Source organism: Nansenia antarctica, assembly GCF_963989245.1.
Source record: "Nansenia antarctica genome assembly, chromosome: 2".
NCBI classification, from domain to species: domain Eukaryota; kingdom Metazoa; phylum Chordata; class Actinopteri; order Argentiniformes; family Microstomatidae; genus Nansenia; species Nansenia antarctica.
The window spans coordinates 58,463,148-58,535,236 of NC_137675.1; the positions used below are offsets into that span (position 1 = coordinate 58,463,148).

General features: G+C 43.0%; 1 protein-coding gene across 1 annotated transcript; it reads right to left on the bottom strand.

The window, feature by feature from the left end:
- Nucleotides 1–19,232: 19,232 nt before the first annotated feature.
- Nucleotides 19,233–53,071, bottom strand: LOC308150324 (uncharacterized protein; the record flags this gene model as incomplete). Its single annotated transcript, XM_080523169.1, has 7 exons — nucleotides 19,233–19,258; nucleotides 39,076–39,874; nucleotides 40,207–41,319; nucleotides 41,898–41,951; nucleotides 42,333–42,453; nucleotides 48,120–48,340; nucleotides 53,012–53,071. 7 exons carry the CDS (start codon nucleotides 53,069–53,071, stop codon nucleotides 19,233–19,235), a joined length of 2,394 nt encoding a protein of 797 aa, XP_080379295.1.
- Between the last annotated feature and the right edge of the window lie 19,018 nt (nucleotides 53,072–72,089).

Consider the following 72,089-nt stretch of genomic DNA (forward strand, 5'->3'; position numbering starts at 1 on the left):
CGCCCACCACATCTGTCTTCTCAGGTGGGGGTTTGGCCGGCCGGCTACCCAGGCAGACCTTCTCAAGGTGATTTTGGCGGCTACATTTCCGGCATGTCTTGCCATAGTCGGGGCACTCGTCACGTCTGGTGCGCCATATGGGCGTTTTTCCGTGGCCCATCTCGCCGCAGTAAACGCATGCTCCGTCAGGCTTGGCCTTCGGTGTCTCCCACCTGGCGGCCCCTTTGGTGCGAAGGTCCTGCTGTTTCCCTCGCCTATATGAACTACTGATCATGTCTGTGCTCTGAGGGTCGAGTAGGCGCGATGCTGAGCGTTTCCCGGACTCCTTGGCTTCGATATACTCTATCATGTCCTTTAATGGCATGTCCTGGTTCTTTTCGCCAAGCAGGTCGAGCTGTATTTCTTGGTCCGCGATGCCGCGGGCGATCACGTCACGTAATATTTCCTCTGTGAAGTTATTGATTTGATCACACCCCGCCTTAGTGCAGTTCATCTCATATTTGCAAGTGCCTGCCTGCCCCTTCAAGCGGGCGTGGAATGATCGGATGGGCTCCTCATGTCCCTGTCGCATGTTAGATAGGGCCACCCGAGCCACCATGGTGTTTTCCGCACGGACGGCGAGCGCCTTCATGGCCGCGAGGACCTCTCTCTCATCGCTGTCTACCAGGCTTCTGCCTGCAGCGCGAGTGAGGTCTTTCCTCAGATCCTCCTCGCAGCACTCTAGGAGCTGTGTGACGATGTCGGGTCCGATCAGCTTAGTGCCCCTCTTGTATTCACCCCAGCGGGTTACGAAGTATGACCAAGTCTCTGCCGTCCCGGCCAGTGCTATAGAGGGGCGCCTGAGTTTCTCCATTTTACTGTTGCTCGGCGCTCTGGGGACTGCAGTGTGTGTTGTTGCATGTATGTTCAGCATGGCCACTACCACTGCTGCCTCTTCATGTCTGGCTACATAGTCACAGCCCTCGATCGGGCAATCCACTATTACAGGTGCCATTAGTACAGCTACTCCCCCAAAAAAATATTCTGTTAATTACCAGTTATATTCTTTGACGACATGTCCGTATTCAGATTCCCGGGTGGCGTTATTTGCCGATGTCCGTGTGAGTCGTTCGCGGATACATGCGTCTTCTTTGTTGGTTTGTCTGCTTGACTGCATCACGTTGTTTGATTATAAATAAGAACGATATTCCATTTGTTCATTCGCTTCTTTAATGAAATAACTCTGCAAAATGACAATAATCAAACAAGTCCTGAGCAGGGCGAATGCAGGTGTACACATTATAACAGTAGTCTATCCACTTCCGTTTCCGGTGCGTGCACCTAAATATATGACCGTAGTGCAATATTCCCTAATTATTACAATTTACAATACAAATACAACAATTGGGGGTCCCTCAAAAATGTGTACTGTATAACATGATAGCCATCTATGAGCAATGCACTGTATATAAGATGATGACCAAGGGTCTTTCTGCTGCTGACCATGAGTCCTGTTGATGGAGTCCAATTTTCTTTTAGAGTCTGTAGGCTACTGTATTTGTTTATTAACATTCATAAATATGATATATTGTCTGAATTTTTGTCTTCTTTTATCAAATGTAAATTATTTTAATTTCTTGTGCTGGTTTATTATGAACAACATGTAAAATTGCAGGAAACTAGTACAAATAATTGGGTGGGAGAGAGGGGCCGCCGCTGCCAAAACGTATACAGTTTTGGGTCGCTCCACTGCTAAAAAATCTCACTCCAAACTTTTGGTGAAACTTGAAAGCCCTGATGTATATGGGCAAACTTTAATTTGGTTGTAAACTGTTGAACTATCTCACGTCTTAACGGAGTTAACACGTGATTCCTTCCCGCAGTCCGGTAACTGTTATTCCTGGTCATGGACGATTCTGTCTTTCTGACTTTCTCAGCCTGCTCGCTGCCACACCCAGAGATTGAAATAGTTAACTACACAGTCATCAGAAACGACAGAAACAGGTATGGGGGTGGTGTCTGCATGTACATTCACAACGATATTATCTTTAACACCCGTGATGACCTGAATCGTGACAAATTAGAATCTGTTTGGGTTGAAATTATCTTTAACAAAGCAAAACCGGTGCTGGTTGGTACTATCTACAGACCTCCCGATCAGAATGATTTCTATGATATTCTTGAGGGGTGCTTGGATGACGTTGACTGTGTGGAAAAGATTCTTATTGGAGATTTGAACACGGACATGCTCAGAAATGAAGCATCCGTTTTCAAATCCTTCACTAGGTTTTCTGAATTACACGGTCTCCGTCAACAAATTACCAAACCCACTAGGGTGTGTATTTCTACTCAAACCACCATAGATCTCATTCTAACATCGGATGAGTCCAAAATCTCCAAGAGTGGGGTTATTGTATGTGGGCTAAGTGATCATTACATGATCTTTTGCACTCGTAAAAAACATAAACCCAAGGCTGGCGGTCATAAAACTGTAACCACTAGATCCCTTAAATCCTATTCTAGTGAGGCCTTAAACCATAAACTGGAGAATCAAGACTGGTTAGATGAACTAAAATGCACACAGGTTGAAGAGGCATGGCTAGGTTTCAAAACCAAATTCCTAAATATTATTGACAGTATAGCCCCCATGAGAACCACCAGGGTTAAAACCCGATCGGAACCATGGATGAATTCGGACATTCTAAATGCTATGAAAGTCAGAGACCTAAAATGCTCTGAAGTTCAAAAATGCAAATCAAAATTAGTGAAACACTTAAACGAAGATCACAAAACCCACTTTGAGAAAATTAAAAAACAATGCAACAAACTATGCAATCAGGTAATTACCATGACCAAATCTGCTAAGAAAGAATACCTCGATAACAAAATCGAAGAAAACTTAAACAAACCACGTGACCTTTGGAAGCTACTTAATAGCCAACTAGGTTGCAGTCAAAAACTCAAAACCAGGTCTACAAACATCAGCATAAAATCTGGTGATTCTCTCCTTACAGACAAGCTGGATGTGGCTAAGTGCTTAAACACTTTCTTTACAACCATAGCCACTAAATTAGTTAACAATCTACCACCCCACTCAGGGCGTTATGGTGTAGAGCACATCCGTGCGTTCTACAATAAACTGGGTGTACGCAATGATGATTTTAAACTCTCCATGGTGTCAAACGATGAGGTGTTTAAAAAGCTAGGCGCTCTACACTCAGAAAAGGCCACGGGCCATGACAATATTCCAGCCAGATTTCTAAAAGACTCAGCTGCCTCCATTACCCCAATCATCACCCACATAATAAACCTCTCCATCAAACAGGGACACGTCCCCCTTGACTTTAAAATAGCAAGGGTAACCCCACTGTATAAAAAAGGAAGCAAATTAGACCCAGGCAACTACCGACCTGTTTCTATTCTTAATTCCATCTCGAAACTTATGGAAAAAATAGTTTATGAACAGGTCGATAGGTACCTTACCGAAAAAAATCTGATGTATGAATTTCAATCAGGATTCAGAACATCCCATTCCACTGACACATGCCTTCTCTATTTGAACGACCACATCAACCATGAGGTGGACTCGGGCAAGTACTGCGGCATGGTCATGCTGGACCTCCAGAAGGCCTTCGACACAGTAGATCACCACATATTGTTAGATAAACTGAAAGCAATTGGGTTCGATAGAACATCGGTGAGCTGGATGCAATCCTACTTAGAGGGGAGGGAAGAGGTGGTTAGTGTGAACGGAACACTGTCCCCCCCCCCTCCCAGTGACCTGCGGCGTTCCACAAGGAAGCATATTGGGACCTTTACTGTTCCTAATATATGTGAATGACATGTCATCAGCATGTAATTGCAATTTGTTCCTGTTCGCGGATGACTCGGCTCTGCTGGTCTCTGACAGGGACATATTGCAGGTGGAAAAAGCGCTAAGCACTGAACTGAGTAGAATCTGCATCTGGCTAGCTGACAATAAACTATCAATACACCTAGGTAAAACTGAAACCATCCTATACGGATCCCCATCTAAACTCAGAAAGGCTGAAAATTTTAAAATAAAAGTGGGTAACATTAATATCACAAGAAAAGAGGATATTACATACCTGGGCTCCATCTTAGAGGCAAATCTTTCCGGAGATAAAATGGCAGCAAAAGTAATCAAAAAAGTGAACCATAAAACTAGATTCTTGTACAGGATATCCTCACTTGTCAGTAAAAACACACTGAGGACCCTATCAGGAGCTCTCATTCAATGTCACTTCGACTATGCCGTAACATCATGGTACTATAGAACCACAAAGGCCCATAAAACAAGCCCAAAATAAACTGGTTAGGCTTCTGCTAGGCCTCAACCCTAGGACACATCTAACCGCTGCTCATTTTTTGCGCCTTGATTGGCTACGAGTAGTTGACAGAGTGCAGCAGCTTGCACTGGGCCTAGTCTTCAAGATACGCTACACCACAAAGACACCCAAGTACCTGTCAACATACTTCCAAAAAGTGAACAACGTCCACACTTACAACACCAGAGGAAGCTCCACGAACCACGTTCAACCGCGTTGCACCACAAACAAGGGATTAAACTCGTTTGCAAACTATGCAGTAAAGATGTGGAACGCCCTTCCTATAATCTTAAAGGAGTGCAAAACACTGCCCACCTTCAAAACCACTCTCAAAAAACATTTACAGGAGGCTGCAATCCGTAACTGGACCCTCTAAAACAAAAATCAGATTAAAAGACCCGAACTACCCACTGTACATACTTTGTGTTTTGTCCCCCGCCCCCACCTGTGGTGTATGTCCCCACCTGTCCTACCCGCTGTACATACCTTATGTTTTGTTGTATTGTTCTTCCCATGATGGATGTACGTTTATCTTGTAGATAGTAATAGTTATTTGTCTGTATTATCATGTAGATAGTACTAGTTCTTTTCTTATGTCTGTCTTACATGTAACGATGAATTGAAAATCAAGGACCCCAATTGAAATAAGCCAGTGGCTTTTAGTTTGACCTTGTATGTAATATGTACTTTCATGTACCTACTTCTGCAAACATTCTAATAAAGTTTTCAATCAATCAATCAAACTTTGGTGACAGCAGTGGCGTACCGCAAAATCCCGAGGCCCCCCCGCAAGGTGGCGGCGGGGGCCCTTTCGCAACGGAGGTTAAAAAAAATGTGTGTTTTTTAGAGTCCGATGCATTATTGACGTTGCGAAATTTCGCAATGTGCACTCTACATTCTAAATGCTTGACTTAGCAAAAGGTACAAACAAGTGAGAGCAATAGATAACTAAAACTAAATGGTAGACCACATCAGTAGAATGTATTATAAGTAGAAAAGTACAAGCTTTATTTCTTTTAACAAAGTGTGGTGTGCACAGCAGTGCGATATCTGATACAATCTGTAGACTCTCCGCTAAGGGTTGCCAGATGGGATTGAGAATTTCCAACCTAACCAATCTAAAAACAGCTAAATCCACCAAAAACCAGCCAATCTGGCAACCCTGTCTCCGCTGCATCAGAGTCTACTTGTTGCGCATAATAGGCCAGGGTTTGTCACATCCTTTGTTGGGCATCTCGTTTCTTAAGTCCTGGTATATTGTGGCATTTCTTTACTGTTTGCCATCTGGTCTAGGAATACCCAGGGAGACGCAGACAGCAGAAGTAGAATAGAATAGTAAAATAGAAAAAGAAACCGCTATAACCAGCTGAATGATGCCCTTCTGCCTGAGTTTGAGTATGATGCTAGACCGTTAGTTAACCCTAACCCTACTACAGCATAGACCGTTAGTTAACCCTAACCCTACTACAGCATAGACCGTTAGTTAACCCTAACCCTACAGCATAGACCGTTAGTTAACCCGTCCCTTACCCTACAGCATAGACCGTTAGTTAACCCTAACCCTACTAGAGCATAGACCGTTAGTTAACCCTAACCCTACTACAGCATAGACCGTTAGTTAACCCTACTACAGCATAGACCGTTAGTTAACCCTAACCCTACTACAGCATAGACCGTTAGTTAACCCTAACCCTACTACAGCATAGACCGTTAGTTAACCCTAACCCTACAGCATAGACCGTTAGTTAACCCTAACCCTACTACAGCATAGACCGTTAGTTAACCCTAACCCTACAGCATAGACCGTTAGTTAACCCTAACCCTACAGCATAGACCGTTAGTTAACCTTAACCCTACTCGTAGACCGTTAGTTAACCCTAACCCTACTACAGCATAGACCGTTAGTTAACCCTAACCCTACTACAGCATAGACCGTTAGTTAACCCTAACCCTGCAGCATAGACCGTTAGTTAACCCTAACCCTACAGCATAGACCGTTAGATAACCCTAACCCTACTACAGCATAGACCGTTAGTTAACCCTAACCCTACTACAGCATAGACCGTTAGTTAACCCTAACCCTACTACAGCATAGACCGTTAGTTAACCCTACTCATAGACCGTTAGTTAACCCTAACCCTACTCATAGACCGTTAGTTAACCCTAACCCTACTAGAGCATAGACCGTTAGTTAACCCTAACCCTACTACAGCATAGACCGTTAGTTAACCCTAACCCTACTACAGCATAGACCGTTAGTTAACCCTAACCCTACAGCATAGACCGTTAGTTAACCCTAACCCTACTACAGCATAGACCGTTAGTTAACCCTAACCCTACTCATAGACCGTTAGTTAACCCTAACCCTACAGCATAGACCGTTAGTTAACCCTTACCCTACTACAGCATAGACCGTTAGTTAACCCTACAACAGCATAGACCGTTAGTTAACCCTAACACTACTACAGCATAGACCGTTAGTTAACCCTAACCCTACTCATAGACCGTTAGTTAACCCTAACCCTACTCATAGACCGTTAGTTAACCCTAACACTACTACAGCATAGACCGTTAGTTAACCCTAACACTACTACAGTATAGACCGTTAGTTAACCCTAACCCTACAGCATAGACCGTTAGTTAACCCTAACCCTTCTACAGCATAGACCGTTAGTTAACCCTAACCCTACTACAGCATAGACCGTTAGTTAACCCTAACCCTACTACAGCATAGACCGTTAGTTAACCCTAACCCTACTCATAGACCGTTAGTTAACCCTAACCCTACTACAGTATAGACCGTTAGTTAACCCTAACCCTACAGCATAGACCGTTAGTTAACCCTAACCCTTCTACAGCATAGACCGTTAGTTAACCCTAACCCTACTACAGCATAGACCGTTAGTTAACCCTAACCCTACTACAGCATAGACCGTTAGTTAACCCTAACCCTACTCATAGACCGTTAGTTAACCCTAACCCTACTACAGCATAGACCGTTAGTTAACCCTAACCCTACTACAGCATAGACCGTTAGTTAACCCTAACCCTACAGCATAGACCGTTAGTTAACCCTAACCCTACTAGAGCATAGACCGTTAGTTAACCCTAACCCTACTACAGCATAGACCGTTAGTTAAACCTAACCCTACAGCATAGACCGTTAGTTAACCCTAACCCTACAGCATAGACCGTTAGTTAACCCTAACCCTACTACAGCATAGACCGTTAGTTAACCCTAACCCTACTACAGCATAGACCGTTAGTTAACCCTAACCCTACAGCATAGACCGTTAGTTAACCCTAACCCTACTACAGCATAGACCGTTAGTTAACCCTAACCCTACTACAGCATAGACCGTTAGTTAACCCTACTCATAGACCGTTAGTTAACCCTAACCCTACTCATAGACCGTTAGTTAACCCTAACCCTACTAGAGCATAGACCGTTAGTTAACCCTAACCCTACTACAGCATAGACCGTTAGTTAACCCTAACCCTACTACAGCATAGACCGTTAGTTAACCCTAACCCTACAGCATAGACCGTTAGTTAACCCTAACCCTACTACAGCATAGACCGTTAGTTAACCCTAACCCTACTCATAGACCGTTAGTTAACCCTAACCCTACAGCATAGACCGTTAGTTAACCCTAACCCTACTACAGCATAGACTGTTAGTTAACCCTACAACAGCATAGACCGTTAGTTAACCCTAACACTACTACAGCATAGACCGTTAGTTAACCCTAACCCTACTCATAGACCGTTAGTTAACCCTAACCCTACTCATAGACCGTTAGTTAACCCTAACACTACTACAGCATAGACCGTTAGTTAACCCTAACCCTACTCATAGACCGTTAGTTAACCCTAACACTACTACAGTATAGACCGTTAGTTAACCCTAACCCTACAGCATAGACCGTTAGTTAACCCTAACCCTACAGCATAGACCGTTAGTTAACCCTAACCCTTCTACAGCATAGACCGTTAGTTAACCCTAACCCTACTACAGCATAGACCGTTAGTTTACCCTAACCCTACTACAGCATAGACCGTTAGTTAACCCTTACCCTACTCATAGACCGTTAGTTAACCCTAACCCTACTACAGCATAGACCGTTAGTTAACCCTAACCCTACTACAGCATAGACCGTTAGTTAACCCTAACCCTACAGCATAGACCGTTAGTTAACCCTAACCCTACTAGAGCATAGACCGTTAGTTAACCCTAACCCTACCACAGCATAGACCGTTAGTTAACCCTAACCCTACTACAGCATAGACCGTTAGTTAACCCTAACCCTACCACAGCATAGACCGTTAGTTAACCCTAACCCTACTACAGCATAGACCGTTAGTTAAACCTAACCCTACCACAGCATAGACCGTTAGTTAACCCTAACCCTACAGCATAGACCGTTAGTTAACCCTAACCCTGAAGCATAGACCGTTAGTTAACCCTAACCCTACAGCATAGACCGTTAGTTAACCCTAACCCTACAGCATAGACCGTTAGTTAACCCTAACCCTACAGCATAGACCGTTAGTTAACCCTTACCCTACTACAGCATAGACCGTTAGTTAACCCTAACCCTACTACAGCATAGACCGTTAGTTAACCCTAACCCTACTCATAGACAGTTAGTTAACCCTAACCCTACTACAGCATAGACCGTTAGTTATTCCTAACCCTACTACAGCATAGACCGTTAGTTAACCCTAACCCTACTCATAGACCGTTAGTTAACCCTAACCCTACTACAGCATAGACCGTTAGTTAACTCTAACCCTTCTACAGCATAGACCGTTAGTTAACCCTACAACAGCATAGACCGTTAGTTAACCCTAACACTACTACAGCATAGACCGTTAGTTAACCCTAACCCTACTCATAGACCGTTAGTTAACCCTAACCCTACTCATAGACCGTTAGTTAGAACCAACCACAGGCCTAGGAAACAGATACAGCTGAAACTGAATGACAACTTAACACAAGATCCAGCCCAAATAGCTGTAGCTTTTAACACATATTTCATTGACTCTGTAAAAGAGATCGCACAGAATTTTCCTCAAATAACCAACAATAATGTTGAACTTGATGAAACCAAGCCCTCTTTTAGCATTCAGCCCATCTCGGCACACAAAACCCAAGTCATAATTTCATCTCTCAAACTCTCAACAGCGAAGGATATCTATGGAATGGACACGACAATGCTGAAATCTCTGAAAGAACACCTAGTCCACCCCATTACACAAATTATCAACCAATCAATACTTGAGGAAACAGTCCCTAGTACCTGGAAAACAGCTATTGTTTCTCCCATCTTCAAGTCAGGTGACCCCCAGGATGTTGGTAACTATAGGCCAATCAGTATTTTACCCATTATCTCCAAGGTCACTGAGAAGTGGGTTACAGAGCAGCTCGTTCACTTTTTAAGCAATAGCCCATTTCCCCTTCATCCAATGCAGTTTGGCTTTAGGACCCTACACTCTACAGAAACGGCCAACTGCTACTTCCTAGAAAAGGTCAAAGGTATGGTTGATAGAGGAGGTGTTGTAGGTGCTGTGTTTTTAGATCTCCGCAAAGCCTTCGACACAGTCAATCACCAGGTCCTTATCACCAAGCTGTCTGCCTTTAACTTCTTGCCATCAGCCCTTAAATGGTTGGACTCATATCTCAGTGACAGAAATCAGCTAGTCCAGATAAACAATCAGCGCTCACCTACCATCATGTCTTGCACCGGGGTACCACAAGGCTCCATACTTGGCCCACTCTTGTTTAGCCTATATATCAACGACCTACCATCTGTCTGCCCAGAAGTGCATGTACAAATGTATGCTGATGACACTGTTTTGTATGTGCATGACAAGAACAAACACCTGGCAGCTGCCAAACTTAGCTCTGCTATGGAAAAGGTCACCAAATGGCTCAACAGCTCTTGCCTCCAGCTCAATGTTAATAAAACTGTAGGAATGTTCTTCTCCAAACAACACAATATGACCACGGCAAACATAACCATTTCAGGGCAAAACATTAGTATAGTTCCGTCGTTCAAATATTTAGGGATCATCATTGATTCAAACCTGACTTTCAAAGAGCACATCAAGAAAGTGTCTGGTAGGGTGAAGTTTGGCCTGGCAAACTTCAGGTACATCAGAAGCTCACTGACCATGAGTGCTGCCAGACTATACATGGACGCATCAATTATGTCGCACCTCACATATTGTTTGACAAGCTGGGGCCATGCATACAGCACTTCCCTAAAGCCATTAGCCACCCTATACAAGCGGACCCTTAAGGTCATGGACCAGAAGCCAAACAGCACACACTACTGTACCATCCTAGACAAATGTAAATACCTTAGCTGGGAAGACACCATCAAATACAAAAACATCTGTCTCATCCATAAAATTCTGCATAACAAAGCTCCTCCCCCGCTTAACTCTTTCATAAACCAGCGTGACCACAGCTTACGGCCCACCAGAAGCACCTCTCGTGGCGACCTTATAGTTCCATTCAGGAAAAGCACCTTCAGTAAGCAATCCTTCTCAGTGATAGCAATAGAAAACTGGAACTCACTACCCAACCAACTCAAAGACATACATACTTACTCCACCTTCACAACACACATGAAAGCCTGGCTGACACAGAACTATACTTGTCCTCATTAATCCCTCTCTGTGCTGCCTCCCCATAATGCCTTTTTTGTTTTGTTTAATGTTTAACTGTTTAACTGTTTGTAAGTGCTTAATGTTGTGTGGCCTGTAATTGTCCTGTGGCTTCTATGTGCTTGAAATGTCGCTGCCCCCATAAGTGTGTATGTGGTGTTTGTTGTAGCCCCTTCAATCACCTCAGCTTGCTTACGTGTGTTTTTTGTCAAGTGTGATGTTGGGGTACCTTGTCTCAGCCACGTGTTCTTAGAATTTTTAAATGTTTTATTTTAACTAATGACGTTACTTTTCAGGATGCCATGTTGCAACTGGCCGGGGACTTCAGCTGAAAATTAGCCGACTAGGCTAACGCTGCCTTTTTTACTATATTTTATATGGTTCATGTATTAGGATTGTCCTCGATATAATAAACTAATAAACTAAACTAAACTAAACTAAACCCTACTACAGCATAGACCGTTAGTTAACCCTAACCCTACTACAGCATAGACCGTTAGTTAACCCTAACCCTACCACAGCATAGACCGCTAGTTAACCCTAACCCTACTACAGCATAGACTGTTAGTTAACCCTAACCCTACCACAGCATAGACCGTTAGTTAACCCTAACCCTACAGCATAGACCGTTAGTTAACCCTAACCCTACAGCATAGACCGTTAGTTAACCCTAACCCTACAGCATAGACCGTTAGTTAACCCTAACCCTACAGCATAGACCGTTAGTTAACCCTAACCCTACAGCATAGACCGTTAGTTAACCCTAACCCTACTACAGCATAGACCGTTAGTTAACCCTAACCCTACTACAGCATAGACCGTTAGTTAACCCTAACCCTACTCATAGACAGTTAGTTAACCCTAACCCTACTACAGCATAGACCGTTAGTTAACCCTAACCCTACAGCATAGACCGTTCCCGCTCACTTGGCTTAATTCAGCCGCTATAATTGAGCCACTATCTCAGGGCGTAAATACAAAGCTCATTCTCAAGTATATTTGGTATTTATAGACTTTAGTACGTAAGCAATTCTATTGTGCCTGTCTGTGTGCGGCTCTTTACTCCATTCATTAAAAGTGTGTGGCTCGCTCGCTGTGACTCAATAGCCGTCGTTTTGGTTTAGCAATTCATGGCACTCGCCATACCTGCATAAAAACAAAATCCCCTGAAAATTGTATCTGAAACACGTGTTGTCATGTTGGTGATTTTATCCACAACGGTAACTCAACATCCTCCCGGCTCCATCTCACCCCCCCAGCCAGGCGCTGTAGTGGAGCGCAGGGTTGCCAGACGGGATTGACAATTTCAAGCCCAACCAGTCTAAAAGCTGCCGAATCCACCCATCCAGAGTGACCAAAAGTAGCCCAATCTGGCAACACTGGAGCGGGACATCGGTTCCTCAATAAACAAGCCATGAGTAACGTTAATGTTAAAACCTTGTCCACGATTCTCATTCAGGTGGGTTAAACAAACTGTATAAACGCCATAATACTGTTGGTTCAAATGTAATATATTAATGAACAAGTTCATGTCATGTCAGTACAAATATGTTCTAATTACATTTTATTTTAGTGAAAAACCCGACCTAACGTCACCCGCGATTGTGAAGCTAACTGTAACAAGCTAGTTAGCGAATGTTAAAGGGTACAACAACAGCTAGTTTAATGTCAACCATGTCTCTATTCTCAATCATTTCTGTAATAATTGTACCAAATTGGGGCCAGTAACACTAACTTGTGTGTGTGTGTGAGTAAGTTATGTGTGTGTGCAAGCATGTCTTTGATATTGTCAATCGTCTCACTTGTAATAGGTGACCTGTAACACAAATATGCCAGTGAGAAAAAGGAAAATGGACATAACAAGGAGCTTTTTTGGTCAAAGGGCAGCAGAGACAAGTACAGGACACAGGTGAGGTCTTAAAATACTAGTGTTTTAACAGTGCAGTTGATTTAGAGTTGAGAATAGCTAAATCTGTAATGTTTTGTTTCTAAGGAGATTGAACCAGGTCCACCTGCTAGGAAAGATGTAGATTACTACCTACATACTGTAGCTTACTACCTACATACTGTAGCTGTCTCCTTTATTCATTACCTTAATGTAATATAAGTCAATTGTATAGAAACAACTCACCAAATTAGACTATTGCACAACTGATTTGAAACCCCCCCTCAACCCCCCTATTCTGTACCTTGCCATGCCTTGGCTTTTGCTGAAATGACACCACTGGTCTCATAGCCTATTGTGAGTGAGAGCTTTTGTGAGCCTGCATGTATGATGTGGCTCTTTCTGGTACCCCAACAATTATTTGGGGCTCTTAGTCTCCAACTGGTTGGCCACCCCTGGGGCCTCATTTATAAAAAGGTACTTGAACGTCATCTTTGACTTTCACGTGAGCACATTTTTCTAAACGGACGTAAGCATAATTGTGACACAGCCCAATGAAAAGGGCTACCTGTAGGCGAAATCATTTTTCTGTTTTTTACATGTGCTTAAACTACAGATTGTAAGCTTTCAAATGATGCATCATACATTGAAATCGGAAACAAATTGAAGACGACATGAGTATTTGAAAGTTGCTACACCGGAAATCACTAAGCACAGAAAATCCGCATCAAAGATAATGAATCCCCATCAAACAACAAGAAACGAAGTCATTGTGTTATAGATTACACTTATTTAATGAACGTAAAACTGTTCGGAAAAATAACGAGTGGGTACTTCACATCTTCGAGTTGAATGTTAGCAAAAAAAACGAAAATTAAAAAAAAAAAAAAAAAAACTTTAAAGACGAATTTGACGTCTTTCTCATTTCCGAGAGGTGTCCAGAAACACCAGGAGCAGTCACAATTTATAAAACGAGCTGCGCTTGTTTTACATTGCATATGTGCTTCCTTCTATAAATACCAAATATACTTTAAATGGAACGCAGGTGTTACGACCCCCTAGATGGTCTAGGAATTAGGGGGGGTAAAATGTGAGAGAAAATTATTATATGTAAAAGACATTTTTCTACATTTAAGATTCAAACTTTGGATATCTAGGGCAAAGCTATAGAAGCTGATTTCCTGTTTGTAACCACACAATGAAACCAGTTTCTCTACTTGAAGCTTGACATTGGCTAGACAACAGACACATTTAAATGATTACAAAGACCTGATTGCTCTCTTTTCTCCCGGAATGGACTAAGCCATCTAGAACAGTTTTGGACTTTTGTGTTTCCCCAGACCCAATACTCTAAGACCAGACTAAACCAGTTTGTGGCTAATGTGTTCCTTTTTCACCTTTGTGTCCCTAGGAGAAAGTGGGGGCCGATTCCCCCTTAACCTTCATCCCCCATCATCTTCATCCATGTACAAACTCACACCCCTTGCTCATGATTGGTCTAAACCTCACTAAGAGGGCAGACTCCTTACCTAGGGGTACCTGAATACATAAATACTGAGACGTAATAAATGAGCTGGACTTTTTACGAGGAACTTTGAATCGTTCAGATGCGTCTGACGAACCTGTAAACTTCCTCCTTCTGCAGAAGAATATTAAATATCTTTTCTTATACATCTTGAAACGAAACAGGCTGCCATTATTGAATAATTTGCTCTTACAGGTAACAATTAATTAAAACCGGGGGGACAAGAATGAGAGGAGAAACGGCAATGTAAAATAAACAAGATTTATTTTAGAATAAACAAAAAACTGGTTTCCGTGAAACTCCTGAACTCAAAACTACTCTATCAAAACAAAGAGCGAATGAATATATAATATTAACGGTAATAAAGAATAAATGAAGAAACTTAATAGGCCTAGTGATCAAACTACAAATAACACTAAACACTGAACCTAAGACTAATGAACACAAACTACAAAACTAAGGTATACAAAATTACAGCTGCATTTAACAATAACCAAAACAAGAACAACTCTCAAGCACACCTGTGCTCAATCAGGCCGTCGCCATGGCCGCAGGCAGGAGGAAGGACATTCACCTGGGCGAAACAACACAAGAAACAACACACACACTACAGCTGCAACCACTACAGCCGTAACAGCAGGTGAATAGCGGCTCAAAGAAAAGCGGCTGAATTAAGCCAAGTGCTAAAATATAGGGTAGGCGTTCGTCTGGAAGCGGGAGAGGGCAGAGAAGGGTGATTTAACGTTTGATTACTAACCAGGCAAATGCTTGTACTCAAGTTGTAAAAGAAAATAATTTCTTAACTCATTTTCTCGGCTGATAACAACATCGTTAATTTTATTACGAGCCACATTCACTTCGCATGAATTACAGTATAGGCAGTGCGACTCACATGCCTGTAATAACTCTGCATAACCAGTAGGTAATACACGACGTAGAGCTACGATCGTTTCCAGAGCAGTGGTATGGTTACTCTCCTGTGTGTGTTCTCTGATGAATCTTCAGGCTTCCTCCTCTACTAAAACTCTTCCCACACTGGGAGCAGTGGTAGGGTTTCTCTCCTGTGTGTGTTCTCTGATGAATCTTAAGATGTCCTGCTTGATTGAAACTCTTATCACATTGGGAGCAGTGGTATGGTTTCTCTCCTGTGTGTGTTCTCTGATGCATCTTCAGGCTTCCTCCTTCACTAAAACACTTCCCACATTGGGAGCAGTGGTATGGTTTCTCTCCTGTGTGTATTCTCTGATGCTTCTTTAGGGATTCTGCTCTATTGAACCTCTTCTCACATTGGGAGCAGTGGTATGGTTTCTCTCCTGTGTGTATTATCTGATGCTTCTTCAGGGCTCCTGCTTCACTAAACCTCTTCTCACACTGGGAGCAGTGGTATGGTTTCTCTCCTGTGTGTGTTCTCTGATGAGTCTTCAGGTATCCTGCTGTATTGAACCTCTTCCCACATTGGGAGCAGTGGTATGGTTTCTCTCCTGTGTGTATTCTCTGATGAATCTTTAGATGTCCTGCTTGATTGAACCTCTTCCCACACTGGGAGCAGTGGTATGGTTTCTCTCCGGTGTGTATTCTCTGATGCTTCTTCAGGCTTCCTCCGTCACTAAAACTCTTCCCACACTGGGAGCAGTGGTATGGTTTCTCTCCTGTGTGTGTTCTCTGGTGCGTCTTCAGGTGTCCTGCTGTACTGAAACTCTTATCACATTGGGAGCAGTGGTATGGTTTCTCTCCGGTGTGTATTCTCTGATGAATCTTCAGGCTTCCTCCGTCACTAAAACTCTTCCCACACTGGGAGCAGTGGTATGGTTTATCTCCGGTGTGTATTCTCTGATGCTTCTTCAGGGCTCCTGCTTCACTAAAACTCTTCCCACACAGTGGGCAGCGGTAGGTCTTCTCTCCGGTGTAAGTCTGTGGGTGTGTTTTAAGGTGATTCTTCCGCCTCGAGCTCCTGTGTTGTTGATGGTTTCTTGGTGTGGTGGAGCTGGGCTCGCTGTCTGAACCTGGGTTGGAGCTCTGCTGGTCTGTAAGAATAGGAACATATACAGGGTTACATAGGCATGTTTATTTGTATAGCACATTTGATACAACAAGGGCAATTCAAAGTGCTTTACATACAGCATTAGGATATTAAGAAAGAAAAAAAAATATAGAAATTAAATATCAACATTTAACAAGATAATAGGCAATGAATACAAATATATGAATTTAAGTGTTCTCTATCTAAGTATGTCTCTCAGAGAGATAAACCTCTGCACCTCCTACAAGCATCGTACCACCATACAGGATTACGGTCAGATTATCACGGGGAGTGGCTGCACGGATGATGCAGAAGAGTTTGATTATCATTATTTAAAAATAATAATAATAAATTATTATTTGAAAATATCATAAATACACTTTATACACATGATATACTGTATCATGAATAAAATTGTATTTGTTCCATGTTGTTCCATGAAAATCCGTTGAGAATTACAGACATAATCAAATGTAGGCTACTGCAAGTACTTTGCTGCGATAGCTATAGCGAGACCTACTGTACAGTTTATAATTCATAACTGTCTGTACATAGACATATAATATCCTATCACTACTGCGGTATGTAACTGGGGTAAAACCTGTTATAGAAATAGCTTTATACAAGGTAGATTTAGAACATGTCAGGATACTGGGTGGTAGAACGCACTTATCTCGGAAAAGTCATGAAAGGAGGGTCCTGAAATTTGATCGACTTCAAAGGTCGAATTTATTTTTACTCACTAGGTCAAATGACCCCACCCATGGCTGTTCTAGTGTTAACGACCCCACCCATGGCTGTTCTAGTGTTAACGACCCCACCCATGGCTGTTCTAGTGTTAATGACCCCACTCATGGCCGTTCTAGTGTTAATGACCCCACCCATGGCTGTTCTAGTGTTAACGACCCCACCCATGGCTGTTCTAGTGTTAACGACCCCCACCCATGGCTGTTCTAGTGTAAATGACCCCACCCATGGCTGTTCTAGTGTTAATGACCCCCCCATGGCTGTTCTAGTGTTAATGACCCCCCCATGGCTGTTCTAGTGTTAATGACCCCCCCATGGCTGTTCTAGTGTTAATGACCCAACCCATGGCTGTTCTAGTGTTAATGACCCCACCCGTGGCTGTTCTAGTGTTAATGACCACACCCATGGCTGTTCTAGTGTTAATGACCCCATCCGTGACTTCTAGATTAAATGACCCCACCCGTGGCTGTTCTAGTGTTAATGACCCCACCCATGGCTGTTTGGGTGTTAATAATCTCGTTCAAAGCTCTGAATAATTGTGTGACAGTAGAGGGCAGTAGAGAGCAGTAGAGGAGAGGAGAGAGCAGCAGAGGGCAGTAGAGTGCAGTAGAGGGCAGTAGAGAGCAGTAGAGGAGAGGAGAGAGCAGTAGAGGACAGTAGAGGGCAGTAGAGAGCAGTAGAGGAGAGGAGAGAGCAGTAGAGAGCAGTAGAGGACAGTAGAGGGCAGTAGAGGGCAGTAGAGGGCAGTAGAGGGCAGTAGAGGGCAGTAGAGGGCAGTAGAGGGAGAGATCAGTAGAGGACAGCAGGGGGCAGTAGAGGGCAGTAGAGGGCAGTAGAGGGCAGTAGAGGGCAGTAGAGAGCAGTAGAGTGCAGTAGAGGGCAGTAGAGGGCAGTAGAGGGAGAGAGCAGTAGAGGACAGCAGGGGGCAGTAGAGGGCAGTAGAGGGCAGTAGAGGGCAGTAGAGAGCAGTAGAGGAGAGGAGAGAGCAGTAGAGAGCAGTAGAGGACAGCAGGGGGCAGTAGAGGGCAGTAGAGGGCAGTAGAGGGCAGTAGAGAGCAGTAGAGGAGAGGAGAGAGCAGTAGAGAGCAGTAGAGGACAGTAGAGGACAGTAGAGGGCAGTAGAGAGCAGTAGAGAGCAGTAGAGGGCAGTAGAGGGCAGTAGAGAGCAGTAGAGGGCAGTAGAGAGCAGTAGAGTGCAGTAGAGTGCAGTATAGGACAGTAGAGGGCAGTAGAGGGCAGTAGAGGGCAGTAGAGGGCAGTAGAGGGAGAGAGCAGTAGAGGACAGCAGGGGGCAGTAGAGAGCAGTAGAGGGCAGTAGAGTTTAGTAGAGAGCAGTAGAGAACAGCAGTGGGCAGTAGAGAGCAGTAGGGGACAGTAGAGAGCAGTAGGGGGCAGTAGAGGGCAGTAGGGGGCAGTAGAGAGCAGTAGAGAGAAGTAGGGGGCAGTAGAGTGCAGTAGAGGGCAGTAGAGTGCAGTAGAAAACAGCAGGGGGCAGTAGGGGGCAGTAGAGTGCAGTAGAGTGCAGTTGCTATTCCTAAAATGGATTTTCTATCATATTTCTCTCGACTGTTTTTATTATGTTTTATTCCCCAATTGTGTAAACTGATTCACTTACTTTAGACAAGTGTATTAAGTCACTTTGGATAAAAGGCTGTCCTGTAGTCCAGGACTGGGTTAGATTGGGGATAACGGTGTTTACATGTGGCAGTCCTGTAGTCCAGGACTGGGTTAGATTGGGGAACTAGCCCTGATATATCAACCCCACACAGCGGGAGAGAGCAGGGCTGTCAGACGATGCAGGTACTGACTGACTTACACTGCACTGGCAGCATTGGTTTTACAACAGTGCAATGACACTCACCAATAACAAAGACTTACCATCCATCTCACTGTCTTTCATCTCCACTCTTCCTCTGTCCTCTTGATTCACCATCACTCCCTCCTCCCTCCTTTGGTCTCCTCCATCCTCTTCTTTTACCATCACACCATTCTCCTCTACATCCTCTTCCTCCAGCTTCACTGCCACCATCTCTGGACCCCACTGTGGGCTTTTCAGGGCTGGAGAACCACGGCCAGACCTGGGGGACACATAGGGCTTTCACACCAGCAAAGAACCGTGCCGGTTCGCGTTCGCAAACCAAGTCTGGAACCGGCCGGCGCGTTCAGACCGAAGCTCAATTGGTTCGGAACCTGAAAAGTTGGTTCGCAGCGGGCACCAAAAAATAGTGGTTCTCAAGCGCGAACCAAAACGTAGAACAGTCACGTCGTCAGTGGGTGTGTCATATTCTAGGCTGCAGAGACCAGCAAGGAGGAAGTAGACAAAATCAAATCTAATCCATATCTAATCATTAGTGATCAAAAACAATATCAAAAGTGGCATTATTCTCTTTATCTTCCTCACATGCTCAGCAAACACACACACACACGCACACGCGCGCGGACATGCACGAACGCGAATTTCGTAAGCCATTTCTATTCCAGTAACGGAGCAGCTGATTAGTAAAAGAACGCATATAGAAAGTGTCTTTTGTTTTGTTTCACAGAAAATAGTGTTTATTTCAGATACTGTAGTGGAAGATATTATCCTCTTTTCCAGTGAAGTAGCCGCCATCTAGTTGTGAAATGTTTGTTTATCCCGCCCCTTCATCACCCAGCGTTGATGACGCGGATGGTTCAGGTTACACTGGTATGAACACGGGCTCCTTCGCCAGACAGCACCAAGGTTCGGAGGTTTCCGAACGCGAACGCGAACCGGCACGGTTCTTTGCCGGTGTGAAAGCCCTATCAGTGCATTCTGGTTCATACATGGTTACCAGGGTTACATGAGCTGAAGAGGACCTGCGGCTGGAAACACTGGAGGCAGAAACAACGCAGGTCGATTAGACATGACAGACAAACAGTTCACTGAACTCCCATCTAGATTGACAGGACACGTCCTGCAAATGCAATAATAATATTACTGATTGCATTTGCTGTAATTTAAGGGTCTGGAAAGTAAACATTAAATGGTTCCAAATGTATTTTGTGTCCAGGAAAAATGTTAACACATAATAAACTATGAAAATAATCTTCTAGTTAGGCTCTACTTCCTGGTCAGACAGTTCTGAGGCTGTGTGGGCGTGGCCTTTGCACGCTTGACTGGCAGCTCCCTTCCAAGCCAGCTTGCTGCCTTATCATACATGACATTCATCTGTTAGACGTGCTTATAGTTCTGCCCTTTAACTACCAACTGTTTAATTACCAACTGTTTAATTACCAACTGTTTAATTACCAATTACCCTTTCATGTTATAGGGTTAGCAGCATGTGTTAGTGTTAGCAGCATGTGTTAGGGGTTAGCAGCATGTGTTAGGGGTTAGCAGCATGTGTTAGGGGTTAGCAGCACATGTTAGCGTTAGCAGCATGTGTGACTTACTGATCAGTTGTAGCACAACGGCGTTGGTCTGGTCTTCTAATTCGCTGCTGTATTTTCACAATATCCGCCGTGTTTAGTTTCTTCCCACACTGGACGTAGCACTGGCGCATGTCCTCATGACCATAACTATGTTTCCTTTGCTCAGAGGTTTGCCCTGCCGCTGTCCTTCTCTGCTGCTCCTGTAATCCAATCACTGAGCTGCTCTTGTGACCACCTGACTCAGGATGTGATTGGTCAGCTCTAGCGCGGCCTGTGGTTGAACTTTGCTGAGAGGAATTCCTACCATAGCACTCTTCGATCTTGACCTCCTGACCTCCAGTCTTGACCTCTGAACTGCCGTTACTGTCACTATCCATGTCATTACTGTCACTATCCATGTCATTCGCTGCTTCAGAGAGGTGACACCCTGACGTATCTCTTATGAGCATCTCATCTTTGGCCTTTTGGTTTTTGATAAAGTCCCGTAGAAACCTGTCCCACGGTGTGTCGTACTCTTCTTTAATGTTGGGAGAGTGATGGTTCCTGTGGGTGGGAGGTAGTGGTGGTGGCTGGAGCCTAATAAGATTGTCCTTCCGGTGGTTCTGTCCTTCTGTCTCTGCATCAGGGGACCCAAGGTTACATAGGCAAGTTTATTTGTATAGCACATTTGATACAACAAGGGCAATTCAAAGTGCTTTACATACAGCATTAGCATATTAAGAAAGAAAAAAATATATAGAAATTAAATATCAACATTTAACAAGATAATAGGCAATGAATACAAATATATGAATTGAAGTGTTCTCTATCTAAGTATGTCTCTCAGAGAGATAAACCTCTGCACCTCCTACAAGCATCGTACCACCATACAGGATTACGGTCAGATTATCACAGGGAGTGGCTGCACGGATGATGCAGAAGAGGTTGATTATCATTATAAAAAAAATAAAAAATAAATGCTAATATTTGAAAATATCATAAATACACTTTATACACATTATATACTGTATCATAAATAAAATTGTATTTGTTCCATGTTCCATAAAAATCCGTTGAGAATTACAGACATAATCAAATGTAGGCTACTGCAAGTACTTTGCTGCGATAGCTATAGCGAGACCTACTGTACAGTTTATCATTCATAACTGTCTGTACATAGACATATAATATCCTATCACTACTGCGTATGTAACTGGGGTAAAACCTGTTATAGAAATAGCTTTATACAAGGTAGATTTAGAACATGTCAGGATACTGGGTGGTAGAACACACTTATCTCGGAAAAGTCATGAAAGGAGGGTCCTGAAATTTGATCGACTTCAAAGGTAGAATTTATTTTTACTCACTAGGTCAAAAGACCCCACCCATGGCTGTTCTAGTGTTAATGACCCCACCCATGGCCGTTCTAGTGTTAATGACCCCACCCATGGCCGCTCTAGTGTTAATGACCCCACCCATGGCTGTTCTAGTGTTAACGACCCCACCCATGGCTGTTCTAGTGTTAACGACCCCACCCATGGCTGTTCTAGTGTTAACGACCCCCACCCATGGCTGTTCTAGTGTAAATGACCCCACCCATGGCTGTTCTAGTGTTAATGACCCCACCCATGGCTGTTCTAGTGTTAATGACCCCCCCCCCATGGCTGTTCTAGTGTTAATGACCCAACCCATGGCTGTTCTAGTGTTAATGACCCCACCCGTGGCTGTTCTAGTGTTAATGACCACACCCATGGCTGTTCTAGTGTTAATGACCCCATCCGTGACTTCTAGTGTAAATGACCCCACCCGTGGCTGTTCTAGTGTTAGACCCCACCCATGGCTGTTCGGGTGTTAATAATCTCGTTCAAAGCTCTGAATAATTGTGTGACAGTAGAGGGCAGTAGAGAGCAGTAGAGAGCAGTAGAGGAGAGGAGAGAGCAGTAGAGGGCAGTAGAGAGCAGTAGGGGGCAGTAGAGAGCAGTAGAGAGCAGTAGAGGGCAGTAGAGGACAGCAGAGGGCAGTAGAGAGCAGTAGAGGGCAGTAGAGGGCAGTAGAGGGCAGTAGAAAGCAGTAGAGGAGAGGAGAGAGCAGTAGAGAGCAGTAGAGGACAGTAGAGGGCAGTAGAGAGCAGTAGAGGGCAGTAGAGGGCAGTAGAGGGCAGTAGAGAGCAGTGGAGGGCAGTAGAGTGCAGTATAGGACAGTAGAGGGCAGTAGAGGGCAGTAGAGAGCAGTAGAGAGCAGTAGAGTTTAGTAGAGAACAGCAGTGGTCAGTAGAGAGCAGTAGGGGACAGTAGAGAGCAGTAGAGAGCAGTAGGGGGCAGTAGAGAGCAGAAGAGGGCAGTAGGGGGCAGTAGAGAGAAGTAGAGGTCAGTAGAGGGCAGTAGAGGGCAGTAGAGGGCAGTAGAGAACAGCAGGGGGCAGTAGAGAGCAGTAGAGTGCAGTTGCTATTCCTAAAATGGATTATATGGAAATCATATTTCTCTCTTGACTGTTTTTATTATGTTTTATTCCCCAATTTTGTAAACTGGTTCACTTACTTTAGACAAATGTAGTAAGTCACTTTGGATAAAAGTGTTTACATGTGGCTGTCCTGTAGTCCAGGACTGGGTTAGATTGGGGATAAAGGTGTTTACATGTGGCTGTCCTGTAGTCCAGGACTGGGTTAGATTGGGGAACTAGCCCTGATATATCAACCCCACACAGCGGGAGAGAGCAGGACTGTCAGACGATGCAGGTACTTACTGACTGACTTACACTGCACTGGCAGCATTGGTTTTACAACAGTGCAATGACACTCACCAATAACAAAGACTTACCATCCATCTCACTGTCTTTCATCTCCACTCTTCCTCTGTCCTCTTGATTCACCATCACTCCCTCCTCCCTCCTTTGGTCTCCTCCATCCTCTTCTTTCACCATCACACCATTCTCCTCTACATCCTCTTCCTCCAGCTTCACTGCCACCATCTCTGGACCCCACTGTGGGCTTTTCAGGGCTGGAGAACCACAGCCAGACCTGGGGGACTCGGTGCATTCTGGTTCATACATGGTTACCATGGTTACATGAGCTGAAGAGGACCTGCGGCTGGAAACAATGGAGGCAGAAACAACGCAGGTCGATTAGACATGACAGACAAACAGTTCACTGAACTCCCATCTAGACTGACAGGACACGTCCTGCAAATGCAATAATAATATTACTGATTGCATTTGCTGTAATTTAAGGGTCTGGAAAGTAAACATTAAATGGTTCCAAATGTATTTTGTGTCCAGGAAAAATGTTAACACATAATAAACTATGAAAATAATCTTCTAGTTAGGCTCTACTTCCTGGTCAGACAGTTCTGAGGCTGTGTGGGTGTGGCCTTTGCACGCTTGACTGGCAGCTCCCTTCCAAGCCAGCTTGCTGCCTTATCATACATGACATTCATCTGTTAGACGTGCTTATAGTTCTGCCCTTTAACTACCAACTGTTTAATTACCAACTGTTTAATTACCAACTGCCCTTTAACTACCTACTGTTTAATTACCAATTGCCCTTTCATGTTTTAGGGTTAGCAGCATGTGTTAGTGTTAGCAGCATGTGTTAGGGGTTAGCAGCATGTGTTAGTGTTAGCAGCATGTGTTAGCGTTAGCAGCATGTGTGAGCGTTAGCAGCATGTGTGAGCGTTAGCAGCATGTGTTAGGGGTTAGCAGCATGTGTGACTTACTGATCAGTTGTAGCACAACGGCGTTGGTCTGGTCTTCTAATTCGCTGCTGTATTGTCACAATATCCGCCGTGTTTAGTTTCTTCCCACACTGGACGTAGCACTGGCGCATGTCCTCATGACCACAACTATGTTTCCTTTGCTCAGAGGTTTGCCCTGCCGCTGTCCTTCTCTGCTGCTCCTGTAATCCAATCACTGAGCTGCTCTTGTGACCACCTGACTCAGGATGTGATTGGTCAGCTCTAGCGCGGCCTGTGGTTGAACTTTGCTGAGAGGAATTCCTACCATAGCACTCTTCGATCTTGACCTCCTGACCTCCAGTCTTGACCTCTGAACTGCCGTTACTGTCACTATCCATGTCATTACTGTCACTATCCATGTCATTCGCTGCTTCAGAGAGAAGACACCCTGACCTTTCTCTTATGAGCATCTCATCTTTGGCCTTTTGGTTTTTGATAAAGTCCCGTAGAAACCTGTCAAACGGTGTGTCGTACTCTTCTTTAATGTTGGGAGAGTGATGGTTCCTGTGGGTGGGAGGTGGTGGTGGTGGTGGTGGCTGGAGCCTAATAAGATTGTCCTTCCGGTGGTTCTGTCCTTCTGTCTCTGCATCAGGGGACCCAAGGTTACATAGGCAAGTTTAATTGTATAGCACATTTGATACAACAAGGGCAATTCAAAGTGCTTTACATACAGCATTAGCATATTAAGAAAGAAAAAAATATATAGAAATTAAATATCAACATTTAACAAGATAATAGGCAATGAATACAAATATATGAATTGAAGTGTTCTCTATCTAAGTATGTCTCTCAGAGAGATAAACCTCTGCACCTCCTACAAGCATCGTACCACCATACAGGATTACGGTCAGATTATCACAGGGAGTGGCTGCACGGATGATGCAGAAGAGGTTGATTATCATTATAAAAAAAATAAAAAATAAATGCTAATATTTGAAAATATCATAAATACACTTTATACACATTATATACTGTATCATAAATAAAATTGTATTTGTTCCATGTTCCATAAAAATCCGTTGAGAATTACAGACATAATCAAATGTAGGCTACTGCAAGTACTTTGCTGCGATAGCTATAGCGAGACCTACTGTACAGTTTATCATTCATAACTGTCTGTACATAGACATATAATATCCTATCACTACTGCGTATGTAACTGGGGTAAAACCTGTTATAGAAATAGCTTTATACAAGGTAGATTTAGAACATGTCAGGATACTGGGTGGTAGAACACACTTATCTCGGAAAAGTCATGAAAGGAGGGTCCTGAAATTTGATCGACTTCAAAGGTAGAATTTATTTTTACTCACTAGGTCAAATGACCCCACCCATGGCTGTTCTAGTGTTAATGACCCCACCCATGGCCGTTCTAGTGTTAATGACCCCACCCATGGCCGCTCTAGTGTTAATGACCCCACCCATGGCTGTTCTAGTGTTAACGACCCCACCCATGGCTGTTCTAGTGTTAACGACCCCCACCCATGGCTGTTCTAGTGTAAATGACCCCACCCATGGCTGTTCTAGTGTTAATGACCCCACCCATGGCTGTTCTAGTGTTAATGACCCCCCCCCCCATGGCTGTTCTAGTGTTAATGACCCAACCCATGGCTGTTCTAGTGTTAATGACCCCACCCGTGGCTGTTCTAGTGTTAATGACCACACCCATGGCTGTTCTAGTGCTAATGACCCCATCCGTGACTTCTAGTGTAAATGACCCCACCCGTTGCTGTTCTAGTGTTAGACCCCACCCATGGCTGTTCGGGTGTTAATAATCTCGTTCAAAGCTCTGAATAATTGTGTGACAGTAGAGGGCAGTAGAGAGCAGTAGAGAGCAGTAGAGGAGAGGAGAGAGCAGTAGAGGGCAGTAGAGAGCAGTAGGGGGCAGTAGGGGGCAGTAGAGGACAGCAGAGGGCAGTAGAGAGCAGTAGAGGGCAGTAGAGGGCAGTAGAGGGCAGTAGAGAGCAGTAGAGGAGAGGAGAGAGCAGTAGAGAGCAGTAGAGGACAGTAGAGGGCAGTAGAGGGCAGTAGAGAGCAGTAGAGGGCAGTAGAGAGCAGTGGAGGGCAGTAGAGTGCAGTATAGGACAGTAGAGGGCAGTAGAGAGCAGTAGAGGACAGCAGGGGGCAGTAGAGGGCAGTAGAGAGCAGTAGAGGGCAGTAGAGAGCAGTAGAGTTTAGTAGAGAACAGCAGTGGTCAGTAGAGAGCAGTAGGGGACAGTAGAGAGCAGTAGGGGGCAGTAGAGAGCAGTAGAGGGCAGTAGGGGGCAGTAGGGGGCAGTAGAGAGAAGTAGAGGGCAGTAGAGGGCAGTAGAGAACAGCAGGGGGCAGTAGAGAGCAGTAGAGTGCAGTTGCTATTCCTAAAATGGATTATATGGAAATCATATTTCTCTCTTGACTGTTTTTATTATGTTTTATTCCCCAATTTTGTAAACTGGTTCACTTACTTTAGACAAATGTAGTAAGTCACTTTGGATAAAAGTGTTTACATGTGGCTGTCCTGTAGTCCAGGACTGGGTTAGATTGGGGATAAAGGTGTTTACATGTGGCTGTCCTGTAGTCCAGGACTGGGTTAGATTGGGGAACTAGCCCTGATATATCAACCCCACACAGCGGGAGAGAGCAGGGCCCTATTCCATGAAGCTCGATAAAGGTCTAAGCCTCGATAAAGTTTTAAGCCTCGAAAATGTTAGCTTGCGTTCGGTGCCATCAATGTGGCTCAAATAATTCGCTGCTTGGTTGAGCTCCTTCTGAGTCAGATATAATTAGCCTGGTCCCGACCAGGCTAAAACACAGGCTATAGTCATCCGTGCGTCAAAAAAGGCTCACAGGCGGAAACTAAACCCTGAACGAAAGTTCCTCATGTGTCTTTTAGGAAATATTAGTTCCCACTTCACATGAGATAGATAGATTAGATAGTTTGACTGTGTGATAGATAGATAATTTGATATTTTGAAAGTGTGATCGATCGATAGATAGTTTGATTGTGTGATAGATAACTTGATATTTTGAAAGTGTGATCGATCGATAGATAGTTTGATTGTGTGATAGATAACTTGATATTTTGAAAGTGTGATAGATAGATAAAGAAAAGAGTGTAAAAAAAAAAAGAAGTAATTGTCTCAACTTGCATTGCCGTCATGACAGCGGTCTAGCTAGTGTAGTGGTTAAGGCTGTGGACTCGAGTTCCAAAGGTTGAGAGTTCGAGACTTGACTAAATCATTCATTTTTTTTTTTTTTACATTTAACCGAAGATTTCATGCAAAGGTTTCAAACACCATTGTAATCGTGTCAGTTCTTGTAAATTAGCCTGCACCATAATTTTATAGCCTACAATACTTTTTTAGATGAGATTTTAGATTAGATTCAGACAACGAAATGCAGTAAAAAGTGCGCCTGAAGAGGGATTCGAACCACTGATATAAAATGTCGAATAAATCCTATGGCAGCAGTCAATACCACTACGCCATTGTGGCGATATGATGGTTTGTAGCCTGCTGCGGATATCACCACAGTAGCAATATTCATTTATTAAAATAAGAACATATAACAATAACTGGGGCTAGTATGACCTACGCATTTAATCGGTCAGCAATTTCTTGCCAAACCATTTCCCTCGCCTTGTTAATTGCGGCAGTATTGCACTATTTTACATCTTATTTTTCCGTCTTCATAAAAATCAATAATTCGGAATGCTGCGCAAATGTAGTACCCCTGCAGAGTGGAGTATCTTCATTTCGACAGATCGACACTTCAGGGCTTTTTATGTCTGCGTGCACGCGCCCATATCGAAGATTTGTAAGCCTGTCTTCTGTGAACACTGATGACACAAGGCTGATCCTCATTCGAGGAATCACCTGAGGCTTGAATACCAATCTCGAGGTCCCTGAGCGCCGCATTTAATTATAGCGCCGCTATATTAAGCCACCGTTAGTGAAACGGACCCCAGGACTGTCAGACGATGCAGGTACTGACTGACTTACACTGCACTGGCAGCATTGGTTTTACAACAGTGCAATGACACTCACCAATAACAAAGACTTACCATCCATCTCACTGCCTTTCATCTCCACTCTTCCTCTGTCCTCTTGATTCACCATCACTCCCTCCTCCCTCCTTTGGTCTCCTCCATCCTCTTCTTTCACCATCACACCATTCTCCTCTACATCCTCTTCCTCCAGCTTCACTGACACCATCTCTGGACCCCACTGTGGGCTTTTCAGGGCTGGAGAACCACAGCCAGACCTGGGGGACTCGGTGCATTCTGGTTCATACATGGTTACCATGGTTACATGAGCTGAAAAGGACCTGCGGCTGGAAACACTGGAGGCAGAAACAACGCAGGTCGATTAGACATGACAGACAAACAGTTCACTGAACTCCCATCTAGACTGACAGGACACGTCCTGCAAATGCAATAATAATATTACTGATTGCATTTGCTGTAATTTAAGGGTCTGGAAAGTAAACATTAAATGGTTCCAAATGTATTTTGTGTCCAGGAAAAATGTTAACACATAATAAACTATGAAAATAATCTTCTAGTTAGGCTCTACTTCCTGGTCAGACAGTTCTGAGGCTGTGTGGGCGTGGCCTTTGCACGCTTGACTGGCAGCTCCCTTCCAAGCCAGCTTGCTGCCTTATCATACATGACATTCATCTGTTAGACGTGCTTATAGTTCTGCCCTTTAACTACCAACTGTTTAATTACCAACTGTTTAATTACCAACTGCCCTTTAACTACCTACTGTTTAATTACCTACTGTTTAATTACCAATTGCCCTTTCCTGTTTTAGGGTTAGCAGCATGTGTTAGTGTTAGCAGCATGTGTTAGGGGTTAGCAGCATGTGTTAGCGTTAGCAGCATGTGTTAGCGTTAGCAGCATGTGTTAGGGGTTAGCAGCATGTGTGACTTACTGATCAGTTGTAGCACAACGGCGTTGGTCTGATATTCTAATTCGCTGCTGTATTGTCACAATATCCGCCGTGTTTAGTTTCTTCCCACACTGGACGTAGCACTGGCGCATGTCCTCATGACCACAACTATGTTTCCTTTGCTCAGAGGTTTGCCCTGCCTCTGTCCTTCTCTGCTGCTCCTGTAATCCAATCACTGAGCTGCTCTTGTGACCACCTGACTCAGGATGTGATTGGTCAGCTCTAGCGCGGCCTGTGGTTGAACTTTGCTGAGAGGAATTCCTACCATAGCACTCTTCGATCTTGACCTCCTGACCTCCAGTCTTGACCTCTGAACTGCCGTTACTGTCACTATCCATGTCATTACTGTCACTATCCATGTCATTCGCTGCTTCAGAGAGGGGACACCCTGACCTATCTCTTATGAGCATCTCATCTTTGGCCTTTTGGTTTTTGATAAAGTCCCGTAGAAACCTGTCAAACGGTGTGTCGTACTCTTCTTTAATGTTGGGAGAGTGATGGTTCCTGTGGGTGGGAGGTGGTGGTGGTGGTGGTGGCTGGAGCCTAATAAGATTGTCCTTCCGGTGGTTCTGTCCTTCTGTCTCTGCATCAGGGGACCCAAGGTGTGTCCTCTGGCTCTCTGACACTGAGTAAGCAGAAGCCTCCATCTCTCTGCCCAGATGGACAGTTCACAGTGCCGGGAATCCTACCAACACAGATGATCAAAATATTAAAACAGAGTGACGAAATGTAATCAAAACATTGAACATTTCTTTTTCCAGGATTGGAAAACAGTAGCCAAGCTACAGTTAGGTCCATTTGGACTCTTTGACAGAACTGTTGTTATTTTAGTTGTTTACCAAAACATATTCAAGTTATAGTCATAGAATGAATATGGCCTTAAAGTGCAGACTGTCAAACACCCTCTTTAATTTGAGGGTATCCAGATCCAAGTTGGAGGAAAGGTTTAGATGTTACAGCTCTTTAATACGTGGCACCCTTCTTTTCAAGGGACCAAAAGCAACTGGCCCAATGACGTGACGTCCAAACCCCTTTATGAAGTGAAAATAAGGAAAATGTTTATAAAAAAAACATTTATTTAATCTATTAATCTCTGTTTATTAAATGATATGAAAGTGTTCTGAGGGTGTAGCATAGCCTAGTGTTACTGACATGCTGGACATACCCTCACTGCCTTACAAAGGTCAAGAGCTATTAGACTCTTTACTCACAACATGTCATACCGGATAACTGGCATGGGGAAATGTTAGAAATGAAATAAAACCTAAAACCTCTAACCCTAACCCATATATTTAAATATAACAAACAATATGACGTCATAATAATATGATTGTTATGCTTTGAAGCATTCTGTCCTAAACTGGCAGTCAGCCAATGTCATCCGGGATAACAAGCAGTCTGGAGCAATTTGATGACATGTTATCAGACAGGACGTTACACAATGATGACATGTTATCAGACAGGACGTTACACAATGATGACATGTCATCAGACAGGACGTTACACAATGATGACATGTCATCAGACAGGACGTTACACAATGATGACATGTTCGCCTGACAAACCAGGTTCACTTTATTTCCTTTATGGTGTTGTTACCTTGTTAACTTGTTTGGAACAGATCACGAGTAGAACCTCTGAGTTCTCAGACTATTTATTAAACCAAGGAACAGTTACAAGAGCAGCTGCTGCTGGTGGTGAGGGGCTGGCTGAGGTGAAGAGAGCCTCACCCCCTGGCTCCACTCCCCTATTTGTAAACAATGATGTGTAAATACAGTTTCAAATAATATCCCATCACCTTTACTGTAGAAAAGCCCAAGGTGCGAAAACTAGGATGATCCACATGATGTCATTAGGTTATAAGTCACATGATGTCATTTCAGGTTATCGGTCACTAGGGGTGTAACGGATCACCCTCCACGGCTCGGAACGCATGTGTACCGCGGATCAATAGCAAAACCGTTTTTTTTTTTTTTTTTTTTCCTAACACCAGGGGAGCCACCCCTCCTAAATTTCGTTGTTTGGTACCTGTACTGTAGCAATGACAATAAAGACCATTCATTCATTCAAATGTAACCGGTAGAAAAACAATCATGTGCGCTTTATTCTCACTCTCTGCATGTGTACTGAGTTGACAACAACATTCATTCACTCATCTCTGTCCCAATTATATCACGTCATATCACCCGCTAAGCAGCCTGGGTGATTGTGTAAACACACAAAAAAAGTACTCTGTTACTTTGCAGCAGTGATGTTATATATATGTTGTTATATATATATGTTGTTATATATAGATGTTATATATATATATATATATGTGATATATATATATCAGTTTTGACATCTTGAATGTTGTTTTTTTGTTTCACACATTAAAAGTGGTGTTTTTACAGAATTCAAGGAAAATGTTGTTTTTATTAAAAAATATATATGTTTTGTGTTGATCCGAAAAATGATCCGATCCGTGACTCAAAATCCGTGACACGATCCGATCCGTGAGTTAGGTGACCCGTTACACCCCTATCGGTCACATGATGTCACTTCAGGTTATAGGTCAGGGGGTAGGGTTCAGAACACAAGCCATTTTGAGATGACCACATGGCTTTAACAAAGGGTCTTAAACCCTACCCTCCCCCCCATAGTCAGGAGGGTCATAAACCCTACCCTCCCCTCCCCTAGCCCCCATAGTCAGGAGTGTCGTAAACCCTACCCTACCATCCCCTAGCCGCCAGTCAGGAGGGTCGTAAACCCTACCCTACCCTCCCCTAGCCCCCATAGTCAGGAGGGTCCTTATAGCAAAAGGCAAACTATACAGTTTATACGGTTTATGTGTGCCAAAATCTACTACAATGGCGCTACGTGTGGACACGGGATTTCTAGACGTTATTTGCGTTGATGGCCTTCCATAGTGGAGAAGCGCCATCAGTACCTCCGTGTGCTCGTCCAGACCAGGCGACACGGACATAAACTGATAACAAGTTCCGCCAACATATATTATATATATATATATATATATATATATATATATATATATATATATATATATATATATATATATATATATAACATTGTATAGTGACAGAATAGCCTATCTCTGCAGACAGAAGTGGTCAGTAGTAACATGATATCGTGAGCTTAGAATTATAAAGTTCTATCTCCGTTTAGGGCAGTTCAGAGATATTGAGCGTCAAAGTTTTTACATTCCATTATGTTTTGTGAGATGGAACCTTTGTATTTTATGAATTGAATTACTAACTAAAAAATGTCAACATTTAAAGAATAACACCACACAGGCATTAATAAACACCTAATGGATCAGATTATGTAAAAAAAAAAAACTTACTGCTGTAATGTTTGCCCTCTGTCACAGTTGTCAACTTAATAATCACTCGTAAGGTCTTCAGCTTCAGCACGGTGTGTGTTTACTGACTCCGCCATCTTAGATCGACTTCTCGTTCCCTGGTATCGCGGCAATAGACCACGTCGTCGTCGTCTTCTTCTTCTTCTTTTTGTTTTAACGGCAGCGTGCGTCCTTGATGCTGCATTACTGCCCTCTGCTGGAGGCAGTTACCGCCTACAATGTCCGTTCTGTCATGTGTCCCACCATTAATATATCCATCCTTTTAAAAAACTTTTTTAAACTTTTTTTCTTAGAATGATAATAATATATCAGATTATACTATAGAATGATCATAGAATGATCAAAATGATTTTTTTAAATAATAAAGTGAAAAAAAAATGGGAAAAGAATATAGCATATCCTTAGAATGATAATATATCATATTATACTATAGAATGATCATAGGGTTGATCACAAGGTTGATGATCACAGGGTTTTCCAACCCTGTACCAGTGGTAAATGAGTCCACAACCCCCTTCCTCTCATGGTAAATTGCTTCCATGTTCTAAGAATGTTGCATTCATCCTAAATATTCAATTTGATGTCATAATGCACTCAAGCAGACATTATACATTGCAGTTAAGGGAAGTTCTAGATTGCACAGCAAAATTCTAGAATGATTTGCAGAAATATTTTACTCCTGAAAATTAGTGTCTACCTTTAGTCTACCTGACGCCAGAGGTCAAATCTGAAGTGGTTCCACGTCTAAAAATGAAGTTTACAGTCTATAGAAACACTGTAGAAAGTTTCATGCTTTAGTCATAAAATGCACAATTGTTATGCCTATCAGCCTCACTATGCAACTTACAGAGAAGCCACCCTTCCCTGCCCTCTCCCGCTCACTTGGCTTAATTCAGACGCTATAATTGAGCCACTATCTCAGGGCGTAAATACAAAGCTCATTCTCAAGTATATTTGGTATTTATAGACTTTAGTACGTACACAATTTTATTTTGCCTGTCTGTGTGCGGCTCTTTAATCCATTCATTAAAAGTGTGTGGCTCGCTCGCTGTGTCTCAATAGGCGTCGTTTTGGTTTAGCAATTCATGGCACTCGCCATACCTGCATAAAAAAAAATCCCCTGAAAATTGTATCTGAAACACGTGTTGTCATGTTGGTGATTTTATCCACAACGGTAACTCAATATCCTCCCGGCTCCATCTCACCATCCCAGCCTGGCGCTGTAGTGGAGCGCAGGGTTGCCAGACGGGATTGACAATTTCAGTCTAAAAGCTGCCGAATCCACCCGTCCAGAGTGACCAAAAGTAGCCCAATCTGGCAACACTGGAGCGGGACATCGGTTCCTCAATAAACAAGCCATGAGTAACGTTAATGTTAAAACCTTGTCCACGATTCTCATTCATTCAGGTCGGTTAAACAAACTGTATAAACGCCATAATACTGTTGGTTCAAATGTAATATATTAATGAACAAGTTCATGTCATGTTGTGTCAGTACAAACATGTTCTAATTACATTTTATTTTAGTGAAAAACCCAACCCGACGTCACCCGCGATTATGAAGCTAACTGTAACAAGCTAGTTTAATGTCAACCATGTCTCTATTCTCAATCATTTCTGTAATAATTGTACCAAATTGGGGCCAGTAACACTAACTTGTGTGTGAGTAAGTTATATGTGTGTGTGCAAGCATGTTTTTGATATTGTCAATCGTCTCACTTGTAATAGGTGAGCTGTAACACAAATATGCCAGTGAGAAAAAGGAAAATGGACATAACAAGGAGCTTTTTTGGTCAAAGGGCAGCAGAGACAATTACAGGGACACAGGTGAGGTCTCACAATACTAGTGTTTTAACAGTGCAGTTGATTTAGAGTTGAGAATAGCTAAATCTGTAATGTTTTGTTTCTAAGGAGATTGAACCAGGTCCACCTGCTAGGAAAGATGTAGATTACTACCTACATACTGTAGCTGTCGCCTGTGAGTGGACGCTGCAGTGCAGCCTTGACAATAGATCGGAACCCAATCTTTTCTATTCTATTTTTTCCCATACATTATATATCATTGTTTGACTTTACATGTTCATATTTATAATAAAAAATGACATTGTTTCTCCACAGTTACTGACCAGCCTGGGTTGTTGTTGTTTCTGTAGTAGAGTAATGTGCATACGTGTATGTGCGTGTGTCCGTCCATATTTGTGTTTTTCCGTGTGTGTCTGTTGGGGGTTTTCTTCTTTTGGTTCTACACTCCAAAAGTTTGGATTTGAAATCAAACAATTACTATGAGACACCCAGCGTAGCCTATAGCCTATAAATTATATTAATTGATAAATTATATTATGTAGGCTATATGAATAACTGAAAGAATGTAGTCCAGAAGAACAGGAAGTCTGTAGGCTATGTCTGCTGTAATCCAAGTCACCGGGAGGCTGAGGTTGGCGGATCGAATGAGCTGAGGGGCTCTGGGCTGTAGCGGCCCATGTCGAACGGGTGTCCACACTAAGTTCGGTATCGATATGGTGCTCCTGGGGGAGCCCGGGACTACCAGGTCGTCTAAGGAGGGGTGCACCGGCCCAGGTCGGAAACGAAGCAGGTCAAAGCCCCCGTGCCGTCCAGTAGTGGGATAGCGCCTGTGAGTGGACGCTGCAGTGCAGCCTTGACAATAGATCGGAACCCAGTCTTTTCTATTCTCAATGTTTTTCCCATACATTATATATCATGTATGTTTGATTTTACATGTTCATATTTATAATAAAAAATGACATTGTTTCTCCACAGTTACTGACCCGTCTGTGTTTGTGTTGTTTCTGTAGAGTAAATGTGTGTGCGTGTATGTGCGTGTGTCCGTCCATATTTGTCTGTTGGGGGGGTTCTTCTTTAGGTTATACACTCCAAAAGAGTTTGGATTTGAAATCAAACAATTACTATGAGACACCCAGCGTAGCCTATAGCCTATAAATTATATTAATTGATAAATTACATTATGTAGGCTATATGAATAACTGAAAGAAGAACAGGAAGTCTGTAGGCTATGTCTGCTGTAAACAATAGTCCTGAGGTGAGGTAGGCTAGTAGTATCTCTGTACGGGGGGGGCACTAGTGGGTGGTTCTGCCCCTGCGGAGGACAGCTGATCGGACCGGCCTGTTCTTGGGCGAGTAGCTGGTCGTGGAGGGTGACGCGGTGGCCGCCGGGCGGGAGGGGGTGGAGGAGGTGACGTTGAAGGGACAAAAAGCTAGAATAACTTTCAAGCTGTGAATCTCCCGTTCTACCACATCCCAAAGGTGTTCTATTGGATTCAGATCCGGTGACTGGGAAGGCCACTGAAGAACACTGAACTCATTGTCATGTTCATGAAACCAGTTTGAGATTACTTTTGCTTTGTGACATGGTACATTATTATGCTGTAAGTAACCATTAGAAGATGGGTAGGCCTACATTGTGGCCATGAAGGGATGCACATGACCAGCAACAATACTCAAATAGGCTGTGGCATTCAACTTCAAGCGATGATTGATTGAAGCCGCACACCATTACACCACCTGAAAGAATGAGAAGGTGTTCAGGTGTTCCTAATAAAATGTTTGGTGAGTGTATGTATAGTACAGAACAGATTTGATTGCATTTATTATTCAGAGAGTTTATTCCACTTATCAGATGCAGCCAGACTAGTCAGACCTTGAGGTCCCATGTCTCTGAGCTGGTTGAAACTGCCTTTAGTTACTGTGCTTCTAGGGCATGGAATGACTTGCAGTGTAAAATGAGACTTAATGACTTTCCCTGGGCCATTTCAGAAACATGTTTACCGAATTCTTGATGGAGGGTTGTTGTTGTTAGAAAACTGTATGTAAATGTATTGTCAATGGAATGTAATAGTGACGTGTTTATTTATTTTTCTGTAACCAAGGCACACTTGAAAATGAGACCTTGTGGTCGAAAGGTGCTTTCCCCTACTTCTACTTGGAGCAAACTGTTGACATTCAGCAAATCAAGTTAGCATTGTTAGTTCAAAGCTAGAAGGCGAAAGTGGTTAGTTGACAGTTGTGTGGATATCCTGATAAGTTTTAGGTTTCAGACAGAAGATAAATAGACATAAAGCTGATAAACTCATTAATCAGGAATGTGATGTAACTATGACCTGGGGTGGTCCAATGGTCTAGCACCGTGGTCTACAGTAAACACATGCCCATGTCGGCATGGGTTTCAATCCGGCCATGTCCTCTCTCCCTTCTTCTCCTTACTTTCCTGTCTGTCTTCACTGTATCTGTCCAATAAAATGAAAAATATGAGTGGGACTGCACCACTCAGAAAAAATAACTTTAAAAAAATGTGATGTACTTGCTTAACACCTAAACACAGTGGCAACAGACTGAAGAGAAGAAACCTAACTGATAGGGCAATATGAGAGACTGTAAGGCAAACAAACACAGATCAGCTTCCAGTTGCATAGTCATTGATAACTGTGTCAGCAGTAGCCCCTTGTGATCCACTCAAGTCTCTTAAGGATACATTCAAATTCAATTCTTGGGGCAATTCGCATTCCTGACCTATTTGTACCACCTCAGAAGACTACGGTACGTAGTAGGTCATTCAGTCATTTCCCATGCTTAACTGAACTGTCCCTCCGTAACACAGGTTAGTTACCTGTATGCTTCTTGATTCTCAAAGAGAAAATGTATGCTTAAAAGTAGTAACTACAGTAGGTATATAATCAGAATGGAAAAATAAATCATGCACTGACAGTTATTTGGAGATTCTTAAAGGCTGTCATGAGACAAATCAACTAAGTCAACATTGTGGTTTAGACATTTAAACACAAAAGAGTAGACAGACAGTAGGCAATCTTGCCATGTGGTCCATTATCCGACAAGGCAGTCTAGAACATTCTCTCCACTTTTTTATACCAAAATTAATTAAATCGATTGATTGATTGATTGAAAACTTTATTAGAAGATTTGCAGAAGTAGGTACATGAAAGTACATATTACATACAAGGTCAACTAACAGGATAAAAACCCAAGAAAGCCACTGGCTTATTTCAATTGGGGTCCTTGATTCTCAATTCATCGTTACATGTAAGACAGACAAAAAAACTAGTACTATCTACAAGATAATACAGACAAATAACTATTACTATCTACAAGATAAACACACATCCATCATGGGAAGAACAATACAACAAAACATAAGGTATGTACAGCGGGTAGGACAGGTGGGGACATACACCACAGGTGGGGGCGGGGGACAAAACACAAAGTATGTACAGTGGGTAGTTCGGGTCTTTTAATCTGATTTTTGATTTAGAGGGTCCAGTTACGGATTGCCGCCTCCTGTAAATGTTTTTTGAGAGTGGTTTTGAAGGTGGGCAGTGTTTTGCACTCCTTTAAGATTATAGGAAGGGCGTTCCACATTTTTACTGCATAGTTTGCAAACGAGTTTAACCCCTTGTTTGTGGTGCAACGCGGTTGAACGTGGTTTGTGGAGCTTCCTCTGGTGTTGTATGTGTGGACGTTGTTCACTTTTTGGAAGTATGTTGACAGGTACTTGGGTGTCTTTGTGGTGTAGCGTATCTTGAAGACCAGGCCCAGTGCAAGCTGCTGCACTCTGTCAACTACTCGTAGCCAATCAAGGCTCAAAAAATGAGCAGCGGTTAGATGTGTCCTAGGGTTGAGGCCTAGCAGAAGCCTAACCAGTTTATTTTGGGCTGTCTGGAGTCTTGTTTTATGGGCCTTTGTGGTTCTATAGTACCATGATGTTACGGCATAGTCGAAGTGACATTGAATGAGAGCTCCTGATAGGGTCCTCAGTGTGTTTTTACTGACAAGTGAGGATATCCTGTACAAGAATCTAGTTCTATGGTTAACTTTTTTGATTACTTTTGCTGCCATTTTATCTCCGGAAAGATTTGCCTCTAAGATGGAGCCCAGGTATGTAATATCCTCTTTTCTTGTGATATTAATGTTACCCACTTTTATTTTAAAATTTTCAGCCTTTCTGAGTTTAGATGGGGATCCGTATAGGATGGTTTCAGTTTTACCTAGGTGTATTGATAGTTTATTGTCAGCTAGCCAGATGCAGATTCTACTCAGTTCAGTGCTTAGCGCTTTTTCCACCTGCAATATGTCCCTGTCAGAGACCAGCAGAGCCGAGTCATCCGCGAACAGGAACAAATCAAGACATGTAACAACATGCAAATAATACCTCAGATGTATGAGTAAATAGTTGTTGTTTTTAAAGTAAATAGTTGTTGTTTTTAAAGTAAAACATCAGTAAACATCAGTTACTTTAAAAACAACAACTATTTACTCATACATCTGAGGTATTATTTGCATGTTGTTACATGTCTTGATTTGCAACATCACCAAGTCCTCAAAGTTCTTTAATCCATTGTTCACATTCTGGAGGACAGAGAGTGGGATACATAGCTAGACACAGACACCGTTTTCATTTCAGCACATCCCGTTTTGCTGAGCCATTCGACTTCCTCCCCTCCTTCCCCTCCCTACCCTTGAGGGACTCCCTGTACAGCAGCAGTCTCTCCGTGGTGTGCGGGGGCAGCCGGCTCCTCTTGGCCCTGACGATGCAAGAGGCCATGGGGTAGAGGCGGTCGAAGCCCCCTGAGGTGGCAGGGACAGCCAGCAGCTTCCTGGCTGCATTCTGGAGTTGGGGGAACCTCGAGGCAGCTCTCCAATAGGCCTGGGATGGCCAGTCTCCATCCGGCGGGGGCTCGGAGAGGTATTGGTTTAGCTCGGAGAGCTTCATGGTTTTGGCTGCCGGTTGGAGGAAGCTGAAGATGGATTTGCGTTTGATGTTGGAGCTGTTGTTGCTGTTGGTGCTAGAGGCCTCAGAGTCCCTCTGGCATTCCTCCTCCTCGCTCTCCTCCTCCTGCTTCACAGTGACCTTCACCACCTCCTCCTCCTCTACCACCGGAGAAGTAGCAGGAGAAGGAGAAGACCCCTGATCGCTCACCACTGACTCCACCAGCACCAAAGCCTGGAACTTGGAAGGTGCGGTCAGGGTGGCACTCTCCTCCTCCTGCTTGGCTTCATTGAAGGGCTGCAGCTTGATGCGAGGGTCCAGGACGGTGGCCAGGATTAGGTCTCTCTGGAGGATGAGAGTCTGGAAGTGGGTGTGAAGCCCTGAGCGGAGAGCCTTACAGAAGTGGCTGTAAGTGGTGGCGCGCGTCTCCAGGGTCTTGTCGAGGCCGATCAGGGAGGGGATGATGAGGGAGAAGGTGGAGGCGTCACTCTGGAGCACCTGGATGGCCTCCTCAAATGGCTCCAACAGCCCGATGATGTCCACCACCTATTCAGTTCAAGGTTTAGTTTAGTTTGTTCAGTTGGACATAAAGAGAAGGCCAAATGCTGTACATAAACAAACAAGAGGGCCGCTGCTCTGCCACTACGTAAACATTTCAGAGAAAAACGGATAAAATAAATCCTAAAAATGTAGTAATGACTAACTATCTTTGATCGCCAATGACATCGTTGTTAGAAGCGAAAACTAAAGTGAAAGGGTTAGTTAGGGTATCACGTGTTTGATATAATTTGTTATTCCATTCCATGCATGGAGAAGAGCCTCACCACAAATAACAAAAAGACAAACATTAAACTATAACAGCAAACATTAAACCATACCTGTTCCCGCTTGGCCCTGACCATGGGCGGGGAGCTGGAAGAGTCTTTGGCCTCGATGCGGGCCTGGGCCAGGAGGGTCATAACGGACCCCCACGTGGCCTCCAGGACCATCCGCCGTATGCACACAAAGGTGGAGTTCCAGCGGCAGCTCTGTGGGGAGGAGGAGGGGGCAAGGGAGAGGCCGCACTCCTTCAGCAGCACCTCGTTCCAGTAGGCGCTGCGACGGAAGAACGCAATGACATTGGTGACCTGGGAGAGGAGGTTATCGACCACGCGTGAGTTCTTCAGTGCCTCTTTGATGACCAGCTGTAGTGTGTTGGCGATACAGCTGAACCGTGACCCTAACGTGACCTCTGAGAAGTCTTCGGCACTGGGGGGAACCTGGTCGTCCAGAAACGCCAGCATCTCCTCCTCGTCGGGGTCACCCCTCTGCGACGAGCACATGATCTTGTAGTCGCAGAAGAGGTCATAGGTTGAGATGGTGTGCTTGGCCTCGCTGGTGATGACGTAACCCACGTTGTAAGGGAAGAGCCCGTAGCTTAGCAACACAGCCTCCAGCTCCCTCGCCACACCGGCGTGCATGTTCTTCTGACCCACGTGACGGAATGCCACGGTTGGCCGGTGGATCTGCCAGTCGTCATCAAGGAAGTGCAGCTGCACGGCCACAATGGGCTCAGCGTATTGGCTGGCCCAGACATCGAGGGTGACGTGTACCATGGCATTGCCCCCGGAGACGGTGGACAGACAGTTCTTCAGCCGGCCAATCAGTTTCGGTTTAACAGCCTTCTCCACCTCGTCGTAGAGACGCAGCCCCACCGTCCGCTGGGAGAGCCGCTGGTACTGGGGAGCGATGGACGCCATGAAAGTCCTGAACCCGGAACCTTCCACGAAGCTGAGGGGGAGCATGTCCTCTGCTATCATCCTCAGCACGTCTCCAGTGATGTTCTTCAGCTTGGACACAGCGGGGCCACTGGAACCGGAGCTGGGGGTAGAGGAGGGGCTGTGGGAGTCTCTCCTGCCAGGGACAGAGGAGTAGACCACAGACTTCAGCTTGGCCTGGCGATGGTCCTTCCTCTGCTTCATCTTCAGCTTGGGGGTCACATTCTGTCTCATCTATAGGGAACACAGATGGGGCAAGACGTTTTATAAAAGGCAACTTACATCACACAGCCTATTATGTAATAAACACAATCATAATCTATGTATGACTATATGATAAAATTAGGGCTGTCAATGTTAACGCCTTAACACTCGCGAGGAGGCGGAGTTGGAGAGGAGAGAGTGATAGAGGTTTAGGTCATCAGAGAGGCCAGTTTTTCTCCCTTTCCTCTCAACTGCCCTGAGCTCTATTCTACAAGCATGTAGCGTTTGAGAGGAGGGAGGATGCAGCATCCTCCACCCTCCTGTCCGCTCTCACCTCATCCTTCGACGCCCTCTGTCCACTAACCTTGAAGCGAGCACGATCCTCTCCTCGTGCTCCCTGGCTCTCTGAAACGCTACATGTTTGTAGAATAGAGCTCAGGGCAACTGAGTTTGTAAGTAGAGTATTGTAAGTAAATACTAGTATTTTAGAATATTAAAAATGTTAATCGATTGACAGCACTAGATCAAATATATTTCATATATGATAAAAATTGTGAAATATAAAACATTTTATTTTCCCACAAGGAAAAAGGCCATCGCATTCTTACCACCTCTGGAGGTTCCGGCTCAGAGTCTAAAACAACATCACAGCAGAAGTCCACCTGGAGGAGAAGATAGAAGGTTGGTTACTACAAAACGACTACAATCAAATCATTTAATCTTGAAACAATTAACAAGATGCATTCATTGAAAAAACTGGTTGTTTTGCGTGTGTAGCGTTACCTACATCCTGGTCTAAAATAGGCTCCAACTACACAACACAACAATATAGATCTGTCTCTAAAGAAATATTGAATTCAATAAAGAACTCTTCTGGTATGAATATGGCATAGGTCTGACATCACATTTTTCCAGACCATGTCAATTGTTTGTGTTCTCCATACATTTCCAGGTCTGGAAATGGTCATTATTTCATTCCACTTTCCAGACCTGCATAGGAACTATGCAGTTGGTATACATGAAGACGACAGAAGATGGCTGACCTCTCCCTGCTCCAGTGTAGATTCAGAAGGTATAGTGACGCCCCCCTCCATTACATAACATCCCATCTCTGCTTTGCGTCTGATAGTGGAGTTCCAGTGGTTTTTCACTGCATTGTCCGTCCTGTCAGAGGGGTAGAGAAACAGAGCTGTGATCTAATATGCTGTGTGTCATACCTACCCAACTATAATCAGATGGAAGCAACACTATTCTATTCATCTGTTGACCAGTAACACAGAGATATCATTGTGTCTATGTCCGTCCATTCTGAATCATAAGATCCTGCTAAGATTGACATATCACAATAAACCTTACAATAGCAATGAATGCAATGACAGTAACATACTCTGACCATCAATTCTCAACAATTTCTAACAGACACTAAGCAACCCAATCAGACATACAGTATATCTCAAAAGTGAGTACACACTTTAGATTTTTGCAAATATTCTGTTATATCCTTTCAGGGGATAACATTATCCTACTGAAACTTTGATATAACTTAAAGTACTCAGTGTGCTGCTTGAATAACAGTATACAGTGTTTCCCCTAGGTTTGCTGCCTTGGGGGGGTGGCATGGACCGTGGCATGGACCCCCAGGGGGTAAGACCCTGCGACATACCAGCGTCATGTCCAGGGAGTGTACTAACTTGTACATTAAGCCGCCTCACGCTATGGAAACAGGAGATAGGCTCCTGCCCTATGGGCCATTAGGCTCGAGAACCATCGGTTCTCAAGGCTACTTACTTATGTGGTCTTGACTACCTGTCCACTTTCTCACCTGGTTCTTGCGCTCTCTCTCTCTGGTGCACCATCCTGCTCGTTCTCCTTCTCTCCCTCTCTATCCTCCTCTCTCCCTCTTTTGCTGTCAACCAAAAGGCAAACATAACAACCGAGTATGTATAATCTAATAAGAGGTATAAATTGATCCATATCAATTTATAACATAATTATAATTGAATATTGGATTGCTGTGGGCAATGCAGTCAGATAATGTCATTTTGACTTTACTCTCTCACCTGAAAAAAATGTGTATGTCCAACTATAAAAAACAGACATTTCCAATGCTTCAATCCACTGACCATGTACTGTAAATATGCCATTATGGTATTACCATAAAGCCCAATTCTAGCAGAATAAGAAAGATGGTATATCTACTTTAAGTAAAATAATAAAGTGCATCCAGTTAGCTCTTTAGCTGGCATGTGTGCAGCAGACTAGCTCATATAATCACCTCTGAGCTAGCTAGTTAGCTTGCTAGTTCTTTGACACCAGGGCTGCCAAGTTTCACCAAAAGTTTGGAGTGAGATTTTGTGACCCAAAACCTCTCCCACCCAATTATTTGTGCTAGTTATCTGCAATTTGACATACTTAACCACAACATTCACACCTCCCACCCTAACCTAACCATGTCACCGTTGGTGATGAGGGTGTTGGCCACTTCTCTTAAAAATACATACATCGCGTGTATGTGAGTCGAAGAAATTGCAGCTCACAGACAAGTTTATTTCATGCAAAAAACCTTGTGATATTAATAAACAACTTGCGGTTTGAAAGTACCAGTAGGCTACCAGATACGATGTTGTATGCACATACTGGCTACGTTCTTACATGCAGATTCTTCCATCAGCGCCTCCCGCTTCGATTGCAGACTCAAGTTAACGCACGTGCAGAAAGATGCGCGTTTCCAGTCAGATGGATTTTTTTTTTTTTACCCCAAATATATATATATTTTAACCCAAATCAACATAACAGGGGGTAATTTCCGCATGACATTTTCTCTTATCTTTTTGACTCCAAGACCCAAGATAATGAATGTGATATGATGTTCAAAATTGGTGAAGTGTCCCTTTAACCAAACCCTTCACCCTAACCTCAGTAGGGTTGGGTACCGTTTGGGTTTTATCCGGTACCGGTACCTAACCGATACTTAATTCGGTACTTTAGATTTTTTTAAATGACATATATATATATATATATATATATATATATATATATATATATATATATATATATATATATATAATAATAACACGGTCGACAACATTAAACAGCTTTTCACTTTTTTATTGCTGAGGCACAATATATATTAGTTAAATATACACTCAAATTAAAATAAATGAAAATAAAACTCCTGAGCCTTGGGGACTCCATTAAGCTGGGGGTGCCTATCGTTGGTACTGATGTCGAATACGAGTACACACTTGTTCGGCAGCCCCTCAAGGACATCAGAATATTCTTAGAAAAGGGATCTAGTGAAGAGGCCTGCATAGCCCCCAGAACCAAGAAGACCGAGAGGAAATATAACTCTGATGAACTGGAGCCCTCCACCTCGTCAAAATCCAAACTCTGTTGCCGCTCAGCTACTACTACTCCCCTCCCCCTCTCTGGTCCATGATGACGATTGATTTTTCAGACACAGTAGTAGGATAAGGATATATCTACATGATATATACATGATCTGACACAGTACCCGAATATCAGGAGATCCCCGATCATGTTGTCCACCTCGCAGAGAGAGACGCAGCCACACATCCGCACTACGTCATCAACAGACGCGTCGAATCCTGGAGTGCACTGTCCAATCAAAGGCTTGCGTTCGTAAACTCGCTCTGAGAGCGTCGCAGCGCACACTGGGCCCGACGTCATAAGGGGTCATTTGATTGGACAGAAGGCATTCCACGAGTGGTGATCAGAATTCCAGAACGAGTTTACGGAATGCACCCATAAGTCGAGCGTCGCGTTATGCCAACCCGTTAGCGGAAGTTGCTATTAGCAACCTTCTCGTTATCCTTCCGTACTCGCTGCTTTCACTGAGTGGAAATTTAACAGGCGATGTGACGTCACGAGTCACCAGTTGACACCGGAGCGAGATAGAAAAGTACCGAAATGAGGTACCGAAATCTCCTTTGCGATTCGGTACGGGTACATACCGAATGTAAAGTAACCGGTACCTACCGGTACCGATTTTCGGTACCCAACCCTAAACCTCAGGAGGGGAAGTCCCAGAGAGGCAGGGGGCTTTTTTGTGAGGCCCACTGCCAAGGTGTGAGCGTGTGTGTGTGATAAACAGCCAAGGCAGGATACGTACAGGCGAGGCCAACTGACGGTAGAACTAGCATACTTTAAAAAAAATATATATATATTTGTTTTCCAGATTTTATCCCCTTTTTTCACCCAATTTGGTAGCCAATTGAACCCAACCTAGCATCCAATTATCCCCTGCCTATTGCGTAGGATCCGCCGCACGACCCCGTGGCCGGCAGTCCCAGAGGAGGGCGCCAGGCAGACTAGCTGACTGGCTCCTCGAGCCCAGTACCGTTACTCCAGCACCAGACGGGGGCGGTGTTGCGCGACGGATCCTTGTCCGGAACTACTCCTATACCGCCCAATATGTTGCTCCCCGTGTGTGCCCCAGCCATATCCGGATCTGGCGAGCTGGGATACGATCCCAGTCCCCGGTGGGCAACTTGCACTAGTGGCCAGTGCTTAGACCGCTACACCACCGCGGGGCACAGAACTAGCATACTTAACCACAACATTCACACCTCCCGCCCTAACCTAAGTATAACGACGATGTCACCGTTGGTGATGAGGGTGTTGGCCACTTCTCTTAAAAATACATACATCGCGTGTATGTGAGTCGAAGGAATTGCCGCTCACAGAGAAGTTTATTTCATGCAAAAAACCTTGTGATATTAATAAACAACTTGCGGTTTGAAAGTACCAGTAGGCTACCAGATACGATGTTGTATGCACATTTTTTATTTGATTTGATTAATTGACCCAAAAAAAATACAATACATCGACCAAGCAATGATCCTACTTGTGATTGTCAGGGTTAGGGCGATAAAGTCTGTGACAAGTCTGTGACTTGTTTCCGTCGCTGTCCCTGGTGTTAGAGACTTGCTACGTTCTTACATGCAGCTCGCGTAAACACAGGTTCTTCCATCAGCGCTCGCCTCCCGCTTCGACTGCAGACTCAAGTTAACGCGCGTGCAGAAAGATGCCATGAAACTCTTGTCCGGTAGCTTTCTTTCAAGGAATTTCAAAAATAAAAGTCCCGTAATACAATTGTCTATGCGAGACTACTGGCGGACTAACGTTACCAACGAGCCCATGACATGGGCTTGCCACTCGCCAGATTCGGGTTCGGTGCATTTAAAAAAAGCTGATATTTTAGCCTGCTTGTCAGATGTTTGGTGTTTACGTCCGTAATAATTCCTCTTTCTTGGGGGCGGGGGGTTCCGTTGGCCAAGGCAATGGTAGGGGAAACACTGGTATAGATTTATTGTCCTTTGAAAATTACTCAGTACACAGCTGTTAATGTCTAAACAGCTGGCAACAAAAGTGAGTACACCCCCATAGTGAAAATGTCCTAATTGTGCCCAATGATGTTGTTTTCCCGCCCTGGTGTCATGTGACTCGTTAGTGTTACAAGGATTCAGGTGTAAATGATAAGCAGGGCTGTTAAATTTGGTGTTTTGGGCACAATTCTCTCTGAATGCTGGACAACATGGCACCTCATGGCAAGGAACTCTCTGTGCGGCTGAAAAAAAGGATTATTGCACTTCACAAAGATGGCCTTGGCTATAAGAAGATTGCCAACACCCTGAAAATGAGTTGCAGCACAGTGGCTAAGATCATACAGCGGTTTTCCAGGACAGGTTCCACTCGGAACAGGCCTCGCCAGGGTCGACCAAAGAAGTTGAGTCCACGTGCTCAGCGTCATATCCAGAGGTTGGTTTCCAAAAATAGACGTGCGAGTGCTTCCAGCATTGCTGCAGAGGTTGCAGAAGTGGGATGTCAGCCTGTCAGTGCCCAGACCATACGCCACACACTGCATCAAATCGGTTTGTATGGCCGTCGCCCCAGACAGAAGCCTCTTCTGAAACCGATGCATAAGAAAGCCCGCAAACAGTTTGCTGAAGACAATGAATCCAAGAACATGAGTTACTGGAAACATGACCACAGTCAAGCATGGTGGTGGCAGCATCATGGTCTGGGGCTGCATGAGTGCTGCCGGCACTGGGGAGCTGCATTTCATTGAGGGACACATGAATTCCAATATATACTGTGACATCCTGCAGCAGAGCATGATCCCCTCTCTTCGGAAACTGGGCCGTTTTTTAGGGCAGTTTTCCAACATGATACTGACCCTAAACACACCTCCAAGATGACAACGGCCTTGCTGAAGAAGCTGAAGGTTAAGGTGATGGACTGGCCAAGTATGTCTCCAGACCTAAACCCAATTGAGCACATGTGGGGCATCCTCAAGAGGAAGGTGGAGGAGTGCAAGGTGTCCAACATCCGTGGGCTCCGTGATGTCGTCATGGAGGAGTGGAAGAAGATTCCAGAAGCAACCTGTGCAGCTCTGGTGAATTCCATGGCCAGGAGGGTTAAAGCAGTGCTAGATAACAATGGTGGTCACACAAAATATTGACACTTTGGGCACAATTTAGACATGTTCACTATGGGGTGTACTCACTTTTGTTGCCAGCTGTTTAGACATTAACAGCTGTGTACTGAGTAATTTTCAATGGACAATAAATCTATGCTGTTATTCAAGCAGCACACTGACTACTTCAAGTTATATCAAAGTTTCATTAAGATAGTGTTATCCCCTGAAATGATATGACAGAATATTTGCAAAAATCTAAAGGGTGTACTCACTTTTGAGATATACTGTAATGACGTGCAATTCATTCTAGTCAATTGAGATGATTACACATTATTTAGATGTATTCAGTCTAGATTCAGTTTATTTTAACACATCATACAGTATCTACCTTCCGGGCAGCAGCTTGGAGATCTCGGCCCAGCGGTTCCCCAGGACGCAGTGGGCCTTGTAGATGATCAGGTCTTCTTCTGGTGTCCAGGAGGACTTCTTCACGTCGGGGTTCAGGTGGTTGTGCCATCGCTCGCGACACTGTTTCCCCTGACGAGCCCTCAGATGCCGGGCAACCATCGCCCACTGCTTGTCCCCATACTTAGACAGCAGATCCATCATCTGGTGGGAGGGACAATATCATCCATCATGGGTTGCAGAGCAGGTATAGTCTACTGCAGCGGTTCTTAAAGTGGGAGGGGTCGCGAGATTACTTTCTGTCTGAATGTATTAAAACATTTACGTTTTTAAAATGTAAATCTATCGTTTAAATTATTCAATTAGCCTACATGCACTATTGAGAGTGTTACTGTTCGTCTGAGAAAGAAATGGACTGGATGCTCTGTCTACACAAACTTTTTTTTTTTTTTTATACTTTATTGCAGGACTTTACATTACATTTCACAAGTTCATTTCACACACTTTACAAGTTCTTCACTTGTTTAAGTTCATCCTGCATCATTTTTGTTTGTTTTTTTATTTTTTATAGAGAGAACAAGAAATAAAGAAAATAAAGAATAGAGACTAGAGAGAAAATATAAAAAAAAAGAAGAGAGAAATTATAGGGATAGAAATAGAAAAGTAAGAGACAAAGGGAGGGGGGTGGGAGGGGTGGGATCGGGGAGGGTTGGGGGGGGGGGGGCTTCCTTCCTACTCATTCATTCGGTCCATTTACTCCAGTTCATAGTGAATTGCTCTTCACGGCCTCCCACTTTGCAAGTAATTCTTTCCATTTCTTTTATGTCTTCAACAGTTTTTTTCCAATTATTAACGGATGGTGGGTTTAAGTCCAACCATTTACGTGTGATTTGCTTTAAAGCCGCGATACGTAGTATGGTGTACAAATATTTATCTCCCTCTCTGTATATATCTAATGGAATAAGACAGAGTATAATATTGACTGGATGTATAGGATTTTGTAAGGTAAATGTATTTTTTATTTTTACTTGAACTGCCTCCCAAAACCTTTTCAATTTAGGGCATGTATAGAAAATGTGTGTGTGATTGCCTTCTCGTTCCGTACATTTCCTCCAGCATTCTGCATTGCCTGTTGGCCTATATTTTGACAACATTTTTGGTGTTAGGAAGATCTTCATATTTATTTTCCAAGCAAATTCTTTCCAGAATTTTGATTGTGTTGTCTTAAATATTCTTTTGCATGCTTCTTTCCAATCGTCATCCGTAATTGTTATTGCTAATTCGTTTTCCCATTTTTCTTTAGTGTTATCTTCTTGTATCTTGATTTCTTGCATGATTTTGTAAATTTTTGAGATTTTTGTCTTTTCACTGTTTCTATTTTTGATCAGATATTCCATTAGTATATGTGATCTTTGTTCCTGTCTCCTCTGCTGTGTTATAAGGTAGCTTCTAATTTGTAAGTACTTAAAAAATGGCTATTACTTATATTAAATTGATTAACTAAGGTTTCAAATGAGTCTATCATGTCATTTTTAACCATCTGTGAGTACACCTGTAGTCCCTTCCTAGCCCATTCTTCTAACATTTTGTCTGTTTTATTAGGTAAAAAGTCTGGGTCACTGGCTATCTCTCTCAAATAAATACATTTGTCATCACATTTATACATTTTACGAATAGTTTTCCAATTTTTGAGGGTATTTTCTATGCATCTGTTATTTCCACTATGTTTTTGAATATCCTTTAGACTCAGAAAAGGTAGTGTTCCTATTGATATTGATATTGCTTGTTTTTCTATGTCTTTCCATTTGGTTTGAACCGAGTTATTCATCCATTTCATTATTGTATCTATTTGAGTTGCATGGAAATAGGACTTTAGATCAGGGAAATTAAACCCTCCTTTTTCTCTGGTTTGAGTTAGTATACTAAGTTTTTTCCGTTTACTTTTGTAGTTCCAAATGAAATTTGAGAGCATTGTATTCCATTTTTTGAAGCTACGCTGTGGAATGGGAACTGGTAATGTTTGAAATAAAAACAGAAACTGTGGGAGGATCATCATTTTGACGCTTTCTACTCTACTCATTAAGGATTCAGGTGTTATCTTCCATCTATTAAGATCTTCTCGCATTTTATTTTCAAGGGCTTGATAATTGTCGGTGTATAATGTTGTTATATCTCCAGTGAGGTAGATTCCTAAATATTAGATTTTCTTTGCATCCCATTTCAACTTGTATTTTTCCTTAATTTCCGAATCTATCTGTTCTCCAATTGTTAATACTTCACACTTACTTTCATTTAGTTTATAACCAGAGTGTTTACTATATTCTGTAATTGCTTCCATTAGGCTTGGTAAGGATTGGGCTGGTGATGTTAAATAAACAACCACGTCATCTGCATATAATGCCAGTTTGTGCTGTTCCTCTTTTATCGTTATGCCTTTGATGGTATTATTTTTCCTTATACTTTCTGCTAGTCCTTCCATGCATATAGCAAATATAACTGCTGAGAGTGTGTCTCCTTGTCTTGTACCTTTATAGATTGGAAATCTTCTGGATATTGTGCCATTTACTTTTACTCTTGACACTGGATTTTTATACATTCCTTGAAGCCATTTATTAAAATTCTCATGAAATCCAAAGCTTCTTACAATTTCAAACATGAATGGCCATAGCACTCTGTCAAATGCTTTTTCTGCATCCAGTGTTAAGAGTAGAAGGTTTGCACCATTGTTTTGTGCGTAGTCCATTATATTTAACGTCCTCCTTATATTATCTGACAGCAGCCTACCTGGTATAAAACCACATTGGTCGCTGTCTATTATATCTGGCACGATGTCCTTTAACCTATTGGCAATAATGGCTGTTACTATTTTATGGTCCGTATTCAGTAGTGATATTGGCCTGTAGGACGAACATTCAGTAGCGTCCTTACCTTCTTTATGTATAACCGTTATTATAGATGAGTTCCAAGTAGTTGCCCAATTTCCCGTTTGTAATACAAACTTATATGCTTGTAAAAGTAGTGGTATCAATTGTTTTTGAAAAGTTTTATAAAATTCATTAGTATATCCATCATCACCTGGTGTTTTCCCCATTTTAAGATTATTTATTTGATGTTGTATTTCATTTACTGTGATGTCCTTAATGAGCTGTTCATTTTTTGATCTTGTTACTTGCTTTAAGTTTAACTTATGTAAGAAATCTTTCATTAGTCCCAGGTCAATGTTTCCTGTGTTTTTATAAAGGTTCTCATAATATTTTACGAATTCTTCAGCTATTTTATCCTTTTCCGTTATTGTTCCAGAGCCTTCTACAGTCTTCAATTTCGAAATGTGTGCTTTTTTAGTCTGTGTCTTAAGTCGATATGCTAGGAGTTTTAAAGACTTAGGTCCTCCATCGTAATATTTCTGTTTGGTGTATGTCATTAATTTCTCCACTTCCTCTGTACGAATTTTATCCAACTCCTTATACTTCTTTTTTACTATTATTTCATTTGTATTTTTTAATTTGTCTTCCAAGTGTTGTATTTGTTGTTCAAGTATTTTCTGTTTTTGTTGTGTTTGTCTTTTCTTCCATGCGCAATATGATATTATCTGTCCTCGTAGTACCGCTTTAAGGCCCTCCCATATAATAGTTGGATTAGTATCTCCATTGTCATTTATCTCTACGTATTCTTTTATGGCTTTATTGATTTTTTCAACAAAGATCTTATCTTGGAGAAGTGAGTTGTTTAATCTCCATATTTTTTCTCCTTGCTTTATATCCAAATGTATAGTTATAGATAGCATAGCATGATCTGATAAATCCCTTGTGCCTATTGTACATGTTTCCATCCTCTCTACGTCTTTTTTAAACATGAAGAAATAATCCAGTCTATTGGAAGTTGGAAATCGTCCAGAATAATATGTATATGTTTTTTTAGTTGGATTTAGCATCCTCCATATGTCTACTAATCCAAATTCTGACATTGCACTTCTTAAAATTGATGATGTTTTATCAGCTCTGTGTGGTTTATTATTTGAGGAATCTAGCCTAGAATTTATTGTAAGATTCATATCTCCTCCCATTAGGGTGATTCCTTTACATTTTGTCATTAACATTTCGATTATTTCTGACATGAATTCTGGGCCTAATTCCGGTGGATAGTATACATTTAAAAATGAGACAGTATTTGACTCTATTTTACCAATTACTAAAACAAACCTGCCCTCTTTATCGTATATATGTTGTTCTTCTATAAATGGTATGTGTGGTTGTATAATTATAGCAACACCCCTCTTCTGTGTTCCATATGAACTGGAGTAAATTTGTCCCCTACTCAATTTGTCATGTTCTTTTTTTTTTAAATGGGTTTCTTGTAAAAAGAGGACATCTCCTCCAGCCTACACAGTCTACACAAACTTGACGTGTCACATAGTAGCACGGATAGTAATTTTCGCTCCGACTCAGGAGCAGTAGCTAAAATCAGTACGGTACTATGGCCTGGTACGGGCCAGTTGGCAGTGGAGAAAGCAAAACAAAGCGGGAGCACGGGTTCCGGTACGGTACGGGACGGTAGTGGAGAAGCGCCATTATATACCTCTCTCAATATCTATCACTTCTAGGCAAGACTGGGGGTGGGGGGAGAGGGACGTTCTGTGACCTACTAAATCTAATGCTGCATTCATGACATGTCTGAAACTCAGAAACCTCAGTTCAATGTAAGGTATTTTGATTAGAGCTTCCTATTGGTTCATACTCTCCAAGCGGGAAACTCGGTTATCATCTTTTTACAGCGAGTTTCCAAGTTGGACATTTCAGAGTTTCCTAGTTCCGACATGTTATGAATGCAGCAGTCGAGTTGAGAACCATCCAGATGACACGTCTTGGTTCTACTCACCTTCTCATCCTCCTCCTTGGTCCAGGCCCCTTTGACCAGATCTGGGTCCAGAACTTTCATGAAGCGATGCGTACACTGGTATTCTGAACGACCCTATAGGAATTACGATTGTGTTAGGTTCTCCTCAGTTAGGGACAATCATTAACACATTTAAAATCCTAATGGCAATGAATGGATCAATTACATTTGAAAAACAAATGAATTCAATTACACAGCCTTCATTGTAATCATTAGTAGTTCTCGATACCCACTGGTAGGAAGCTGGCAATGGTTTTCCAGTCGGTCTTCCCAAAGTTCTGAACCAGAATCTTGAGATTTTCATCCTGCAAAAATATGTTTTTAAATAATCAGAGAAGACACCTCTGTACTTATGTTTGTCACTGCAAGTCTGGACAAACTAGGATAGGATAGGCATTTTAGATTGTTGGGGCGTGGCACCTGAGCAAAAAATGCTGTCAGATGCTTGGGACGGCCTGACTCTGACGGCACGCCATTGGAAGTTGACATTTGAAACGGTTATGATAAGGTCATGGTTGCCTTCACCAATTAACTCTCTCCCCCTCCCCTTCCCATGTGTCCCCAGCACTACTTTTCTTTTCTTTTTTAACAAAATGTTTATTCAACCTCATACTCATTATGTACTCACATAACTCATATACTGTAATTCATGGCATCAATTAAGTTACTTCCACACACATAGGAATGAATGAACATTGATTCGACAAGACACAAATGCATTCAAATAAAGTAAAAATCAGTCATGGTCAGGTCTACCTTTATGTCTGTACTGCACCTTTTCACACTTGAAACCCAAAATAAGCAATTACAGGAGCCCATCTATTTACTAATATGACTGTCTTCACCTGGAGTCTCCCTGTTATTTTTTCCATTGTGTACACCATCAGCAGCCTGTCTCGCCACTGATATAGGGTGGGTGGTAATGGTTTAAGCCAAGACACGCTCACCATCTTTCTTGCCACCAAGAGAAGAACATGTAGTAAATAAAGCTTCTTATCCATAGCCCCATCCGGGATTACTCCTAAAATATAATATTGTGGTTCTAATGGTACATTAACATTCAAGATGGCAAATATCTCTGCACAAATTCCTTCCCAGTACAACCTCAATTTCGGGCAGTCCCAAAATATGTGTGTGTGATCTTCAATCTGTTTACAATCCCCCTCCAACACAAATTCGTTGTCGTTCTGTTATATTTTTATATGATAAAAGGAGTCCTAAAATATCTCATTTTTAATTTCCAATTAAATTCTTTCCTTAATCTATGGTACCTTGTTGCCTCTAGGCAACATACCCATTCTTGGCTTTTTACATTCACACAATGCATCCCCAGTTATGATGCAATACTTAGAAAAAGAGGCAGGGCCATAAGGAACCAAAAGCAGTGTTTGAATTTGTCACATGTCTCTCTGTAGGCCATGCTGAATCCCTTTTTTGCAGACTGTCCCACAAGGATCAGCATAGCCATTTCTCTCCACAAACATCGTCTGAAAACCTATTTTCCTGGCCTTTTTCAATCTGGAATTTTTTTTATTCATAATAATAGATGAGTAAAGCTTACTTTCTAATAGTTTAATTTACTTTCTTTGCTAATTAAGTAATGGAAACTTGTTAAAATTATGGTAAGTTGCAAATGTTGCCTTGAGGCAACACTGTACCATTATGGATTCACCATGACACTGGTCAGGCGCGCCTCTCAGGGGGCAGGCGCGCCTCTCGGGGGCACCTCTTAGGGGCACTCTCCATGCCATTACTTACCATTACTTACATTTACGTACTTAAGCCACTTTACTCTATTATACTGAGCCAATTACCGCTATTGCACTATTGTCATTGTTCATATTGTATTCCACCCCTGTACATTGTACCGCACATTTCAAATCTTTTATCTAGTATTTGTTGTATATACTATAGTTTTTTTTAATCTTGTCGTATTATATTGTTATTTATTGTTTTTGTTTGCTATGCACCGTGGATGAGAGGGAAACGCAATTTCAGCCCTCTGTATGTCTGTACATATATTGGATTGACAATAAAGCTGACTTTGACTGACCATTATGGTACAGTGTTGCTTCAAGGCAAAAAGTACCCCCCAAAAAATATTTATTGAAAATGTCTTTAGATTATGTTTATTTGGTCTATTCTATGACAAAAAAAACACTCCAAAATTTTTTTCCCAACTGGCTTCATAATGCGTACCATAGAGAGATAAGGAGCTATTTTATGTTATTTTATGTCCACCTATTTTATGTCCAACCTCCCACATTTCATCTTCAATAATAACATTGATCTCCAACTCCCATTTTTCCTTAATATCCAAAGTATTCCCTGACATGTGTACTTGTAGACATTTATATATTTGTGATACCATTTTTGTGCACCCCAGCACTACCTTAATTATACTTTTTTATTTTTTATTTTATTTTTTATTACTACTCAATCTTTTCAGTTTGTAAAGCGTCTTTGAATGTCTCGAAAAGCGCTATATATGTCTAATGTATTATTATTATTAATAGTATTATTATTAAGATAAGATCATGGTTAAGGGTATGATCGTCCCAAGGATTCCACTTAGCATCTACGCTGAGCAGTCTCAGTCACTCACCTCCTCGTGTGTCCATTTCAGTTTCACCTTACAGCTCTCCCTCTGCTCTGCTACATTGGAGTCTGTGTCGATGCACAGCAGCTCATCTCTGTCCTCACTCATGCTGCAGACACACAGCAGGTGGAAACAAATGAGAGCAGAGGCCAGGGAAACACACAAAACCCAAGTAAACCCAAATACAAAACCTTTCATTGGTGGGTCCATGTGAGTTTGAGTTAACATGTAATGTGACAATGTAAAATGCACTTTAATAAACCTAAGATCATTTCCATCCATGTCTTAGCCAGCAACTGCAACCTTTGAATGGGAACATGCAGGTGATTCTCAATTATAAATCACATTCTCAGCTGCTAGGTATTAAGAACATTTACTAATAGGTGTCAATCGGCACCTATTAGTCAATTGTAAACCAATTGTAAAGTCAGAGTAAACATGTTTCATGTATGTGCTCACACCCGAGACAAATCTAAAGGTGTTTAAAATGTTAATAATGTATACATTGCAAGAAAAGTAGAAACATAAACAAACAAGAATGGTCAGATGAAGGTCGTAAGACTGAAACGTCATGAGGTTAATCTGGAAAATGTTTTTTGTGTGTTTTTTCCCCCTGGAGTGTCGCGCTTCTTCTATGAATAACAATCCTAACAGGATACAACTCCAAACATAGGCTAATTGACAACTGCACCACAACGTAGCATCAGTGACTTTCAACAGTTGTCTACACGCCCTTTACAACAGTCTCCTCAGGCCCACCCCCACCCTCGAATGTCAGTTCAACTGAACAACCGGCTCTGGGGAACAATGTAGGTAATGTCGAAAGTACACCAAGCGAACAAATTACAAATCATACTTACATTACAACTTAATTGGCTGATAATTGACCAAATACAGCATAACTTGGTATTAATCACGACTCACGAGCAGGGCTGGACTGGGACAAAAATTAGGCCCTGCCATGTGGCTCAGACCGGCCAATCGGTCCGACACCGCCGATCAACATGCTGGCAGTCTGTTGAATATACCATTTGTAAAAACCCCTATAGAGCGGAGTAAGTGACATGGACAGCAAGTATACCAATGCAAGTGTGAACCAGTGTACTCACTCACTGTTGACGGACTCCACGGTGATGAGACATGGCTGCTGTGCTGAGCAAACAATACCCATACTCAATACTGTTAAGTAGTTGTATAACAAAAAGCTCGGCAGTCATAGGAATAATTACAATTATTTATTAACATTTTAATACTGTTAAGTAGTTGTATAACAAAAAGCTCTGCAGTCATAGGAATAATTACAATTATTTATTAACATTTTAAATACAAACAATATAATTAATTTTGCCATTTAGCAGACGCTTTTATCCAAAGCGACTTACAATTACGAATTACAGGGACATTCCCCCTGGAGTAACTGAGGGCTAAGTGCCTTACCCAAGGGCACACTAGTAGTGGTGTGGCTTCAGGCGGGATTTGAACTCACAACCTTCCGATCACAAGTCCAACTCACTATCCACTAGACCACCACTACCCACTATCAAATATCACTCAATATAACACCACTGTAAAAAAAAAATCAGACAATGCAATAGGGAAGAGAGAGAAAGACACACACACACACACACACACACACACAAGAGATATGTGAGACATGGTACAGCAACACATGTAAAAGATGGCTATAGCTGAAAAGATTGGATACTCACCCAGTTCCGAAAGGCTCAGCCCTTTCAATCTCCACCTGGACAATTAATGGCCATATCCGAAAGATAGTGAGAGGAACAGAGTAGAGGGAGGGGCAGAGATAAAGAGACAAGGAGTGAGAAGACATGATAAGTGATTACATAACTGATTCAGATCAGAATCTTCTGGGAATCAAAAAACAGATTTGCAGCATGTCTATATAGTGTATACTCACCAAGTCAAAACGCTGCCTGTGAACTCCAGATCAACCAACACAAACGGAAAGGCTGCAGTCTTTAAAACATGACAAGGGAAGGCATCCTATGAGACATAGAGAGAAAGAGAGAGAGAGAGAGAGAGAGAGAGAGAGAGAGAGAGAGAGAGAGAGAGAGAGAGAGAGAGAGAGAGAGAGAGAGAGAAGGAGAGAGGAATGATTACATGACAGATTCAGATCAGAATCTTCTGGGAATCAAAAAACAGATTTGCAGCAAGTCTATATAGTGTATACTCACCAAGTCAAAACGCTGCCTGTGAACTCCAGATCAACCAACACAAACGGAAAGGCTGCAGTCTTTAAAACATGACAAGGGAAGGCATCCTATGAGACATAGAGAGAAAGAGAGAGAGAAAAGGAGAGAGATTAGCATTTGTTTGGCAAGTCTGTGGCACACTCCCGCACAGTAGGTGGCGGTGTGTGGCACACACATCCCTGAGACTGGACTAGCCTAGTGATGAGAATTTAGATATTTTTAAATATATGTCTCACCTTTTTAAGCTAGAGGAGCATCTTTCTCATGAGGTCACTCTTCTCAGCTACCCTGTCAATGATGGTGTCAGAGTCCAACCCCATGAGGACATCTTTTTCGGTCGCCATCAACAAGAACGTCTCCAGCTTGTCTGCAGACAGGGTGCTCCTCAGTCTGTTCTTGATGAACTTGAGTGTTGAAAATGTTCTCTCGCAGGCCACCTGGGTTACGGAGAGCGTCAGCAGGTACTTGTAGGCAAGCCCAAGGACATGGTAGGCATCTGAGAGCATGTTGAACTGTCGAAGTACCTGAAAGCAGCAGAGTGGGCAGTTTCTGCAGGAGGCGCAGCTTTTGCTGACAATATCTGGCTCCTTATCCTCTCCTGCAGACCCATCTTCTTCCACTGTTCTGGCAGTGTATTCCTCCATGTGGGATGCCTTAAGCCTGTCCCACTGCAGAGCGAAGTTCTTCATTTCCATCTGAAGGTTTTCCACTGTAGCCCTGCTGTCAAATCTGATTAGACATTTGCTGAGGTCCTGGAAAGCATTGTGAGGAAGGTCTGTCGTCTTGAAATTGTTGAAGTTCCTGGGGTCCAGGCATGCCAAATCATTAATGAGAGTGCCGTTTGTTAAAAACCTTCTCTGGATTACCTCGCTGGCTGTGTCCAGAATTAGGTTGTGGACATTCACCTCGTATGCTCTGAGAGCATTGTCAGGTACCTCATCTAGAGCCTTCTCTCCCGGCATGTTCTTCCTCTTCCTTATTCTTTTCTTGGGGAGTGAAGTCTCCACTTCGATGTCTGCTCCTCCCTCACTCTCTTCCAAGTTCTCGTTGGCCCACTTTACAAAGGTGTCTGCAGCCGCCTTCACAGTAGTGAAATCCCGTGTGATGTTTTTGAGGCTGTCTTGTGTGGCCATCCATCACCATCCGATGGGCGGAGAGGATTTCCATCCCACTGGTCTGGAGGTACTTGGAGAGTGGCGTGGTCAGCTCAAATATTCTGAGGAAGATCTGTGCTGTTAAGACGGTTTCGTATTTGAGGAGGCCCTCTTGCTTTGGCACGGATGGTTGGCTTCTCCTTTGCCTGCTGTTCTATGGCTGTCAGTGTGAGCACTGTTTCGAGGTAGAGGCTGCTTGTCGGTTTATTAAAGTGTCCAAACACTTTTCCAACTGCTTCATGCTTGGACAACCACCGTGTTTCTCCTATTGGAGATAGTCGTCTGTGCCTTTTGTCTTGGGCTTCATTGTCCCACAGTATGACCCTCTGATATGAGTCCTTGATGAAGACTGCCACGTCGTTTAGTAGACTGAACAGAGATCCACTTTCCAAAACACTTCCAGTCGTGTCTGCCAGGACAAGATTCAGTACATGGGCATAGCACCATACATGGACATGAGTAGGAGACTGGGATGCCATAAGTGCTGAAAAGCCTCTGTACTGACCCTGCATATTTGATGCTCCATCTGTTGAGTTGCCGATGCACATGGCCTTGTCCAGTTTCAGACCATCCAGGACCCCAGAGAGCAATTCCACAAAGTATTGCCCTGTGGATGCATGGCACTTCACCACAGCAACCAGCCTCTCATGGACTTCCTCTGTCACGTAACGAATAACGACGGCACACTGATCCTGGCTGGTTATGTCCTGTGTGGTGTCGAGCTGAACAGTGAACATTCCAGCTTTTTGTATGTCACTTGCGATGGTCTCCTGAATGAGATGACCAATACTGTCTATCACTGAGTTTACAGTGGTCTTGGACAGTAAGGTGACGAGGGACCCTCTACCTTTTGTTCCACTGGATGCATGCAATTCTTTGCTCTTTTTAATGCACTCCTCAAGATGCTCTTTGAGGCTAACATTGCACTTTCCTATTATAAGGATGAGCTCCAAAAAGTTGCCATGATCCAGGGTACTGTCGTCCCACTTGTATGCTGCCTCGTTCTCCACATGCCTGTAGCTCAAGCCCCTCTTGCCTATCACCTTCACCACATCCACAACACACTCCAAAACCTGGCGTTTCTTTCTTACTTGCTGCCTATGAGCAGACATCTGACTGCCAGCAAACTTGCTCTGGATATCTCCTTTTCTACTTCTTAGAAAATAGGCTTCAGCACACTTTCGGTGTGTAGCACTCTTTTCATGCTCCTCCACATTCTGTTGCGCACGTCTCCATCCTGTCATTCCAGTAATACATTTTCTGGGGTCAGTGCTATTGCCAAATGCCATACAGACAAAACAAAACAATGTATGCTGTTCTTCGCAATATTATGTGAGCCACTTCCTACTGGTGCCATCTGCACATGTGAAATACTTTTGTGCGGCTGTATTTTTGGTTCTCTGCTGAGGGTGGTAATCTAAAAAGTGATCTAGCATGGAAGGCTCAGGACAGGCAAAGTAATTGAAGTCCTGAACGTGGCACTCTGTTTCCTCTGTTTCATCTTTTTCTCTCTCCTTTTCCTCTCTTTCCCTGACACTCTGCTTTTCTGGGGACTGGGGAGGGCAGCAGCAGCTCAACCTGGTTCAACAAGACATGGACAGAGAAGTAAACTAACTGGTTGTCAAAATCAGCAAAGTTCTCATTTACATGTACACACAGGCTGCATGATTGCATTATGTTACACCAGAAGCCCAGTCATTTCAAATGGAAGGTTGCAAGACGACATTATTGGGTTGCAGACTGCATGAGATTCTCCATGCAATAAAATCATTCATTAGTTCTGAACTAGGCTAGTGTAGATTTTTTTTTAAATATTTTTATTTTCAAATAAAAAGTATTATTAACACCCATTGTTGGTATTGCATTTATGTCAGTGACAGTGATACCTCAACTTGCTAGCTAGCAACAAAATAGAAAGTCACAAAATGCAGAACACCCCCATCTAACGTTAGCTATAGAGTCCACAGCCAAGCAGCACTAACGTTACACCACGAGAGAGATCACTGTGTGTGCATGAATTCCAGCCAAGTCCTGGTGAAGCGCAATGCAATCATGCTGCCTGTACGGGTTAGCATAAGTCATAAGACATTCTCTGCTGCTGCTCCCTTAATCTGGCCAATGCAAGCGACTAACATAACTTTGCTTTTGTAAAACCAAGTAACAACATTGCTTACCTCTCTAGCTGTGTCCTCTGTCTCCTCCTCAATTGCTAACGGCACATCAGTGCTAACGTTAGTTAGCGGTAAAGATTTTGCTGTGGCAGCCGCAGCTGTAGTAGGCCTAGCCCCCACAGTCGATGCAGAGAACATATCTGTCAGTTTCTGACATTTTGAGGCATCCTCTGCTAGCTTCTTACTTTTTTTCTCCCTAATTTTCTGGGCACCCCCTTTCACTATCTTATCTACGAACATGACACTGCACTTGGGTTGTCGGCCGAGGGATCAGAGTGGGGGAGAGGGCCGATGGACAGCAGGGCCTAAGCATGTGATTGGGCCAGCCCATGTGTTAGTATAAACGGGGGCCGCCGCTTGATTCAGCGCTAGTTGATGCCGCGCTATTTTGGGCCGCGCTAGTTTGGGCTCGGCCGCGCTAGTTTTTTTATTATTATTTTTTTTATTGGGGGGGGGGGGGGGGGGGTTTGGGCCGACCGGCCCAAAACTAGAGCGGCCCATCTGCCAGCGGGCAGAAAGATTGTATGGCCAGTCCAGCGGTGCTCACGAGTGAATGCAACTCACGCTTCAGGTAACAAACTGTAGCATTCCAACTTAGCTTAGCTTCATTATAGCAAACGTTTGTAGACTGTTGAATACAACCGGTGCTGAATGCATATAGCGCCCCCAGTGGTAGCTTCGTTATATGCACAAATAGTCTCTGGCAACTAAAATTCCTCCCAGTCTTAACAAGTCTGCGAAGCATAGAGTATTTGGTTGCGTTATGAATGTCAATATGTACAAATACGAAACATGTATCCTAATATGGAGGTTGTATTAGCTATAGTCCCGATGCAGGATAAGTGATTAACTGAAACTACTGTTGTGTTGGTTCAAACTACCCAGTTCACCACCATGACAACAACAACGGCTTCCAAACGGGCAAGGGAGTAAACGTTAACTCAAAGAATAGATGTGAAAGTCACCTAAAAGAAAACGAATACAATGTTAGCATCAAGCTCTTTGTCGCTAGAAATGCACCCAGTACAGTAGACCAACTTAATGCACTCGTGGCTCCACTCAGAGGCGCCCCGTCCATAGAGGCAACCAAGGCAATTGCTTGGGGCCACCAAACAAAAAGGCCCTTTTTGTCAAACTAAAACTGTCCTTGGATGAATGTATTATCAATGGAAATCATGGCATTCAGCGTTCAGTCGCTCTGAGTCTGCTCGCGCTGCGCTGCGCTCGCACAGCTTGTTTGGTGCGTTCGTAAACTCGCTCTGAGAGCGCCGGCGCGCACACTGGGTTCAACGTCTAAAGGGGATCGAGTCATTCGATTGGACGAGAGGCGTTCCACGAGTGCCGGTCAGATTTCCAAAAGCGACTTTACGAACGCCACCCGCTGCAGCCAAGGCACGAAAGCAGCGATTCTAAAAGGTTACTGTATGTCAGGGTTCAGAGTATACATATACATATACGTATATAACGTTCTTTCAAATGTCCCCTTGTTTATATGTATGATGAACCTGCTCTTGTTTACTGTCTGAGTATCTTTGTTAGTTGATCAAGTAATATTTGTAAACTTGAGTAATATTGTCAAATAAAGATGGTCATATTTGGTGGTGAGGAGATTGACATTTCTTCTTCTTTATGATCATCATCATTCATCATTCAGATCATCATTCAGATCATCATTCAGATCATCATTCAGATCATCATTCATCATTCAGATCATCATTCAGATCATCATTCAGAGCTCGAGAGGGTGGAAAGTAACCATAGGGAAACACTTGACCGGGAGGGGACGCCAAACACTCTCTGTTGGCTAAGCACGCTTGCGAATAACAGTTAGCTTTCCTCCTGGTCTCAAAATAACTGCATTTTCAGTTTTTCATTCAGCAATGTTGGGAATGAATATCAAGAATATTGTCTTAACTGTGTTATCCGCTTTACCTTTGTGTTTCGCTGATGTTAGGTATGTAGACAAGCTAAACCGAGCAAACTTTCTTGACACAACATTAATTGGCTAGCCTGCTAGCTTGAGCAGCTCGTAATATATCTTGCTAAGCTAACCTAAATTGAGGACCTACCTGCAAAACGTGTTCCATTTATTTTGTCCTAAAAAGTCCAGATTTTCAATGGCACTCCATACCCAAAGCCGGGGTCGAAGTTCAGCACCGAGCTATTAGAGCGCCATCTGTGGTAACATTTGATAGCTACTAATATTCTGTTATCTTTAAGTGTTTTTTTTCTTCAAAGTTTCCTCCTCGCAAGCTACCCACCTAACCTAACCACCTCAATACTTATCTTCTAGACGTCCTTGTATTATCAGGAGAAACGGGCTGAACTTATACGAAGTCACTGTGACAGTCATCTTGCCTTATACATGTAAACCAGCTCCTTCCCTTCTTGCGTTTTTTTAAAGTGTTTTTTTAAAGTTTTTTTTCTTTCCTAACACCAGGGGAGCCACCCCTCCTAAATTTCGTTGTTTGGTACCTGTACTGTAGCAATGACAATAAAGACCATTCATTCATTCATTCTTTCATTCATACATGGGGTGACATAACACATTATTGCTTCCCGTCCTGTCTGTCTTTCAACCATTGTGTCTTTCAACCATGATATTCTCAATCAAATTCAGTCCTCATGATCCCCGCCTTACCTATGGTTTTCTGTTAAAAGGAGATGGATCTTGATAACCAAGACCTTTTTTGAAGATTCAGTTGTCCCACTCCAATATGTAGGGTCTGATGTAAGTGTTGAATTGTATGCAGTGATGATAAACAAAAAGTCATAGTCTAAGGGAATTTGCCCAGAAATTATGCAACAGCAAAGTACTGTAGGCCTGCTACTGTCAGTTTTATTTAAATCATCATTGTAAACCACCACTAAATGCAACAAATGCTTATTGAAATATGTCTAGGCTACATTAACATTGAAGCATTGTTGTAGAAATGTCAATGTCATAAACACCTGTAGCCTACCTATCAGTACTAAAATGGTTTACTATACTGACTTTAATGGGTGAGACTAAAATGGTTAATTATGTTACTGACTTTCATAACCATTGTAACAATGTTTTCGTTTGTAGGCCCTCAATGGGTCTGTGAGCTCTGCAGCCTTTGTGTTGGACCACCTCACAGTTGTGATCAATGGGAAATTATACATCTACTCTCTGAGTGAAGAGACGTGGACTCCTGCTCAAGGTTTGGACCATAAAGAACATGTACATGGGGCAAATATAATGAAACACTCTCTCTGTATAGACCGGGGGGGGGCACTAGTGGGTGGTTCTGCCCCTGCGGAGGACAGCTGATCGGACCGGCCTGTTCTTGGGCGAGTAGCTGGTCGTGGATGGTGACGCGGTGGCTGGGCGGGAGGGGGTGGAGGAGGTGACGTTGAAGGGACAAAAAGCTATAGAATAACAGGAGAATTATAGTTCGTATAGCCTGTTGCAGTGTATAGGGGAGGCTATTGTGTTTTTACAGACCTAAATCACGTTTTGTATTCGTATGTAGGCTACATAGGTCTACATTACTCTGATAGGTTCAAATTAAGACCCCCCCCCCACCACCCCCCCACCTCACTTTTCTACGAAATTGATATATAAATGATATTTATACTCGACATGTTTTGTTTTTTTCAAACCATTGGGTTATAGAAACGCTATTCAATATTTCAAAAAACTATTCCAGTTAAAAATGTAGCCGGTCCGCTTCAGATCCCCACTAATGTGTTGCTCCTTCTTATAATAAAGCCTCGGCTACCGCGCTTTGGAAATGATGACGTCAGAAGCGGACACTTCATCCCCTTTCCCTGCAGCAGACATTCTCGCCGGGCGCGGTGGCGCGTGCCTGTAATCCAAGTCACCGGGAGGCTGAGGTTGGCGGATCGAATGAGCTGAGGAGCTCGGGGCTGTAGCGGCCCATGTCGAACGGGTGTCCACACTAAGTTCGGTATCGATATGGTGCTCCTGGGGGAGCCCGGGACTACCAGGTCGTCTAAGGAGGGGTGCACCGGCCCAGGTCGGAAACGAAGCAGGTCAAAGCCCCCGTGCCGTCCAGTAGTGGGATAGCGCCTGTGAGTGGACGCTGCAGTGCAGCCTTGACAATAGATCGGAACCCAATCTTTTCTATTCTCAATGTTTTTCCCATACATTATATATCATGTATGTTTGATTTTACATGTTCATATTTATAATTAAAAATGACATTGTTTCTCCACAGTTACTGACCAGTCTGTGTTTGTGTTGTTTCTGTAGAGTAAATGTGTGTGCGTGTATGTGCGTGTGTCCGTCCATATTTGTCTGTTGGGGGGGGGGGGGGGTTCTTCTTTTAGTTCTACACTCCAAAAGAGTTTGGATTTGAAATCAAACAATTACTATGAGACACCCAGCGTAGCCTATAGCCTATACATTATATTAATTGATCAATTATATTATACACTGAAAAAAAAAGTATTTTGAATTTACTTGATTTTAATGTGCACATCAGTATATGGGCAACTGATGTAATTATTTCTTGTCAAACCAAAGTATCTCATTCACATTAGACTGCTTAAAATAATTATGTTGATGCAATATAATATTTGTCAGTTATTGTAATATCAATGTATTGTGTAATGTTTAAGTAATTTAATCTTGTCCACGGTACCTGATTTTCAACTCTAACACCAACTTGATTTCTTAATGCCAAATTATTCAAAGGTATTTTGTAACTTTAAAGCAATTTCATTATGTCCCTGGTAGCCAAGTTAGGTTAGTAAATCAAACTTGATTTGTTAAAGTTAATTCTATACAAATGTATTGTAGACATCGGTTCTGTTTAAGTGTGTGCAAATACAAAATAATAAATGTAAAATAACTGATTTGCATTGATGAAAAAAGGCAGTCAGTTCTGCACAAAAATTTGCTACATTTATTTTTGTAACACATTTTAACAGGTCAATCATGAGAAAAAAGTTAGCCAAAAAAGTGCACGAGAGAGAGAGAGAGACAGCGCGAGAGAGAGGGGGTACAGGCTCTATAATGGAGTTCACCAATGAACTGAGAGCTCTCAGTTCATTCTCCATTATAGAGCCTGTACCCCCTCTCTCTCATGCTGTCTCTATCTCTCTCTCGTGCACTTTTGTCCAACAACTGTACCCCCTCTCTCTCGCGCTGTCTCTGTCTCTCTCTCGTGCACTTTTGTCCAACAATGTCCAACAAGAGTGTAACAGGAATTGCTCTATAATGGACTACATGTATGGACTGTGTCTGTGCAGTCTCTGACTTTCACTGAGAGCCTGTTTTTTAACACGTCACAATCATGAAAAAAAAGTGCAAATAGACAAATACAAAATATTGTGAACTGGTACCACAAACAGTGCATTAACAAGAGCAAATACAATACTGCAGCTGTTTTTAAAGTGATGTTCAGAGAAAGACAGAGGATTTGCTCTATAATGGACGATGCATGAGCGAGAGAGAGAGACAGAGAGAGAACGAGAGAGAGGGGGTACAGGCTCTATAATAGAGAATGAACTGAGAGCACCAAATGTCCAACAAGAGTGTAACAGGAATTGCTCTATAATGGACTACATGTATGGACTGTGTCTGTGCAGTCTCTGACTTTCACTGAGAGAGCCTGTTTTTTAACACATCACAATCATGAAAAAAAGTGAAAATAGCCAAATACAGGGGGGACAGGCTCTATAATAGAGAATGAACTGAGAGCACCAAATGTCCAACAAGAGTGTAACAGGAATTGCTCTATAATGGACTACATTACACACAATCACGGCACTAAAACACGTCACAATCATGTAAGAAAGTGCAAATAGCCAAATACAAAATATTGTGAACTGGTACCACAAACAGTGCATTAACAAGAGCAAATACAATACTGCATCTGTTTTTAAAGTCTCTCTGACTTTCACTGAAGGAGCCTGTTTTTTAGAGTGAGTGCTTTGTTTGAAATTGTACGTCCTTCCAGTTCCATGAAGATCTTTTGGACTACCTCAAAGGTGTAGCGGAGGTCAGCAGGGTAGCTGAGGTTCAGGGCATACATCAGTCCGAACAGCATAGCAGCAGCTAATGCTACATTATCCAGATCTTGCAACACCTTGACGCCTTCAAGGACAATTCCAATGTCCTGTGGTTCATCACTTGAAGCATGTTCTTTAAGAACATAAATCCCCACAGTGGTGTCTTCTAAGGCCTCGTTGATGGCGTTTTCATCCATGCCCTGTACAAAACAGACAACGGTAAGTAAATAAAGGTAGGTAAATAAGACCTATTAACCAAGCCCTATCAAGAAAATAATAAATAAATATTAAATTGGGCAGACAGTGACAGTTTTGATGTAGATAAGGTAAGGTGAAAGTTAAAATCAATTAATCGTTTCAGCCCAAGTGACCCACGTGATCAAGTAGGAAAACAAGAGAAGAGTGGAAGATAAAGGGAAAAGATAAGCACTGATTCATGTACATACCACATATTCCTGCACAAGGGTTTCTGGATCTTCACCCATGTAGATAGAGACTCCCTTCAGGATGCACTCTCGTCCAGCATCTACATCATCACTCTGAAAGGACATTTTCTTGATTAGTGTCTTAATTCAGCCCCTGTGCTTTATTTTAAAGTCAACTACTGATGTAAACAGTCATATGGGTACATATTTCTCTGAGAATATAACACCAGTGATTCTTACGATGGTACAAGCCTTGCTGTGAGCTCCAAATCATGTAGGAAGGAGATTGACAGGAAAGAGAAAGAAAGAGGAGGTCGACAAATTATATAAAGATAAGAGGAAAAGTAAAACCTGAGACATAGATGCACAAATAGTGGAAGGGAAAAAAAAAGACTCATGGCCTCCCTGGCTTTCCATACAATGTGTATGCCTTTCTTGCCAATACATTTTGTAGCAAATAAAACATTCTACAATTAAGCAGTAACAGACTTGAGGTCATGCTTTACCGTGGTTATTGGCACGGCTGAGGTGCGTTTATAGGCACAATGCAAAGTGGAGTGCCGCACTGCACTGTCGTTAAATATCTTTTTGAAAAAGATGGGTTTGTACTGTTCAATTTTGCTAAATCGCATTGCTTTCAGCCATCCAAAATCTGAAATAGTTCTCCATTGTTTACCGTTGCTATAGCAACTTAACACAGCTGACAGCGTGTGCGGAATGATACCTTAACTCAGTGGTTCCCAAACTTTTTCAATCAGGCCCCCCTTGGGTAATTGGAAATATTTTCGAGCCCCCCCTAACCCGGTTCCCACCTAGATTTATATAATTAATTGTATAAAGTTGTAAAAACATTACATTTTCTCTTCTAATAATAACAAGACACATACAGTATATCCAACTATAGTTTTATATTTTATTATGGTTTGAAAAGGAACATAAGTGCTTGGCAAATGATCCTGTGCCACTGAAATATTCAACATATCAACATTAACTAATTTCTACTGCATCACTATTCTTACTCCTCACATTTCTATCACAATTACGATCAATGACTTGTGTGTGCTTGCTTTGCCTTGCAAATCTTCTCAAAGCGGGGTTGTTGTTTTGAGACTGCCACTCTCAGTTCATTCTCAATGTTCAACTTCGACCTGTATTTGCTTTTGATAGCAGCAACAGCAGAAAAGCCTATCTCACACAGGTACGATGTTGCAAAAGGCAGCAGTATTCCCACAGCTTTCTGTCCAATGAGAGGGTAGTCCTTCTCCACTCCAATCCAAAACCCAGCCAAAGTCGTGGATGTGAACTGCAGCCTCATGGTTGACTCTGAAGTCATGTCGATGTACTGTTCCTCTTCCGCAGTGCTGAACATGGCAGGTGGTGGTGCAACAAATGGATCTCTAATCCAGTCGTATTTGGCACTGTCATCCACAGAGAAGTATTTCTGGAAGCTTTGTTTCAGGGCTGAGATGTGCTCTCTCATACATGGAACCACTGTGCTCTGCAGCTCATTGGTCTCGATGAATGCCTTCAGATTCCCAAATGAGTCGATGTCCCCCTGTTCAAGTCTCCTGCCCCACATGTCCAGTTTCCGTGTGAAAGATTGTATCCTGTCTGCCAGATGTGGAAGGTGTGTGTTGTTGCCCTGCAACTGTAGATTCAATTCATTGAGCTTCTCAAACATGTCGCTTAGGTAGGCCAATTTCATGAGGAAGTCTTCATCATTAAACTTGCTGGCAAGTTCGTTCCCTTCCTCCTCCAAGTAGATTCGGATCTCATCTTTCAGCGATAGCACCCTGGACAGCACCTTTCCGCGAGAGAGCCAACGCGACTCGCTGTGAAATAGCACGGCTGTGTGCTCGGAGCCCATCTCCTCGCACAAAGCGGAAAAAATGCGAGCTTTCAGTGGTCTTGTTTTTATGTAATTGACGGTGGTGATAACATGAGACAAAACGTCATTCAACTCTGGACTCAGCTGCTTTGACGCGAGTGCCTCCCTGTGTATTATGCAGTGAGTCCACACTGCTTTCGGTGCAACGCGCTTGATGAGCGTCTGGAGCCCTCCCCGTTTTCCTGCCATGGCCTGGGCACCGTCGGTGCATATCCCCACACAGTCCTCCCATTTCAGATCGGCTTCACTCAGGTATTTGTCTATGATTTTGAACAGTTCATCAGCTGTTGCTCTGTTTGGGACATAGTTGCAAAATAGCAAATCCTCGCTCAAACCCTCCGCATCAATGTATCTGACATACGCTATTAACAGACAGTCCTTGTTACTATCTGTGGCCTCGTCTACCTGGAGCGCAAAGCGTTGGTCTTTTATTTTCTCAACAAGCTGCTCTTTCATGTCTTCTGAGATGTCATTGATGCGTCTCGCAATAGTGTTGTTTGACAGGGGGATAGCTTTGAGTTTTTGGGCTGTTGCCTCGTCTATATGTGAAACCATATCTATTGCAGCAGGGAGTATTAACTCCTCAGCGATGGTGTGTGGTTTTTTAGACTGGGCGATACGATATGCCACTTTGTAGGAGGCAAGTTGAGCATTAGACGTAACAGATGCTGTTTTAACGAAACGGCTCTGCTGACCACGGTATTCTTGGAGTTTTCTCTTGAAGAAATCGAGGGGCTTCTTCACATCAGTCGGGTGTGTGGTCTCCAAGTGACGTTTCAACTTGCTAGGCTTCATGCTTTCTGCCGCTAAAGTTTTGAGACAGAGGACACACAGTGGTCGTTCCTCCGCACCGACCACATTAGACGTGAAGCCCAGGGAGAGGTATGTATCGTCATACTTTCTTGACTTTGGCTTTGGGACGTTTGTCATGGGCTCCTTCGCTTTTCGTTTAGCTTCTGGCTCTTTCATAAACGTATCCATTGTTGTTGTTGCTGCTAGATAGCTGGAGGAGGGAGTGCGCGCGTCAATGACGTGAATGGAGCGCGCGTCAATGACGTGAATGGAGCCCCCTCGCTGCCTCTTTGTTACAGTTTATGGCCTGCGCTCCATTCAGGTTCTCATTTTTATCATCCAACGCCCACAACACCCCTGATGGTAACCTTAAGCAAGCAGTGTTTGTTTACAGCTCTTGTGTGTGCATTTTTTTCCCCTCCCATTATTTCTGCGCCCCCCCTGCAGTACCCCCGCGCCCCACTAGGGGGTCGCGACCCACAGTTTGGGAAACGCTGCCTTAACTGGTGATTTGCCCGTTGGTATACAGTGGTTATTGGCACGGCTTGGAATGTGTCTTGGCCAATCACAATGCGGGGTCGGAACTAGGTGTTGTATAATGTTCCATAACCTTTCACAGACATCTAAAAAAATCCTAATATTTTCCAAAAACAATTGAAGATTTTTCATGACTGTGGGACCCCTGTATCACTTACGTCAGCCATTGGTGCCATGTTTCTTTTTCTTTTTCCCCAAGCTGTCCTCCCCTCTGGTGGAACAGCTTCACCAGGTTGTCAGAATGGAGGTCCAGCTGAGACAGGAACTTGGACTGTAGTGGGAAGGTGGTGATTCTCTTGAATTCAGCGTTGATCTGAAAACGGGTAGAACGCACAAAGGAAATTGGTTTGAACGGCAAACATCAGGGAGAAAGCCACCATCACCATACAGCAAACCAGGGCAGCCTAGGAGGAAGAGAAAGCACAGACTGGTAATATACAATTAGGTATATTAGCAATTTACCAGTGTCCTCTATACTTTTATTTTATCAACAGCAAATCCAAGACGAAAAACCCAGCATGAGATACGCCTTACCTCACTAACTTCAAACAGAGCAGGCCACCTTGCCACGAAATTCTCCACCATTGGGGCATCACGCACAACTTCATGCCTTCTGTGTGCGAAGGTCTTTTCCATCTTTACTTTCACAACCTCCCTGTTGTTCCTCTTCTTTACATCTAGGAGTAGAGCTTTCTGCATTGCCTCCAGACTCTCCTCGGTTTCTGCTATTGGGTATGTCGGGCAAAAATTAACTTCTGCTCTCTTTGCCTTTTTTATTCCGAAGGCTGCACTGCGTTTTCCTGCCGGTTTGTTTTTTAGGGAGTTTACGGTCACCTCTGGGCAGCCCAGTTTTCTCAGTTCCGTGCGGTAGTTGGATAGTTTATACTTTAAACTTGACTTCCATCCGCCGTATCCAGTGCAGGACCCCTTCTCAGTTAAACATGGATGCGCTGTGCTACCTGTTCCATCTCTTTATCACTGACATAGACTTTGTACTGCACTATTTCCTGCAATAAACCATCAAGGATGGCAGACTTCAACTTGGGATCTGGAATATGTACAGTGCCATTCTGATTATAAGCTAAACTTGCCTGCTGAAGTTTTAATTCGGCATCATAAGAGAACTTAGGCACATGAAAAAAAACAGGCCAAGAGGACCGTGAACTCGTTGAGTCACTCGATGACAGTATATCTGTATCCACAGATCCATCTGACAGGGACGAAGAGTCGTGTACAGAGGAAGTACTGAAAGCTTGAGGTTGAAGGACAGGATTC